This window comes from Pleurodeles waltl, chromosome 7 (assembly GCF_031143425.1).
Source record: "Pleurodeles waltl isolate 20211129_DDA chromosome 7, aPleWal1.hap1.20221129, whole genome shotgun sequence".
Classification (NCBI taxonomy): Eukaryota; Metazoa; Chordata; class Amphibia; order Caudata; family Salamandridae; genus Pleurodeles; species Pleurodeles waltl.
The window spans coordinates 1,303,651,926-1,303,724,014 of NC_090446.1; the positions used below are offsets into that span (position 1 = coordinate 1,303,651,926).

Consider the following 72,089-nt stretch of genomic DNA (forward strand, 5'->3'; position numbering starts at 1 on the left):
ACATCTGGGGTCAGTGGAATGTTTATAGAGATAGCCCATGTGCTGCTCCCTTAACCACTTCGCTGCCAGGCTTTTTCCCCCTCCTGTGCCAAGCCTTTTTTTGGCTATTTAGTGTAGTCCATGCATAGGACTTCATAACTTTTTGTCCACATAAGCTACCCACGCCAAATTTGTGTCCTTTTTTTCCAACATCCTAGGGATTCTAGAGGTACCCAGAGTTTGTGGGTTCCCCTGGAGGAGACTAAGAAATTAGCCAAAATTTCATTTTTTTTAAAGAATGGGAAAAAGGGTTACAGAAGAAAGCTTGTGTTTTTTCCCCCCGAAAATGACATCAACAAATGGCTTGCAGTGCTAAAATCACCATCTTCCCAGCTTTCAGGAACAGGCAGACGAATCAGAAAACCAAATTTTTCACCAACACAGTTTTTACTGGGACATACCCCATTTCTACTATTTGTTGTGCTTTCAGCCTCCTTCCAGTTAGTGACAGAAATGGGTGTGAAACCAATGCTGGACCACAAATAGCTAAACATTTCTGAAAAGTAGACAAAATTCTGAATTCAGCAAGGGGTCATTTGTGTAGATCCTTCAATGTTTTCCTACAGAATGTAACAGCTAAAAATAAAAATAATATTGAAATTGAGGTAAAAAAAGAGCCATTTCTGTCCACGTTTTTGTCTATAACTTTTTACAGATATGGCAGATTTTTGAAAGCAATATACTGTTACGTCTGCAGGTCTCTTCTGGTTGGGGGATATATAGGGCTGATAGGTTCATTAAAAACCCTTGGTACCATGAGCCAATAAAGGAGCTGCACCTTGCAATAAGTTTTCATTGTATACCGGGTATCCAGCAATTCATTTGGTGAAATATAAAGAGTGAAAATAGGTATCAAAAAACCTTTGTATTTCCAAAATGGGCACAATATAAGGTGTTGAGAAGCAGTGGTTATTTGCACATCTCTAAATTCCGGGGTCCCCATACTAGCATGTGAACTACAGGGCATTTCTCAAATAGACTTGTTTTTTACACACTGTCTTAAATTTTGGAAGAAAAAAATGTCGAGAAAGACAAGGGGCAATAATACTTGTTCTTCTATTCTCTGTTCCCCCAAGTCTCCCAATAAAAATGGTACCTCACCTGTGTGGTAGGCCTAATGCCCACAACAGGAAACACAACATGGACACATCACATTTTTACATTGAAATCTGATGTGTTTTTTGGAAAGTGCCTAGCTGTGGATTTTGGCCTCTAGCTCAGCCGGCACCTAGGGAAACCTACCAAACCTGTGCATTTTTCAAAACTATACACCCAGGGAAATCCAGAATGGGGTGACTCGTGGGACTCTCACCAGGTTCCGTTACCCAGAATCCTTTGCAAACCTCAAAATTTGGCAAAAAAAAACACTTTTTCCTCACATTTCGGTGATAGAAAGTTCTGGAATCTGAGAGGAGTCACAAATTTCCTTCCACCCAGCTTTCCCCCAAGTCTCCTGATAAAAATGGTACCTCACTTGTATGGGTAGGCCTAGTGCTCGCGACAGGAAATGCCCCTAAACACAACATGGACACATCACATTTTTCCAAAGAAACCTGACCTGTTTTTTGCAAAGTACCTAACTGTGGATTTTGGCCTCTAGCTCAAAACCTAGCAAACCTGAACATTTCTGAAAACTAGACACCTAGGGGAACCCAGGATGGGGTAACTTGTGGCACTCTCACCAGGTTTTGTTACCCAGAATCTTTAGCAAACCTAAAATTTGGCAAACAAACACATTTTCCTCACATTGCGGTGCTGCAAAGTTCTGGAACCTGAGGGGAGCCACAAACTTCCTTCTACCAGCATTCCCCCACATCTCCTGATACCAATGGTACCTCACTCGTGTGGGTAGGCCTAGTGCCCGCGACAGGAAGTGCCCCAAAACACTAAGTGGACATATCAAATACAAAACTACCTGTTTTTGCGGAGGAGGGGGCACCTGCGTATTTGGTCCTGGGCTCAGCAGCCATCTAGGGAAACCTACCAAACCCGGACATTTCTGAAAACTAGACACCTGAGGGAGTCCAGGGAGGTGTGACTTGCGTATATCCTCAGTGTTTTCTTACCCAGAATCCTCAGCAAACCTCAAATTTAGCTAAACATCCAATTTTTCCCATATTTCTGTGTGGGATCACTGCACCAGCACAAATATCCTACCACCTAACGTTCCCCTCAGTTTCCCGATAAAAATGATACCTCATTTGTTAGGTGGGCCAAATGCCTGTGACTGGGAAGAGCCAAAAACATGTTGAAATTGAGGGGAAACCAAAGCGGGTCCAAAAGGGCAGTTTGGAAAAAAAAGTTTTTAGGCTGACAATTGGGGCAAAAATGTTATCAGTATAGATGCGACAATGCTGGGTGGGAGGAATTTTGCAGGTTCCGGAAGGTTCCATCACAAAAATGTGGGAAAAATTTGTGATTTCAAGCAAAGTTAGAGGTTTGCAGGGCATTGTGGGTAAGAAAATGGTGCGGGTGCATGTGAAGGACACCACCCTGGACTCACCCAGATGTTTAGTTTTCAGATGTGTCTAGGTCTGGTAGATTTTTCTACCTGGCAGCGTTCCAAAGTCCAAAAAGTGCAGCCCTCACCATCTCAAGTGGGACAATTTTGAGAGTAAGACAAGCTGTCATGGCCCAAATGTAAAACCAAAACCCAAAATAATCAAATGTCCTCTTGCTTGTCGTTGGGATAAGATCTTTTAGTGTGCGGGGAGAGCTGAAAGACTGTTACCCCCTTCAGTTGGGGTGGGGACATAACCATGCCCATACTGGTTGGTAGCCACCACCCACTATTTTTTTTTAAATTCCCTGGCATCTAGTAGGCTTTCTGCCCCCCCCCTCCCCACCCAGGAGTAGATCAGGAGTAACTGCCCCATCTGCCCACTATTGGGCAGAACACCTTTGTCCCCATTTATTTGGGGTGGGGGTATGGCCACATCCCACCCTCATTTTTTTTTTTTAATCTTCCCTGGTGTGTGGGGGGCTCTCTGCCCCCTTGGGGGCAGATGGGCCTTACAAAAATAGGCTGATCTGCCCCCAAGCAGGGCAGAAACGGCCAACAGTAATCTGCCCCTATGGGAGCGACTCTTGCCTAAGGGGTCGCTCCCCTTGTGTGAAATTGGTGCAAAATAAATGCCTGTGTCTAGTGGTTTCTGCCCCCCTTGGGGGCAGACTGGTCATAACAAACATAGGCTGATTTGCCCCCAAGGTGGGCAGAAATGGCCTAAAACTAAATTGTCCCCCGGGGAGGGCCCCTTGCCTAACGGGTCGCTCCCCATCTGTAAAAAAATAAAAATCCCTGGTGCCTAGAGGTTTTTGTCCCCCTTTGGGGCGGATCGGCCTAATTAAAATAGGCCAATCTGCCCTTGGGGCAGAAATGGCCTGAAATAAATTTGCCCCCCAGGGGTGCAACCCTTGCCAATGGGGTCGCTCCCCTTGCTTGAAATTGTCATGAAAAAAAATCCCTGGTGTCTAGGGGTTTCTGCCCCAGATTGGCCTTATAAAAATAGGCAGAGTTGCCCCCACGAGGGGCAGAAGGGGCCTTAAAAACAATTGGCCCCCAGGGAAGCGACCCTTGCCAAAGGGGTCGCTCCCCTTCATTGTTTACATGTAAACACACAAAATCCATGGTGTTTAGTGGGCATTTCTGCAGAAATGCTCAGAAAGACATGAAAGGAAAGGCCTTTTCTTTCCTTTCATGTCTCTCTGCCATCCCCCACCCCCTGATCAGAAGAGAAATGCAAGCATTTCTCTTCCAATCGCACTGGAGCTGAGCTTCCTGAATGAATGGGGCAGCCTCTGATGAGGTCCGCGCACAATGGTGCACTGACGTCATCAGACGTCAATGGGGAAGGGGGGGTTCCGGGGGTGGAAGGGGAAGTGAATCCCCTTCCATACCTGCCCTTAGGCCTTCGGGGGAGCGCTAGCACTTCACCCAAGGGCCGGTACAGGATGTAATGGTTACGTTTGTGGCACCTGAGCGCTGCGCCACGGGACGTAACCGTTACGTCCTTGGCAAGGAAGGGGTTAACACTGGTTTTGGACTTTGACACCCAACATAACTTTGAAACCTAAACATGCTGACGAAATGGAGAGTTGCCGCCTTGATCGATGCTTATGCCCCAGGAATATACGGATGTACCTATTCACTACTAGGGTTATGGTTGTGGAAATTGTACGTTTCATTATGATATCTATGTACCAAATAAAAAGATGTAATAAAAAAACATTCTTGAACTGAATGCACTGGTATAATATTGCATTGTAAACAACATGATTCGAATTTAACATAAAAATGTGAAAAAATACCATGGGCAATTCTCCTAAGAGATCCTATTTGAGGTGTCACTACAGCCGTCTTCAGCTGCCTGTCACAGAAAGTATTGTGTACAGCAGTTCATAGGGTGGGCTTTCATGATTGGATTGAACTCCTGTCACTCAGTAAACTCCTCTTTCATGGTCAACCTTATTCCTCATTCTTGTGTTTGCTCTCCCAGGCTCCCTTATCCCCTACGCCCCACCACAGAATTTCTTATTTACGCTAGATTTGTGTGGCTAGGTTTTATCCTTCCACCACTTAGGTCATGGAAATATAATATTTATTTTTGCGTTTACTTCAGATTTAGCACTCAGTGGGAGTACATGCTCTGCTCCTTGCTCTCTACTCAGAGCAAGCTCACAATCTTTCTCTTGGTCCCCAACCTCTTCCTGTTTCTGGTCTCCAACTGTGGCTCAGTTGGGCGTTCTCAGTTACATTCTATCCCCCTACTTTCTCTCTCCTCCCCTTACTGCTGACTTTCCCAATACTGGCACCTGGCGCTGGCAAAATATTATTTTATAGAGAATGTTGTTGGCTTTACTCTTCAAGGTTACCATCACAACATATGAGGGCCATCTTTAAAGTTTAGGAAATCATCTTTTCAATGCTTCCAAGATAGCCGCCATTTTGCATGACACATTGCGGCACCCATGTTGACAGTATAGTAACATTTTTAGCTACCATGCTGCATCACAACCTAGTGGGATAGCTCTGAGCTACATTCCAATCCATAGTTTTTCACCCCCAGTACTAGAGTAATTACCAGTGGCTGAGATTAATTCAAGCATTCCATTCATCACTTTTTTGTGTACTTTAGAGTCACCCTAAGTGGGACGGGTATGCCCCGATGTGGGTCCCGAGCTCAATGTATCTCTGGAACTAAGCTATATTTGGCTGATGAGTCCTACGTAGGGCAATACTAGTCCAGGGTTGCTTGTGTTACAGTTCAGGGAGGCCCTTGCCTGTTCCCATTGTAGCGGGGTCAAGGATGATTTGCCAATGGCTCGGTCCAAATTGAGGAGGTCTTGAGTGCTAAATAAAGATGGACTGGTATGCAGTCCTAAGTTACTACCAGTAGCTGAGATTAAGTCAAGCATTACATCATCACTTGTATACTTAAGAAGTGTGTGAGCCAGCAGGACAACTCAGGCGGTTAGGGCTGGTGAAGGGACAAGCATCTCAGGAGTAGTCCATCATGAATCACAGCAAAGTCAACCATATTAAAATGGTGGTTCATCCCAAATTCTTATATCTATTCAATAATATTTCGGTCTTTCTTGGATAGCCTTTTAATAAAAATAAAAAAAACAATTACAGTCATCACTCACTAGACGTGGTTGGCTGGAGGGACAGCTTCCGGTGAGTTGATGCATGTTAAAATACCCCTAAAAGAACGATGGGCTTGCTGTCCCAAACCTGGAGATATTTTATTTTGCTGCAGAGATGAATTTCGCAACACAATGGTACCATTCACATTAACTCCTACTTTCTATACATATTTTCAGATAACTGCACCTGTTCATGTACTTCAGGTTAAAACACAGATTGCAGGCTAGTTACCCCTATTTTCTCTGCTGAACCACCCTAACCAACACCTATCACAGCAGTAATTTGTCTGCCTTGGGCAAGCAGATGGTTTTCCAGGGTATATACACCTGTCATATCCACTCAACCAGTTGTCACCCATCTGGCTCCTTCCAAGAGAGAACTGGATATGACAATAAGGGGGAATTTTGGAAATATTGCTATAGGCTAATGGCATCAGTCACATTGAACCACAAACCCAAACATTTAATATTTAGGATTGGCCTTATACAGGACTTACCACATCATTTCAGTCTAATACCTACAATACAATTAATTTTTCCCTTAATGCTTATGAATCATTTCAGTCTAATACCTACAATACAATTAATTTTCTCTTAATGCTTATGAATGTATACAAATGTTAAATGTGGACTGTAGTTGGCAAGTCTGTTTACTTGCTTTAAGTTTATACTTGTTTTACTAAAAATTAGACATGGTGGTCAGATGTCAAAGTCTGAGGGGCTTCTGCAGTGCAGTATGACTGATAATGGATAAATGCTTTCCAAGAGCCTTGGAGGGGTTGCTTGGAAGGAGAGCTGATGTTGTAGCTTCTTTAAATGTTTGATAGCCATCTCTTCAGCAGTCTCATCCTCTGTGACACTGACAGGTCGCATCAGGTGGCATCATGACTAAGGAGACCTGCAGGTTAGGCACTTCAACCTTTTGAAATTCAGCCGGTTATCTTTACACTTTAGGTCTGAATGCAATGTGTTTAATGTATGTACACACGTTGTACACAAGGCATCCTACACCCTTGAACGGTGCTGTAAAGTCATCGAGGATACTACTCCGTCCAGAGGTGTTAACACTGAGTAAACTGGATGTGACTGAGTGTTAGACATGGCATCCTTGGGGTGGTCCTACCCCAGAGTTTGTGCCTTTTACCTCCAGTTTTGTTGTTGTATCTTTTTGTTGGCCGTAGGACTCTGAGCACTTTACCACAACTAATCTGTGCTAAAGTGCATGTGCTAATCCCCTAAAACATGGCAACACTGGTGTATCCACAATTGGCATATTTATTTACCTGCAAGTCCATTGTAGAGTGGCATACCCTATAGCCATTGGAAATGCTCATATATACTTTTAAGTGGTAATTTCCGATATGAAAGGAGTGGCATTGTCATGTTTGGTATGATTGGAATGGTAGTGAGAAATCTTCCTTTAAGGTGAAGTTGGATTTAATATTGCTATTTTAGACATGACACTTTTAGAAAGTGAGCATTTATCTGCAATTATTGCTCTCTGTGCCTTGCAGCCTGTCTCCAATCCAGGTCTGGTCTGTGATGGTTGACAACTCCCCTTGTGCATTCCACCCAGACAGCCATAAACACAGGACACTCGGCTGCATCTGCATACTGATTGATCTTCCTGGGCAGGAAGGGATCTCACACTTCAAAAGCTAGTGGCCTGACCCCTACACAAAAGGACTGATAACCCCCACAGAGCTCCTGGCATAGGGGACTGGGTTGAAGTGGAACGGGTGCACTTCAAAACCACTCTTTGAAGTCTCCTCCACTTCAAAGGCACATTTGGATACATATACTGGGTCTGGGACCACCTAAAATCAGACATTTCTGAACCTTCAAATGGACTCTGTCAGAGGAACTGCCATGGTCCCTAAAGACTCATGTGGGCTGCTTTTTTAGAAGTACTGCTCTCCTGCTTGTTGCCCTTGTGCCTGCTGCTCGCTGATACTGCTGGAAGGACTCTGCCTTCCCTACAAGTGATCTCCAAGGGCTTGGACTGAGCTTCCTCCCTGCTAAGAAGACTCAGGGCCATTAAAGACTTCACCACACGGTGCATACCTGTGCCAACTCGAGACCCATTTTCTAACACTGAGCTACTCAGCAGAATATACAATTGATCAATTTGCAAGATTCAGACTTTTTGACAAATACTTTGGTAAGAACAATGTGGTCTTTGTGAGTAACGAAATCTACAGAGTGGTAAGGGTTAAATTCCTGTATGTGAAGATGCAAACATTGATTAGACTAGGGGATGATGGTGATTTAAGTAAAATATATTGAGAATTTGACTTTACGTTCTTTTAAAATCTGTTTTCTTATTTTCAAATAAAAAATGGTGCAGTTCTGAGTTCGTGAAATGTGATATATAATCATCAGGATATCAACTGAATTAGTTAATATACAATGTTAATTCACATGTTAGAGAGACTTACATTACTGCAGTGCTCCCCAAACCTTTTAGAACCACTAACCAATTTTCAGAACAACAAACTTTTGCAACCCACTACCTTTAATTGACATGAGGCGGGCAATTTTTTTTTACTTTAACTAAAGCATCGAACAGTAGCGCACTGTCATTTACTGACAATAAATTTCTCCTTGAAATGGCCACTAAATTTACAGACATACAGTTTTACGAATACAACTATATAGTACACAAATGATAATGTGTGGAATTTGAGCTTCTGTCAACATTTATCATTTGTGCGTCCCCAAGCAAAGTGTTTTGATCTTATTAAAATCTATTTCCCACACACTTCCGAATTTCATTAAAAAAACTGTTTTGGTTTGCTTTCCTAGCTACTGAATGCATACAGTTCTTTTATATATATATTTACATTTTGTGTGTTGAAAAAAAACTCAACATCCTACAGTCTTTCCTTTCACACTCGCTGTACTCCAGCTAGACTGTCACATAATACACTTTAAAAACTCCTCTTGTGTTTCAGTCAAAAAAAGTAAAGTTAACACCAATTCCCATGCTAAAAGAATAAGCAGCAATTTGTCAGAAGACATAGGGCCTCAATACGACTTTGGCGGTCTTTTGGGAAGACCGCAGCGGTGGCAGCTGCCAAAAGATGGCCATGTTGACGGTAATCCGACCGCCATATTAAGAGTCACACTGTGAAGTTCGCCCAAAAAACTGCCAAATTTCCAAAACTGCCAGGACAGCTGAGGACGGAAAAACAGCAGTTCCACCACCAGCCTGACAAAACTCCACCCACCAAATTATGATCCACAAATCACCACAGCAGTTCTTCCATGGCAGAATACCATTTGCGGTCTGAAACAAGGCTGTCACAACTCACTTCTGTCAGAACACAACACCACATTGGATAGTTTGAATATCCCACACCCTACACACATCCTCACACCAGACACACCTACTCACAGCACTATATTACACATCCCCTACGCAACCCACAATCTTTTGAATCCAGAACGCCATACACAAACACAGAGGAGCCAAACAAAAACAGAATTTGTACTTGTACACAATAGGCACACATACACATTTCACTCAGCACACACCCCACATCAGCACAACTATCACAATACACACAACACTAGCACAAACAATCCGCTATTACCGTCTCCAGCTCACATCACAGCACCCACACCTCACCAAGTACCTAACACTGCACCTTACACTGACAACACCCCCCACACACGTCTACACAACCACTATCATGTCCCCACAAAAACACCCACGTTTCACTGATGACGAGTAGAGGCTCATGGTGGATGAAATTGTAAGGGTAGAGCCACACCCGTTCGAAGCACAGGTCCAACAAACGTCTATTGTCAGGAAAATGGAGTTGTGGCAAAGGATAGTCGACAGGGTCAATTCTGTAGGCAGTCATCCACGCACAAGGGAGGACGTCAGGAAGAAGTGGAATGACCTATGGGGGAAGGCGCGTTCCATGGCACCCAGGCACCAGCTAGCCGTACAGAAGACTGGCAATGGGCCTCCACCTCCTCCCCTTACCTTTACATCATGGGAGGAGAAGGTCTTGGACATACTGCATCCTGAGGGCCTCACAGGCTTTCCTGGGGGACTGGAGTCTGGTAAGTACCCAGAATGTTAATGTCACACAATTGTGTTTACCTGCATGCTTCCTCACTACCCAAACCCTCCCTAATGAACTATTTTAGCCACTACACCTCTCACCAAATCGCATAATGCCCCTCTCTGGCATGCCACCTCGCCACTGAGCCCAACTGCCCTCACACCCCTTGGAAATGGCATGTTAACTACAGGATAATCATATCACTACGGCTCCCAGAATGCACTAACCCATCATTGTGAAAACCTGGAATGTGCACAACACATCACATTTAATGCATGTACAATTAAATTACTAGCTACACCATCTACATTGTTCTAGTGAGGACCAGTACATGGCAATGACAGCATTGCAATTGCACACTCACAATAGCAACCAAACCAAAACACAGCTGAGTGATCATTGCTAATGGCCACAGATCAAATATATCAAGCAAGAAATAGACTGACGTGGTTTGGAAAGTAATATGGCTGAGTCGATGCGCACGCACAACATCTAGATACAGGACAATTTCCCTTGCTTACTCATATACTGTGTTTCCACCAGAACACCATTGTGCATTGTGCAGCTTTAATGTGTGACATCTAGCAAGCCTGACTACTCACTAGGTAACAGAGGTGAACAGTCATGTCAACAATCAGACAATATTAGATCCCATCTGCAGTGTAATCTGTACCAACCTAGTATAGCAACTATACTATAGAGTATGGAAATAAAGTCACAGAGTTATATGTACAACAAAGGTATGCTGTGGAGCAGCTGTCAATGTCATTACAGGGAATCATGTTAAGCCACTGTCTGCCTATCGCACAAGTGTACCTAAAAATACATTTTATCCTGCACTCCGTGTCTCACTCCTTCCACAGGTAACCTTGCCATTGCCACCATGGAGATGATACCTGAGACTGTCACTCCCCCTCCGGATGAAGGCCCCAGTGAGGACAACACCTTTGGATGTCTAGACACTGATAAACAACCTGGCCCATCTGGGACAGCTGGTCAGTCAATGACTCTCACCCTCACCCTCACCCTGCTCACATCAACTCCTACCAACCCTTTTGCATTGACATCACAGGCAACCATTCACCCCCCAAACCTGTGTCTCAAGGACTTTATCATCTATTGTGTGCCCACAGTACAGGTACCTGAGTCTAACCTTGCCACCTCTGACAATGATGGACCTTCAACCAATGGGAGTGGGCATACTGTGCCAGGGGCACAGACAAGTGGGGATAGGGTGCTGTGGGCCAGAAGGCGGGCCCTTAGAGGGACACAACTGACCAGGAAACCATCTTCCAAGTTTTGGGAGCATACCAAAGGTCCCAAGACAGGATGGGCCAGATCATCACTACGTTGGTGGAAAATCAAAGGCTGCAGAGAGTCCACCACCAGGAAGTCATGCAGAAGTAGCAGGCACAAAATGCCCACATGGCTACCATTGCAGGGGTGCTGAGGGACATCAATACCATCCAGATTACTCTCTCTAAACATCTTGTCCCTTCCACTAGCAATCTAACATCTACCCCTTCAACATCTGCAGCTGCTAGTGGAATGGAGACCCTGCCAGGGGGAGGGCATGTCTCAGACACCCCTCCCTCTGTAGCTGAAGAAACCCACCTGCAAACATGGATGTCCACCCAGACATCCAGCAGCAGCAGATGCCAAGACCAAACCCACTGCCAGGAATTGAAGTTCTCTTGATTAGTCCCCCTTGTGTGCCACACACACGCCCATTTGACTGTTCTGAAACCTAACTCCATTTCCCCATGGTACAAGGACACTGGACTTGTGTTACCAACTGGTGTAGCAGCTACCCTGATGAAATCATCCACCATGACTTCACCCATTACTGTCATGTTCACTTATATGAGTATAATGGTTACAGTTTTCCTTTTGATGTGCACAATAAATTACACAAACACAGGAACAATGTATGTGCCCTTTATAATGCATGTATGCCAACTGTGGTGTAGTCATGCCCCCTTTATAGAACAGACAATGTGATGGACATTAAACGGAGACTCTATCAGCAGGAGACTCATTACAACATAAATGTTACAGGATATATGTCAAAGAGGTTGAAATCCAGGTCAACACAAATTTGTAGTCAGTATTGCAATCAGCACATAGAGCATGACTGAGAGTACCATCAAGATGTATGCAATGGTGTCATACAATGCAAATACAGAGGATACAGAAGTCAGGCTCATGGTAATCTACCTAGAGAGTTGGGGCACACTGATAAATCCTCTGTAGCACCTGGTATAGGCTTTTCATATACTCATACCATAGCTTCTAAATCACAAATCCCATGGAACATACAAGGATTGTAGCAAAGGTACCCAGTACTGAAACCAGACACTAACATTGGTCCCATACCGGTAGGATTGTCACTCACCTATGTAAGCAACAGTGACATGAACCTTGGACTGCAAAGTAAGAAGAAAAGGACAGCTAGGTAAAATGGCGTTCACAAAGTACTTCACCCATTGTGAAGCAAGAGGCTATGATCCAACCTTTACACATGTGCCAGACACTTCTCCAAACACATAATACACCCTTTGATATCCTCCTCTACCCCACAGGCGAAAGAAAAGGATAAACCATTTACCACCCCCGTTTTATGACAGTTAAACTATCAAGGTTACACCTCACTTAAACTAAACTTCTATTACCAGGTATCTGTCATGTACACCACTCATATCTGTCAGCAATTCCCATCTGCTTCTGACACAGTATTCCTCAAGCCAAGGATGCAGAGCCAAACAGGATCTAGGCAAATCTGTGAGTGAAAGGGAAAGAGGATAAGAGATTGCACAAAACATACCTCACATCTGACAAGTCATTACCAGACGTGTAAGTTAGCATCTGCTACAACAATACATGTGAATGCAGAACAATCTGTCATGTACACAATAAAAACCTTCAGTCTGCATTCACAATTTACTCATAGGCATTGGAGCACATTACAACCCCACAGATGGAGCAAGTAAGGAGGTGTCATGCCAGCCACCTACATCTGTTTGTACTCTTACATCAGAACAATAGGTCTACTTTATAACCTGTGTCAGTTGAAGTACTGATCGATGAGGTCTGCCCTAGATTCACCTGCTTCATCATCTTCTGGCTCTTCATCACTTAGCATCTCAGCATTTCTAGCCACAGGTTCAGCTGCCTCCCCTCATCTATCATCAGTGGTATCTGACGGCTCAGGGCTAGATTGTGGAGCATGCAGCAGGCAACTATTATCCGACATACCTTGTGAGGTGAGTAGAGGAGGGCTCCTCCAGATAAGTCCAGGCACCTAAATCGTGCCTTCAGGAGCCAAAAGCCTGCTAAACTACATGCCTTGTCTTCCCAAGGGCCTCATTAAAGCAGACTTCCCCACTGGTGTCAATAGCCGAGGATGGATCGGTGGGCCAGAGTCACCTGTGAACACATTCTGAAAACAATACAAACATATATGTGTGACATGCTATATTGTGATGGCAGGAGACATATGATCATGGATGCTTGGCTGCGAGTTGTGAGATGTACTGGTCCGCCAGACACACCACATGAACGTTGATTTAGTAGTAGTTTTCATGTTCTATTCACCTGTTCATTTGCACTGGGAGGTACCAAGGCTACATGCGTGGCCATCAATGGCTCCTACCACATGTGAAATGTGTCCCATCTCATAAACGTCTACCTTCACATAGGCCAAATCCACTCGGTGAGGAAACCTGATGTAGCTATCCAGGTGTTTCAACAAAGCACACAGAACATCCTTCAAAATCAGACTGAACATGGGCTGAGACATCTCTGCTGTTAGAGCCACTGTATTCTGAAAGGACTCTGTGGCCAGGAAGTGTAGCACTGACAAGACTTGAACGATGAAAGGTATGCTATAGGGATTGCGAATTGCAGGCATCAGATCTGGCTCCAACTGATAACAAAGATCCACAATGGTATGACGATCAAGACAATATGTCTGAATGAGTTGCCTTTCCTCCATGGTGTGCAGGTCTACCAGTAGACGGTACACTGGTGGTTGTCTTACTCTCCTCATGGCAGGATTACTTTGTGAAAAAAGTAAACATAGTATGAGAAATGCAGAATGCACACACCATGTACAGCTATTTACATTCCTCAAACTTAACGGCTCTAGAGGACGGTTACAACATCTAACATATACAGTACAGCACATAACTTTGTATCCGATTACACCCTCCTTGGTGCACATAGAACTAATGTAACTACTGTAACTTTCAATGTGTGTAGGACACGAGTTACACATAATTCTCACATATTTTTGGACTTAATCAAATGCTTCCGACAAATAGGAACTTCTGAGTAGCTCTAAATAGCTATCACCACGTCCTCACACAACACAGCTTTTACAAAACATATGCACAATATGTCACCCAAACATGAGGGCGGTACGTACAGATGTCCAGCACAATAGGGGGTTAAGTATATGACGCAGAATAGGAAACACTTCCAGACATGAAATGTGCTCAAAATGACAGGTGCCTGACCTACTGTACTGGACAGGTGGAAGTGACCTAAGTCCACCGGTGGAACTCGTCATGGCGATAGGCGGTCACAACCACGGTGTAACTTGCCATTGGTAGACATTGCTGCCTTTGGCAGTCTTGGGCCAATGCCGATGTCCGCCAGCAGTGACGGTCATGTACGTGGTGGCTGTGACCGACATCTTCTGCAGTATTGCTCACTTGACTCCTGACAGCTAGACCCCCACGATCTGAGCTGCTGTGTACTGTCTGGGAGCTATCATGCCACGTCTTGAAGGTGATAGGGCCCCTGCCTTCAGTCCTGAAGAGCTAGTGGAGGAGGCCCTACCTTTGTATGGACAGCTATATTGTGCACCAGAGGAGCAGGTGAGTCCAGTGTCATACCAAGGTGTGATAGGTGTTGTGTTTGATGGTGTACCGTTGATGTAAACTTGTGAAAGGTGTTGATGCATGCAGATGGTATATTGTGAAGGCGTGCGAGCAGAGAGGATGGGTATGTGTGCCAACTTGCTGTGAGTGATGTGTACTGTCCACTCCTATTGGTATGGTGCATGTAGGCATGACTTTCTCGTTTTTCTCTGTGTCATTCATGCATGTCCACGCCCATCAGAAGAAGGGGACTTGGCGTGCCATCGCCAAGCAAGTGCGGACACTGAGTATCTATAGCCAGCGGTGCACCCATTGTAGAAAGAGGTGGGAGGACCGGAGGTGCTGGGCCCGGAAGACCGCTGAGGCCCAGCTGGGGATGTCCTCCCAATGAAGGAGGGGTGCCCTTCGGACCCTGACTCCCCTAAAGGTCTGCATTTTGACAGTAGCCTACCCTGAGGTGGATTGGCATTTGAGTGCTGCACAGCAACCACAAGGGGGTAAGTACTAACTGAATCCATGCCCTTTCCTCTGATAGCTTGGTGTATACTGTCTCAGTATAGCAGCTGTGACAATGTTGTAGGTGCTACAGGTATGTGGACTACTGGGAATACATAGTACTCCAGTTCCCAATATGAAAATAGAGATCTGGACTTTGGGTTGTGCATGGAAACGTGTTGATCACCTGTGTCCAGCAATATGTACTACTGCATGTGGAGATGCACATGTGACAGAGCCCGTGTTACTCTTCCCAGTCATATATATGTCTGTAAGCTGCTGTATCATCCTTCCCATCTAGTGTTCCCAGGTCCAATCATCCAATTAGGTTTTAATGTAGCTCTAAGGTGTCAGATCACTCCCATTTAAATGGAACTGCTCTATGTGCAACATTGAGCCCGACATATTAGTTAAAGGGCTAGTTATCCTGTGTGCTGAAACAGTTGAAGACTTCATGTGAGGCTGGCATCCCATTCAGGAAATGTGTATGGCCAATATAGTACTGTCTCTATGAGGTTTGAAGAGGTGTCCCCATTATCAACTCTTAATCATAAAATGGGGTATGTGAAGTTTGTAACGGATGGGCATCCATCAGCGGGGGACTCATGTTGTGTATTAGCCCTTAACATTTCTTGGCATTACATTGACCTGTGGACAAATACCTTGTATCCCAATGCCTTTGTTTTAGAGGAGGTAACTGCCTAGGCTGTTTTACCCATAGACAATGTGCTTTGTCCATGCTAGATATGCCAGTGCCATACCTATAAGAGTGCTACATATGGTATTACCTGACTACATCAAGTCTCAATGGATACTTGATGGCAGGTCATGTATAGAAGCTATTCTTTGCTACCCTTAGCTTAGCTGATGTGGGCTGTTTAGACAGGATTTGGTCTTGGCTCACCTCATCTTAGCCAGATTTCACGGTTTAGCTGTACTTCCACTTCACATACTCCCTATGTTGCTGTGGGATATGTTGTCAGTAAAATAGAAGTCGTGTAGGTGCATGTGTAATTCATGTGTACAATGATTTTCAGTGGGGTAAATATTTTGTTGGGACTTAACTAGTGGGAATCACATCAGGACAGCTGTAAGTTATGTAAGTGTACTCATGTTGTCATGTCGTGGCTCTGAATCAGCATGTCAGGTGGAAAGTTATGAGCCCTCCTAGACAATTGTAGGCTGTTCGTACTATTGTTGTGACTATGCTCTCTGTGATTGTCGGTGGATATATCATGTGTGCTAGGTAGCCCACAGTTGCAGTACATGGAGTTATGGTGTATTTGGCAATGTCTGTGAATAGTCACTGCAGAAAATCCTGTAAGATTTAGTACATGTATTGACATAGCTGTTCTCCTGACATGGATCATCAAATTGCGATGGCCACTGTATAGGACTGCCACATGTTGTGTATTCATCACTGTGTCAGTAATGTACAGAAGGATCAGCCAGGCATGTGATTGGAAGGCGAGGTGCTGTGTCGTATGTGGTGAGAGATGACTTTCCTTGCATGGAACATGACTTTTGTTGATGGACTGGGCAGGTGTGAACTAGAAGTAGGCATGATATGCTGTTATCTGTCAACTGCATTTCCTTAGGCTGATAAGATGATGGACAGTGATGAGCTTTGTGGGGATGAAATATTTGCTTTAGCCAGGCCATGATGAGTATGCTGCCTTAGAGTTACAGGTGATTTGATGGGATGTTCAAGTAGTGCTCAAATACTTGGCTTATGATGTCGGTGAGACAGATGACAAATAGGGTAGTTGGAAGCATCATATTTTGATATGATGTAGGATCTGAGGCTTTTAAACTGGGACGACTTTCCTGGCAGGAGATATATCCTCACAGTGTGCATGTTATCATGTGTGTATGTGAAGAATGTGATGACCCTCTCTCGCTGTGTCTCAGCATCGGCAGGCAAAGAAGACGAGGCACAGGCGAGTGGGGATGCTGCCGGCCATGTGACCCAGAGTGCTGAGACCACCGACAGTGCGGGACCTAGTGGTCAAGAGGGAGAGGAGAGAGCCAAGGAGGAGACATGATGTACATCATCATCATCCTCTGAATCCTCCTCCAGTGGACACTATCTGGCAGTGGCGGACCCATCTGGGACCACCTCAGCACCATTATTGTCCACCACCCCCCTTCCTACCACCACCCTCCCTATAGCTCCCAACTGAGTTGGCTGTGCCCGCTTACCTAAGAAGGTGGGTGTCTCCTTTGCTGCAGGCTCCTCTGTCTCAGCCCCTGTTAGCCCTGCTGCCCTCAGTGAGGAGGCTATTGACCTCCTGAGGTCGATCTCTGAGTCAGTCAACCATTGTGAACGCAATCCAGGGACTTGCAACTCAAGTGCAACAGAGTAATGCACTCCTGGAGGGCATTCATGGTGCACTGGCTGCCCTACGGATATCCTTTCAGGCTTTGGACTCCACACTGATGGCAGCTAGTCACCCTTTGTCTTCCGCCCCCCCGCCACCTTCCTCTTCCCAAACCCCTCTTATCTGCCCCAGCCATAGCCTACAGACAAGCATGCATCCACCTGAACATCCAAGGGTAACTCAGACAAACACAAGCACACACTGGACACACCACTGGCATGCACATAAGCAACATACACCTGCAGACACATCAACAGTCACAACCTGCCCTGACACCCCCAGCATCAGACAACACCTGACACACGCAGACACCACACCAACATTCACAGATCCAGCTACTACACATATCTCACCCACAGAGATCACAACAGCAGACCCTCAGGCACCCACCCAGTCACCACATCCAGCGACACCACAAACACGCCTACATGCAGCGCATCCACCATACCTGCAGTTACCACCCCAACAGTTACCCACCCACCACAGCATCCCCCAGCACCTCCACCTCCCCTCCTCCTAAGACACATAAACCCCCACACTCACCCACCCAACAGACACCCACCACCCACAAGCAAACCTCGCACACACATGTACTCAGGACATCCACAACTACACCTCAGGCAACCACTCCCTCTCCCTCCACTTCAAAACCTTTTTGCCGTGACCGTCCCTATGTGTCAAAGAAAGCTTTCCTTTCAGAGTTTTCCCTTTTCCTTACTCGTCTCTCACCCTGTCATACCCGTAAACGTTCTGTGTCACTCCCCAAGTCCAACCCTTCCACCTCCAAGACCTCCCCAGCTAGTATCCATTCCATCCCCCGCCAAGAAATCAACCCCTCCAAGAGTACGCAACCATCCCCAAAACCTCAACCTTAGCCCCCTCTCCCAAACCAAAACCCAAAGAACCCCTACACTGCCCTCACAATCCCTGAGGTGCCTGCCTACACCCTTGATGCCCCTACTCGTGGGGGTAACATGGCAATCAAGAGTCAAGTTGGGGGCACACACGTGCTTTGTGTGCATGTTGCACGTTAAAATATTGGGCTGGTCTCTGGCCTTGGACATTGATATAATTTATTTACAGTTAATACATAATAGGACCAACTTGTTGTTGGTTTCAACACTATGGGCCTGATTACAACTTTGGAGGACGGTGTTAATCTGTCCCAAATGTGACGGATATACCACCTGCCGTATTACGTGTCCATTATATCCTATGGAACTCGTAATACGGTAGGTGGTATATCCGTCACATTTGGGACGGATTAACACCATCCTCCAAAGTTGTAATCAGGCCCTATATCTTTGTCCTGCATTTCTGACATTGTGTGTAAGCATTTGTGCGTCAGTGGTGGCTGTGCTACCTCTTTTGTCTGGGCAGCATGTGTTGTTGTGTGCATAGCATTTGTCTCCCAGTGATGGGTGTATTGTGTATGTTGTGGACATGTTGTTGTGTTGGTATTGTGTGGTGTTTGTGTTGACATGTGTTAGTTGCAGTGTTGTGTGCATTTGTGTGGTTGGACTGTGTGCATGAGTATGTGTGGAGAATGGTATGTTGTGATGTGTATTTGTGCGGTATGTCGCATGCTGCATTTTTTGGGTGTATGATTGTGTGTGTTAGTTTCTGGTGTTGGTACATTGTGTTGTATGTATGATTTGTCAAGGGGTAGTGTATATTGTGGGTGCTTGACAATGCTTTGATGTTGCAATTGTGGTGTAGTTGTGACGTTTGGTGTTGTGTGTGTGACTGCTGTGTATCTGGGGGTTGGTGTGTGTTTTAGATTTGTGTGATGGCTGTAGTGTGTACGTGGCTCTGTGAATGTGTATGTCAGAGTGGGTTTACGTGTGTGTGTGTCACTCTCACCACCCGTTCCCGATTGGTATTTGTGTGTACGTAGGTACTTCGACATTTTACAACAGTGACAGGTAAGTGTGTGTACTCACGGTTGCTGTCATTGTCACTGGTTCCGTAGTCGTTGGGCGAGCAGGAGCAGCAGAGAGATGTGTAGTTCAGGTTAAATGGCGGCTCCGGACTAGTATGTCTCCTTTTAAACAGTTGGTTTCCGCCTGAGTTTCCGCAGTGGTGCGACCGCGGCGGAAACCTTGGTGGTGTGGAGCCTCGTAATCTGTCAGACGGGAGCATGGTCTTCGTCGGCCTGCAGGAGGCTACCGTCGTCCATGGCAGCCTGACCACACTGGTGGTTCCAGTGGTGGTTTGGTTGTATTCTGTTGGAAATACCGCCATGGTCATAATTTGGCAGTCTTCTCCGCAAGCCTGTAGGGGGTACGACCGCCACTACTAACATGGCGGAACTGAGACTGACAAACTCATAACGATCCCCATAGTCTGACATTTGACCGGCCTTTGAAGCACCAGCAAAGCATAGAATTTAAAGGCATCATCTTTATTTATTGTTCAGCCTTTCCAAACACAACAAAAATTGGTTGCGGCTCACAGTTTGGGAAATGACTCATTACTACATATTAGAATATTAGAATGTTGGGTGCTCCATTGAAAACAGTGGAGTGCTCCAGGCTTCTAAAGGTCAGTAGAAGCCCAAAGCCACAACATTCTAATGCTTTTGTTTACAGCTGTTGCTGAGAACAAAGGCCTTGTGGAGCCCTAGGAGATTTCGATCTCGTCGGGCTCCATGAGGCCTTTGTTTTATTAAAACATTCTTTCCCCTAGTGGCAGAATGTTCTAATAGCCTTATAGCCCTCCGTAGCTGCGCTATACTGGCATTAAAGTTCCACTCCCTTGTTATAGGCCCTTGCCGTTTAATGGCCAGTATAGCCCGCTAAGGCGGGCTATAAAGCTATAACGGCATATATGCCATTGGTAATAAGGTACATATATAAACAAGAAACCTGAAACAAATTGGGGCTGTGACTTAATTGAAGACAGGTCAGACAGGATCATGTATAGATATTAAATATCAGAAAAAGAAAAACATTCTGGCTATGATCAGTCATCTGATTTCCGGTCAACCTGCAGTAAAATAGTGCCCCAATAAGTCATCTCCACTAGCTTTTTCAGATGGAAATGTAGGACAACAATCGTGGTATCCTCATCTTGTACCTACTTGTAGAGTTCTGACTTCCATTTATCAATTTCAGACACCTTGTTTATTTCAAGGTAATGGTTATTGCTCCTTTAGTGCTAAATCAAGAAATGTAAATGTCATTTTATTTTGTTTGGGTCGTGGCATAAGGACCAGGAGATAGATCTTAGGGCCTAACAACTGATGCTTACCAGTCCAGGTGTAGATCTGTGATTGTGTGACATTCTATGTAACCAAGCAGAGGATAAATATGTGCAATGGAGGTAAACAGTAAGAATTTCAAACCGGTGTACTTCAGGCTTTTTCCCACGGTATTTGATTGAGTTAGCCCATTCAACATGCTAAGTCCCGTTCTCAATCAGCCCTATGACCAGAAAGATTCCCTGTGTGTGTGGACAGGAGCGATTTATAGAGGTGGGAAACCATTTGAAGAACTCCAGTATAGGTTAAAAATATTAGTAATGTGCGATCCATTTTGCATTTCTTGTGGGTAGGAGTCCAAACGGATTTAGTAATAAGAATCAGAGTTGCATGGGGTATTGATGTTTCTTATTACAGTTCTCTGGATGGCATAAAGAGTCGAATTGCTAAAGTTGTTTGATCTGCGTAATGGAGGCATCGGCCCACATAGTGGTGTTAGCCTTTCTGTGAAGCTGGTGACAGACGTGCAAAGCCCACGTCGGAAGTCCAGGTGCATAAAGAAAACGTATTGTAGTCTTTTGAACATACCTTCACCAACAGTGCCTAGTTGGCACGAGCAGGCAAGACATAGGGGGTCATTCTGACCCCGGCGGTCTCAGACCGCCGGGGCCAGGGTCGGCGGGAGCACCGCCGACAGACCGGCGGTGCCCCGCAGGGCATTCTGACCGCGGCGCTTTGGCCGCGGTCAGTGCAGGAAAACCGGCGGTCTTCCGCCGGTTTTCCGCTGCCCGTCAGAATCCTCCAAGGCGGCGCAGCATGCTGCGCCGCCTTGGGGATTCTGACACCCCCTACCGCCATCCTGTTCCTGGCGGTTCGCCCGCCAGGAACAGGATGGCGGTAGGGGGTGTCGCGGGGCCCCTGGGGGCCCCTGCAGTGCCCATGCCCATGGCATGGGCACTGCAGGGGCCCCCGTAAGAGGGCCCCGCAAAGTATTTCAGTGTCTGCAAAGCAGACACTGAAATACGCGACGGGTGCAACTGCACCCGTCGCACCTTCCCACTACGCCGGCTCCATTCGGAGCCGGCGTCCTCGTGGGAAGGTCGATTTGCCCTGGGCCGCCGCCCGCCAATGTTAGAATCACCCCCATAGTGTTAGATACAGATAATCAGAGGCCACTGAATAGAAGTTCTGTGATTGAACTGTTAACTACAATGGGGGAAATATACTGCAATTCAGGAGCAGAGGCTCATGTCAGCTACGGTTTACCCATTCAAGTTGTACTGCTATGTAATACATCTTAAAGTTAAGAGCAATGAGATCCCCTTCTTCAATGAGTAGGTACAACTTGGACAAACAATTCTATGCCTACCAGTTGCCCAAATCGAAGAGTCCCCTATTATTGTCTCAAACTGAGCAATATTGCGATAGTAGTGAAATAAAATAATAAGGGTAAAAAAAAACATTTTTGGTACTGAAATTCTGCCTAAAGGGGAAAGGGGTAGATTTTTTCCTGGCACTTTTGCATTGGACTGGGCCCTATCCAGGTTAACCAATATTATATCCGGGTGTAATCTGTAAAAATCCACCCCCTTCCCAGGTATCTTATTGGCTGTAGGGACAGTTCAAGTCTCCCAGTATTCAGTCCCACGAGTTCATGGGCCCCAGACTCTGTTAAAAGGAAAATATATGATTTGGTCTTGTTTGAGACCAAGCCAGACACACTAGCAAAGACCACATGTGCATGCAAGACCACTTGGAGGCCTGTACGCACATCACAAATGTATAACAACACATTGTCAGCATATAGAGAAAGCAAAGCGGTCACTTTATGTTTAAACCAATCTGATCCCCCGCCCCACCCCCCCCTATTGTTAAAGAGAGCATCAATGGGGACAAGGGGCATCCTTGCCCGATCCCATGTTCTATCTGAATCTGGTGAAATATCAATTGACCTAGTTTAATGCAGACTGTAGGGTTCTTATCCAGAAGTTTAACTCATTAGATGAATCCGCTGCTGAATCCTCCAATTCTTAGTATATGAAAAAAGTAGATCCAGTCACCTGAATCAAATGCATTCTCCACGTCAATGCTCTTTACTGCTGCATAACTATCATTCACAGGTGTCTGATCTAAAACATGGAAGAGCCAATGGTGGTTGGCAACACTGTTATGCTTTGGGATAAAACTATTCTGGTCCATATGAACTAGCTAATGCAAGACTAACTGTGATCTATTACAAAGAACCTTAGCCACAATCCTATAGTCTGCGTTTACTATGAACAGAGGGCAGGTCTTTGTCCAGTTTTGGTAACATGATGATGGCTTCCGTTATGGTGGGTGGAGGCATATCTACGTCACATGCTGCCAAACATAATTAGACCAAAGAAGGTACCAGTGCTAACGTAAGGCTCTGTAAAATTCTAAAGGTGAGCAGCCACTGCCAGGTGTCTTACCTGTAGCCAGGTGACTTATTGCCACATTAATTTCAGGGAGTGAGAGTGGAGCCTCTAAAACGTGGAATCATCATAATTAAATTTAGGGACATCAGATAGCTGTATGTATTTTTCCAGGAGCTCTTGGACCAGTGCCGTTCGTAATAAAAGGTGCTCTCTGAATGAATAGCGGATTGAGAAGCTAAAATGTGGCCCTGGGGGTGTCTGAGTACTAATAGGTGTAGGGGAGACCGTAGACTGAGCTAGCAATCTATCAGTTTTATCTCCCCCAGAGTATACAACAGCTATATATTCCTTTGGTCATGTGAACTTAGTCTGGTTCGGGTCTCTGAGAAGGGGAGTCAGAAAAGGCATTTTCTAGTTGTCTCAACTTTGTTTACAAAGACTGCAATTCTACGAACCCCCGTAGACGCAGTCATGCAGGTGACCCCAATATAAACCCTGAATGTTTCCCATTTTATAATCGTGTCATTAGAGGAGCCTGTTTTCACAACAAAAATTATTGTGATAGCCTCAGCAATAGTGTCTTCGTCAAGTGTCACAAAGGGCCGAAGGCTGAAATCGCCAAGTGGGTATGCATGTTTGTTGTATACCCCACAGTAACATCAACAATTGTGGAGTGATTCTTGAAAGGTCCTCAGGGTTGGGGCCCAATGAGGATCCCTTCAAACCAGATTCACTACATGAGTCAAGAAAAAGGTAAAAAGACCTCCGTCAGAGAGTTGCTGCTATAGTGACATCTCTGGTCACCATTGCATTGCTGCTGTGTGGGAGCAGCTGCGTGATGCTGTAAGGCGGTCAAAGTCTGTCCTAACATCTTACGTCGCTGGTTCCTTTTCTTTTGCGGCCTCCATTTGTCACGCAAAGGGGGGTGCGCTGGCCGGTCGAATTGTTAGGTCCAATCCCAGGCTGCCTCGAGGGATGTGAAGAATCGTTATTTTTGATCTCCTGCTGTTTTAGGTTTAGCAAGGATTAGTAGTGTATACTTGATACCCATGTCTTTTAGGTTTCTCTTACCTCCAGTAAAAGAAGTGTTTTTTGTGCGAAAGTATAGTCACGAAATATGAGCAGCTTCTTATCTTCCACCATAAAAAGCATTGGAGGACGGTATCGTACAATGAAGTAGTTTAGCAACTACTGGCCTTGGAAGAACCACCACGTGAAGGGCACCCTCTCAATTGTGAAAATAGGGGATAGTCCCATAGCAGCGATCACCATAGAAATCCAGTTCTCAAAACAGATCACCATGTTTTGGTTTCATAGGTCTCAGGGAGCCCCATCACTCGCACATTGCTCCCAGACCCTTGAAGGCCAAGCAGCTGTCCAGCTCCAATGTGAATAGTCCTGCAGTGAGCTATAGGACACCGTAGAAAGTACAGCCTCATAAGTACATCCAGTAGGGTAGAACAGTCCCCCCAATAGTTCTAGTTCCAAGGCACCACCAGTGGGAAAGGTACAATTATCTATAGGATCAGAGGGCATTCCTGGGGCAGTGATCTGGTAGTTAGAGGTGGTGCCCCTTTCTCAATGCTGGGTGTCGATGTAAGGAACGGTGATACTCAGTCCAACAGCCCGCCTCTGTATTTCCTATGCCAGGGGGGAGTGCGATAACCATGATCCTGCCGGGGTGCGTGGGTTGGGGGAACACCCAAGAGATGCTGCACACAATCTGGGGGATGAGCAAGGCCAGAGTCCGTCTGGGGAGCATGTGTCAAGATCTTCAGATGCAAGTGAAAGCCAGTCATACATGGCAGATCGCTCACCATTCTTTGTCATGTAATTCTGGTGCCAATCTCAACCAATAAATAGGTAGCAGCCCCTACTGGGAAAAGCAGTGTGCTGCTCTCTCAAGTGGAAAGGGTCTAAAATCAAAAGGGGGAGCTTGTAGGTAGTCCACACAAGCCACTGGAGTGTTAGCTTCTCAGGACATGGGGCTCAACCTAACTGACCATAGGAGTGCTGTGGTGCTCTTTCCTGGCAATGGGGCACAGCCACTCCACTCACCACAGTTCGGTATCCCGCATGCTCTCAGATGCTCAAGCACTTCTGAAATTGGGGGAAAACTCAGATGAAAACCCTCGTGTGTGTGTGTGTGTGTGTGTGTGTGTCGGGAAGATGTCTCTCCCAATACCATCACCAGGATGTCTGAGGTTATTGGATTCTAGAAAAGTCCAGACCTGGCTGGTAAGCTAAACACCACATGTATTGTTTACCATGTCTCACCACATTTTTTCCTTCCAACTCTGGTAAAGAAGATAGGGGAGTGGCCTCTCGGACCTTCTCAATTAGTAGTTGATTGCAAGAAACCCCAAACAGGGGTGTCAAGCTTTGCATACTGATTTGTATTTCTGATTGCTAAGCACTTCTTTCCATATGTGGGACACCCTTTGGAACTAAGGGACGTAGGACCACAGTAGCTGAGATCAAACTCCTTGTTTGTGCTCTCAGAAATAACATCAGTATTTTCAATTGCTGCCAATGGATTAAAACATGTGAGACTACAGTGAACGTTTATGAAACTAACTGCACCATGCAATGTTTAGAACAGCTGGAAATCATGCGACAGGGCACAAGGAGAAAACATTACAATTGCAGCTTGAATTAACGAGACAGTATGCTCACATAACTCTGCCTAAGGGCAAATAGCTGAAATGTACTTTTTATGTCCTATAGTGGACAGCCTCTGAAGTACTCTTCCCGTAGGCAGCCATTGAATAGTGGAGGGCAGAAGGCCTTCATTCCTTTTCAGGAGGAACGATGCAAGGCTATGCGAGGATTTTTTTTTCAGGAAACTCATTAATCTGTTAATGTCCCAATAGCTCCAATGGTGCAAAAACTGTTGATGATGACTGCTGTTAACTCCACTAAGAAACTCCGGTGAGCTACCACTGTAATAAATGAGAACTTCGGTTAGTGCTTGCTCCGTTGCACTCCTATGCTAATATCTGCCTTAATTTGTAACAGGTTGACTTGATTATTCACATCTGAAACTGAACAGACCGTGCGGGTCTACGAAGTGGGGCTTTAATTTGTCAGCGACATGGGGCAAAGGACTACAATGTCAGCACTCAGACATCAAAGAAGAAATATTAAAATGCAGGCCTCGGAGTATATCATGTTATGAGCATTTGTGAGATGCGTATGTCAATCGGCAAGGTATCCTGGTGCCTAAAGAAGGGGAGGTCTGGCCCTGGCTTGTGCCTGATGGAAAAGCCAGGCTTTTATTTTCTTGTGAAATTCAAGGGCTTAACTAAACTGTTTCTCTGATGTGCAAGGGGAGGTTGTGCCAGGATTTCGGGGCCAGAGAATCAGAAAGCATGACAGCTGGCCCTAGCTCTTCAGATACGGGGGACATAGACAAGCAGGAGGCCAGCCGAGCAGAAGTTTCTGGTCAATGCATAGAATCTAATGCAGCTGTTTATGAAAGTGGGGCATAGTATGTGTAGGGCTTTGTACATGTGTGTGAGAAGCTTCAAGAGTGCACATTTGTAAACTGGGAGCCGGTAAAGGTCTTTGAAGCGTTTAGAAATGTGAGTGTGGGGTGGGAGTTCTAGCACAAGTCTGTCAGCAGTATTTTGGACGAGCTGGAATCTTTTGGTGAGGTGTGCAGGGATACCAACAGAGTATGTTCCCGTAGCCCAAGGCCTGTGTAACAGGTTTTTGAGTGGTAACCATCTAAAGATTTTCTGAGAAACCTGAGGGTGAGAAGCAGGATGCAAAGGTGTTGATCTGGCTGGTCACTGATGTAGGAAGGTGGCTCTCTATACCGTGCACTAAAAAGAAGTACACCGTGCAGAGAGTCCAGTGGATCCCCAGTTGGTTTGCAGAGATAGTTAGTATTAATGCTCTATTTTGTGGTAGTGTGGGCGAGGCAGTTAGTCAGAGGGTAGTGCTAAGCATGAATAGTACTCACATAAATGAGACACACACTCAAAGAATAAATCTGAGACCAATTTAGAAAAATAATACTTTTGTTTATATATACTTTAAACCTAAGAACTTTGTTACAAGGCAAGTAAGTTTAAAAGCATAAATACGTTTTAGTTTCAAACCTGTGGAGGAAAACAATGTTCAGCAAACACACGGTTAACAATGACTTGCAAGGCTAATCTCAGAGAGTTAAGTGCTGGGCACGGATCAGAACCAAACCAGAAGGTCACTCTGGGTAGCACTGGGGCAGCCAGCTGTAGGGGTGCAACAATGTGTCCAATGGTTTTCAATGGGAATAGGTCCTAGTGAAGACAAGCTGCAGCCTCTGGCTAGGAAGCCAGTCGGGGACAACAAACCGTTAGGTTGTAGACTTGGGGTGCTCTGGGACATAAATGCATCTTTGGTTCTTTTCTCCAGGGCCCCAGGGCTTCGGATGCAGGGGTGTCCTGGAACACTCGTGGTCAGGAGTCCTGTGTGCTGAGGATGCAAGTGCCATCATGGAGTCCAGCAGGAGTAAAACCAGGGTGTACTCGAGCTCAGGCACCAGTGACCCACTTTAAATTGGGTCGTGGGCGACAGCTGCAGTGGCTACTGGAGGTGCTGGGTTTTCTCTCACCACAGCTGCTACAGGCAACTTGGGGGAGTCCAACAGGGGTGAAACCTGAGTGGACTCAGACTCTGGACAGCTGGGGGTCCTTGCTGGCACTGGTGGTTGGCTTCACCTCGGGTCATGGACGTCTGGTGCAGAGGTCACCTCAGGTGACGGGTCTTTGCTGTTCCGGAGGCTGCAGAGTATTCATCATCCTTTATTTCGATTCATTGAATCATCAAAGGTAGGATTAGGAACAGGAATAAAAACCATCAGAAGTTAAGATATAATACCATGCATTCTCCCACTCCCAGGTGGGAATTAAAAACTTAGTAAAATATAAGCATACACACAATATGACTAAAATATGCAAAAGTAAATATTCAAAAATACATTTTGAGTCCTCTGGTTTTAAAAATCATTCCTTAATACTTAAGGATCTTGCTCTAATGTGGCACATCGCTACTAGAAACTTTGTCACAGCACAAACCACAGTGCCATGAGTGCTTGTTCTGCAGATCCTGAGGGCTGAATGACGATCCCTAATGCCCAGAGAGTTGTAGAGGGGTCTATCCAACAGGAACTCTGCTTGCTATACGCAGGACAACGGAATAGGACGGTTGCGGTTTTCTTTGGTCTTGCATCTCATAGGGCAAGAATCTGTTAGACAATCATTCTGCTACCATTTAGAAGCAAAATCACGCAGGGGTGAGGATCCGATTCTGAATCTAATATAAAGTGCACATGCTGAAGGCTGTAAAATAGTATCAAGATAATGCTAAAATTCATAATAGCACTTGACTGATAAACTGCCAGTCACACTGCCAGATGGAGCTGATGCTAGGTCTGCCATTTGTACACTAGCCCAATATGTGTCGTTTACGCTCTGTAGGGCATTTTTCTGAAGATGCAAGAGGTCCAACCAATAAGAGCCCAATCCTAATTTGAAAAAGCTATTTTTTTCCTTTTTGTTTTTACATAACTACACCACGCAAAGTTCTCGACTTGTGAGGTCCATAGAAGCTCTCTTAACCATACCCTACATGGATCTAACATTTCTGTAGACCAAATCCTGATCCAATACTGTAGCGGCCACAAGGCAGCGATATCTGCAATGGAATGCAGATACAAGTCCAAGCAGATTTGGAGCGTGGGTTAGCTCGATGGAATCTTTAACAGGGCCTTTATGAAATGGTTCTCTGCTCTTACCATATCATGCAATTTACCATGGCCCCATAGCACCATACAAGACTCCCCTTCTAGCTTGGCTTTTATATATTTCTATCACTGGCGTGATGGAAAAATTGAAAGATCTTCCAGCGAATCTTAAATACCCCTGCCTTTTGTCCCAGGGACATGGTACACCTCAACAACTGGCCTGTCCATTTATGGGAATTCTCTAGTCTCAATCCCAGGGAGTCGAAATCTGGTACTCGTTTGAGAGTCTCACCATCTAGCGATATTGTTTTCTTCACTTTGTGCTCTGTATCACAAAAAAAAACATATTTGGTTTTGGTACTATTTATTTGTAAGCCATGATCCTTAAAGAACCTCAAACATTTCTCCAGAAGCTTAGACAATCCATACGCTGAGATAGTAATAAGTTGGCATCAGCAGACATGGTGTCTTTGACCTGCCCGTTTTGGAGGCAACATTTTCACAGTCAAATAAATAGGGACACGGGCATTTATAAAAAGAAGAAAAAGTGTGGGGGCCAACATGCTGCCCTGCCTGACACCTTTCGGTATGGAAAAGTTCCCCATCCGGGTCTCTACCCCCCCTCTTATTGTGGCAGAACTCTCAGAATACAATTCCTTAATCAGTCTTAGCAAAGTCTCAAGAACTCCAATTTCGTCCAAGATCTCCCATAGTTTGTGTCAGGGGACTAAATCAAAGGCAGACTTAAGATCTACAAAGGCAACAGTCTCCCAAGCATCCAGCTCAAGCGATTTCCACTTTATTGTGAGGAACCGGAAAATCTGGTCCATGGTGCTCGCCTTCTGCCTAAAGCCCGCCTGTAAGTGACTTAGGACATCATTCTCCTCTATCCAATCCCTGAGCCTACCCACAACTTGGTAGGAGAATATTTTCTGGAAGTTGTCTAGCAGACTAATCGGTCTGTAATTGCCCGGGACCAACTTATCCCCTTTTTTGTAAATGGCTACAACTACTGCACCTTTCCAGGAACGGGAAACTGGCTACCTGCCAAGACAGCATTTGACACACAATTTATGTAGGGGCCCCAAAGCTTCAAATCAGATTTGAACAGGTCATACTGTATCACATCTCACACGGGCGCCTTCCCCGGTTTTTGAGCCATAATGGCTACCTCAGTTTCCCTTATGGTATACAGGGTGATCCATCTTGCCCATGCGTTGCCCCACTCAGTTGAACTCACTGGACCAATTAGGTCTCCTGTCTATAAAGTACGGTGAAGTGAGGACTCCAGTTTTCAGAAGAAACGTGGCAATCTTTGTATGAAGCTCTCATTTCGCCCATTGTGAGAAACCAAGGACCAGAACCGCTTGGCATAGTTTTCCTTAGCTACTACTAGTAATTCCTGCCATGTGGCCTCCTCCCACTGTGCCTTGCTAGTCTTTACAGAAGCAGCAGCATATTCACGCCTTACCAAAATTATCATTGATCTATCCTTTTGTCTTATTGCTTCTAGGAGTCTACACTTGCCGTTTTTTTACATTTATTATCAAACCATCTGTTGGGTTTGCCCAAGTTCAGCTGCCAGCTTCCTTTGGCATCCCTAGTAAATAAAACCTTCAGGGAAGCAAACAACTCATCGTGTTTCGCCATGATCTGATTTGGGGTGTAGGTGTTGGATATAAGGGCTGGCAACTGGCTGGAAACTAAGTTGTGCTTTCTAGCTACTAGAGCACCTGAGTTCCTGAAAGTATCCCATTTTAAAGTATGTTGGTTACTTGCCACTACTAAAGGAGGCGTAACCTCTTTCTCTTGTGGGTTGTCGTCCTTGCCAGAAAACCACCTCTACCACTCTATCATTATTTGGGAATGGTCACTGTTTCATTGCTCTCCCACCCTAAGATCCTTAATCTCCTGCCAAATCCTTACATCTATAAGCATATCAGTGATGAGGCTGCTATAGCTCCCTCTAAAGAAAGTAGGATTAGCTGGTCTATCTGAGGGGTAAGTGCCCGTTTCCTGGCCGTAGGCCATGTGTCAGCATTAGGTCCATGACCTGCAATGCCCTAGGACTGGTCTTGGGCTGCTTTCTCGGCATCCGTCGAGGTCAGCAGGCAGACCGGTGGGGCTAGCACCAAGTCAGCTGCTTCCTCTTCTGCAGCTGCAACTCCTCTGTGTCCTTTTCTTCTTAGGTCGTCAGGATCTGAAGCTTATGGCTCAGGGGTGCCACCTAAGTACTCAATTTAAGGGTGTTACAAGGAGTGCCAGGTGGTTGCCAATGGGCTGTTCACCTTTAGGGTGACTACACCCTTCTTATGACCACTTCCGCTGCATAACCCTATTGGCCTAATTCCTTTGAAACAAGATGGAGGAATTTAAAAAGTAGTGTCCACTTCAACTCATCCACCTTAGGGGTGGGACTGGCATGAAGTGGGCACACCTCCTAATATGACTAATTTTCCCACCTGTTCTGCTGCCAAAAGAGGGGTCAGGACTGGGGAGGTGGGGTGGGGCTCGGTCTTTTCAGCTCCCCACCCTGGAATATTCATCTTGCCTGGGTGAGGTGCTCACACCCCTGACCAGTGCAGGCTTTTGTTTCTGGCCCTCGAGAGTGCTGGCTCTCACCTTGGGGGCCAGAAACATGACTAAGGTGGCTGAACTGGTCAGGACCAATCAGTCAACACACTAGTAGCTGGTAGGTGTTCAGGGGGCCCCTCTAAGGTGCCCGCCGGGTGCAGTTACTAATAAATCCCTCACTGGCATCAGTGAGGGTTTATTAATCTGAGGTGTTTGACATCAAACATCCCTATATTCAGAGAAGCCATCATGTAGATGGGAAACTCGTAGTGACCAGTGTCCAGCACATGCATTTAAAATGGCTTCCCTGGTCACTATGTCTGAGAATTGACAGACATAGCAGGGACATACCTGCTCGTGCAGATATGCCTTCACATGTAATATAATGCACCCTGCCTTAGGGCTGTAAGGTCTGCTAGAGGGGTGACTTACATATATTGCATGCAGTGTTTGGGGGCAAGGCACATAGGCTGTGTGGCATGTCATGTTTTCACTTCTGCACTAGGACACAAAGCCTGCAATGATAGCCTGTCCGGTGCTTGTTGAGGGGTCCCTTAGGGTGGCACAATTCGTGCTGCAGCCCTTAGGGACCCCTTCTTAGTACCCCAGACCCAGGGGTACCATTTACTGGGGACTTACAGTGGGTACTAAATGCTTTGCCAATTGTATGGTTTTGAAGGAAAGAGATCTGGCACTGGGGTCCTGGTTAGCAGAAACCTAGTGCACTTTCAGTCTAAATTACACCATAAACCAGGCACAAAGTGTGTGTGTGGGGAGGGGGGGGGGTTAACCATGTCAAAAGAGGCACTTTCCAACAATTGAGATATACAAATTAAAATTGCATGATCCAATAATTGCTTTCAATTTTGCTGACTGATTTAACTTATACCCTGAACTAACTGTTAATAAAACCCTTTTTTGGACACCATGCACTTCGTCTTTATGCAGCCAAATTGGTTTCACTATACGTGAAATGTATTGCCAGTTAGTCCCTTCTTACATTTCAAGTCGACAATCAAAGGCCCTTATGACCAGAGAATAAAATTCAAGCAACCCTGTTCTATCAAATCCAAGGGGTCTCCTCAATGATGGAGCGCATGGTGGTGGCCTCCGTCAAAGTGATGGTGGACCAGCAGGTCATCATGATTTATGGGGTTTTCTTCTTGTCTGGTTGGAGAGTAGGGCGGGTGGATTGGTCAGGAGTATTTCTACTATTTAGCGCAGCAATGCCAGGAATTGCTCTGATGTGCTAAAATTCAAAGTTAGATGAAAATTTACTATATTGAGAGTGGTGAGGATGTGAAGGTTTTTTCCAAATTATTCCAAGACTAGCATTAGAATGGATTAATTTTCATAACTATTTATTTTATAAATGCTCCAAAATTTGCAGTCGTCAGTGTTGACCAGTTTCATCTACAGCGGATGATACTTTCTGAACGGCCGATGATACTTTTTGTGCACACAGGAGAGCCATAGCCTGGCAGATAAACCTACAAAAAACAATTTTAAATAAGTGATGTGGTATTAAAATTGTGGCAAATTCCAATAAAAAAGCACACTAACCATTATAAAATTTTGCAACCCATGCCCACAGTTAAGCATGCACTGACAAACAAACATCTAGGCACACTTCGCTAGGCAAAAAAATGTGCATACATCCGAGGGTTCTACATCTATTAATAAATTAAAGTACACCAAATGATAAAATCAAGGTATGTAACAGCACACAAATTAGAATGACAGACCAGCACAATGTGCATGGCAACTAAACATGGACAAATGGACATTTCACTTTCTGATGAAAAACGTAGTTACTTTACACCAATCACCAGAATAATAATGTATGTATGTTATTTTCCACACCGGCGTAGACAAAAAACAGCTTTATGTTAGACATTACAGATGGGAAAAGTACTATCTTTATCTGTTAATTTACCTAAAAAGATGAACCTCAAGCAAATCTGATTGATTAACTATTTAGGTTACTCAGAAATTAGTGGATATGCAACCTGAAGAATGGAAAAAGTGTTGACAATGTAGGAAGGCAGTGAATTCAGCACCTGGTAAGAGAAAATAAAAATGAAAAATTGTCACAGTAGCAGGTAGCAGTCTATATGAAATAGCAGCTACTAAAAATAGGAAGGGAAACCCCCCCAAATGTGTTGACCGTTGACAAAGAATGAAACAAAAAAAATAAGAGTACCACCATACAAAACCCTTCTGCTGTGTTCCATACCGTACCTCCATCAGTATCACCAAAGAAACTTGAAAAATCCTTTCTTCACTGTGACCCCCAGCTGTGAATAATACACGATATGAGAAACCAGCCTTAAAATGGTTGCTTGATGCCAAAAAGCACACGATAAACCGCATACGTAGAAATAAACTATGCCTATATAACAAAATGTTGAGTTCACACCAGATACAGGTGTGTAGATGAAGCAAGGCACTAAATTAGCGCCAGATGATTGTTGTGTCGAGTAAATGGTGACACAGGATTACAAATAAAAAAAAGCAACCCAGACAATAAGAACAGCAGCCAAATTGCATGAATAAAAGTAATTCTCACGCATGTGTACGAACAACACATCAGAATGATAGACAGATTGAGTAGGGCGACCCTGAATGTGTCTAAAAATGATCCACTCCCCCCGCATTTCTCACAAGCACGTAGTTTAGGGGATAAAACAGAGCCTTATTTAAACAGCAACCATGCACTCCCTAACCTGCGATGCAAGTATGTGGTTCTGTATTCACTGGCTGCGTCAGGACCTGCATGCTGTTCCTCCATTAGAGCACCCAGGCTAGAGTCACAGGAAGTTGGGCGTCTGTTAAAGGACGCGAGGGATTGAAAAAAGCGAGAGAGGAGTGAGAAAGAGGAGCAACACAGCTGGGTAAGACAAAAGGTACGTAAACTGATTCCTGAGACCCCAGAAGAAGCTGTCAATACCAGTAAGATATTTACTGACATCACCCAAAAAAGCTTACAATATTGTTTAGTCTTTCATCTGACGCCTATAGAGAGAAGGCCAGAATTTTTTTTCAAAAGGTTATATATGCTTTGGGCAGCTGAGGGATAGGGCACTAGCCCTTAATAATCATACAATTTTACTACAATCAGCTCTTTTCTTTTGAAGCGCTGGGGACTGAAGCATTCCATTGTTTAGGGTACTGAGGTCACCTCATCCCTTTCCACAGTTGTCTTTCTAGGCACAACCAAAAAAGTATTAACTCATCCTCAACTTATTGAAAATGCTGCAGTCAGACTAATTGATCAATGGAAACAAAAAAAATGAAAATGTATTTCCCCAACTTTCAAATTCACTGGATCCCTGAATTGTCTTTAAATGTCTTACAATCTTTAAGGCAATCTACGTTTCTGCCCCTACGTTTTTAGCTGCAAAATTCAAGTGCTGTTCCCCTGTACGACACTTAATCACCCGATCGATTTTTGCTTCATATTGCTTACATGTCGAAACTAAGGTCAGGAGACTGTGTTTTTTCGGTAGGAGCAACCAGTCGCTGGAATTCCCTTTCTGCTCAAATAAGCTCCTAGCCAATGCTGCTCTCTTTCTGGAAACTACAAAAATCCCGGTGCTTCACAATTTGTTGTAGTTGTATGGTCAAAGTGTTGTGTGATTGTTTCTTTAAAGACAAGAAATTTAGGCAGCAAAGTGTGCTACAAATAACCAGCAACAATATCGCCCTTGGCACCATACTTCAGCAGCACATTTGTTTCATTGTTGGAAGGCAATAGTGTGAGACTTGATCTGACACTTTGGAACACATAGTACAAAGTAGTGGGTGTCCCTTCGTGGATGTCACAGGAAGGGATGTGTACTACGAGTGCCAGTTGTCAGACAACTAGTAACAAAAACACGCACATTTAGTTGGTTTCCTTATAGTGCCCATTACTGCAGTTCTTTGACTACGATAACTTACAGGGTCTTCATCTGCTGAATAGGGCATGTGCCATGATGACTGATATGTCATTACTGCCTGGATGTACAATCACCTCACTCATCACAAGATGTCGCACCTTTATGGAAAAACAGGTCTCCAACATATTCAAGCTTTTTTGTGGATCTCCCCGGATTTAGTTTTTAACTTGCAGCACAATTTGAGTGACTCATATAAATGGCCCAATAGGAAAACATCCAAAAAAGAGTGGAGTACCGACAACGGGCATATACAGACATTACAGAGATGTGAGAACACAGACAAACCATGAGGAAAGCAAAAACAACAAGTGATGGACGGAATGCTGAACATTGTCAAACATTTACCCCCAGTACAGTGATCTGGGCCTAAATCCATCATTTTTTTGCTGCCCATGCCATTCCAGTTTGGACCCAGCCATATGCAAATCCGTCTTGACCCTGTTCCCCAAGGGAACAGTCCAGCCCAGGTCTTCCATGGACTGGAAACAAGCATCCTGGGACCGGTTTCGGGGTTTCACCCCTCATCAGCCAGGCTAGCTTGAATCCAGTGGCATGGGAAGCACGGGACCCATGTCTGGGCATACCCTTCCCACTTAGGGCGACAAAGCAAAAACAACAAGTGATGGACGGAATGCTGAACATTGTCAAACATTCACCCCCAGTACAGTGATCTGGGCCTAAATCTATCGTTTTTTTTGCTGCCCATGCCATTCCAGTTTCACCCCTCATCAGTCAAGACTGATTTGCATATGGCTGGGTCCAAAATGGGGTGGCATGGTGAGCAAAAGAACGATGGATTAAACCCAGATCTGTGACTGGGGGTGAGTGTTTGCATTGTCAGCACTCCGTCCATCATCCTTTTGTGTTGCTAAAGTTGCTCTAAGTGGGAAGGGTATGCCAAGACGTGGGTCCCTTGCTCACTGTGCCACTGGAATCAAGCTAGCCTGGCTGAAGAAGGGTGATATCCTGAAACCGGTCCCAGGATGCTTGTTTCCGGTCCAGGGAGGACCTGGCCTGGCAGTTCGGGCTGGACTGTTCCCATGAGAAACAGGGTCAAGACTGATTTGCATATGGCTGGGTCCAAACTGGGGTGGCATGGTGAGCAAAACAACGATGGATTAAACCCAGATCTGTGACTGGGGGTGAGTGTTTGCATTGTCAGCACTCCGCCCATCATCCTTTTGTGTTGCTAAACCATGAGGAAAGCCATGTTTCAATGGAAATGAGAAGAGAAAACGTCACTCCCGAAAGTCTGCTCTACGGTTAAAAGACCCACCAGTGTCCCTGGCAGAAAGCACACCGATGGCAAGTAGAGCAGGATGTGATTATCGATTGGTTAAACAATTAACCATCGCTTTGTGTGATGATCCTGTGGTTCATGTAGATCACTGGAGAAACCTATACCTTTTTGGGAAAATGATCTACACAATAAAAACAGTGTCTTCCGAGCACTTTCTTCCCCTGCTGGACAGTAGAAGACATTTGCAGTCTGAAATCACCAACACTAGGTAAGTTATTTACAAACCAGACCAGTTATAACAGTGGTGAAAAAAATATTAACTGCATCACATACATTCTATTAAAGATAGACTTGCCATATACTACATGCAATTACAGAGGACTTACATGATAGGTCTAGACTACTTTGGAGAGGAGGCATGGGTCCAGTTGCGAAATCCATCTTATTGGAGAGGTACTATTCTTGGGTTTTCCTGAAGCCTGGAATTCAGTGTTTTGCACTGTTTTAACAAATTGTTCCCATTAATGTAACCATTGTATTGCTCTTTTCTCTTCTCCATTGATCTTTTTCTAACATCCTCAGCCTCTAAACACATCTGTCATTCATATGCTCTGTATAGAATTCCTCAGTTTACTTTACGATGTGCACTTATCACAAGATTCTTTTTTAAACTCATGTTTCCAAATCAGTCGAAATTAAAAGACTTAAAACATTTTTTTAATTGCCAAAATGTCATTTGCCGCCAAAACGTGGACCCTTCCCACCCACCCACCTGTGCCAGACCAAAGACCTCCTTACCTTAAGGAAACTTCTCAAGACCTGGCTGTTCGAGCAGTAGCTGCGCCTCCTCCCCTCCCCAGCGCCTTGAGACCCTCACGGGTGCTTTACAAATCCCTGATTGATTGATTCCAGTAGATCATTACTTAATTTTAGGTTTCCAAATTAAATACACCGGCAAGGAAAGCAATAGTGTAGGCCAGGACTCTATGATTACAGTCTTAATTGCAAGTTAAAATGCCTTTAATTACAGAAATTGCAAAGACAAAAGGGTTGCATAATTTGCACCTTTTACAGTGCAGACCTACTGCTGAACTCCAGCAACACTGAAGTTCCTCTGGAGTATACATTCACAGTACATATATGGATGCCATAAAGAATGTCACATGCATAGGGGCAAGTAGTAAGAACCCACTTACTTACAGATAATCTCCTTACTACAAGTTAAAGTCTTCCAGTGCTGGGCTATCTTTCCCAGTGTTGAGGGGGCATCCAGAAAAGATTTGTTAATTTTATATAAATTCCATAGTTTAGAAGGCTTGCTATTTACAGGAAGTGGTGCATGGACACTTATGGTCCATGGTATACAAACAGGAAGGGGAAGGAAGTCATATTTGCAGTTCATTTATACTTGGTTCAGATACATAAAGTATCCACACCATTTTTTTTATTTCAAATCAAGTTAAATCATCTTTATTCGGCTAATATAATAGCCATAAAGCACACAAAAACACACATAATAAATAATCGATAAAATAGATTAAAAGGATAAACTACAAATCATGTGATAAAATGCACAATTAGTTATGTACTAAAATATCCAGACTTTACACAAATGTCAGCTATAACCCATACAGTTATGTAACTAATCTGAGCTCATAGATCTCCTCGAACAGGTTGCAGTCCAAAGAAATAGTGACATTTGTCTACAAATTTCATGATCATGGCAGGTACAAATATTCCTATGCTTCAAAAGGGGCTTAAGATATATTTTAGTATACGTTAACTAGTAATCACAGAAGAATAGAAAGCGGGTTGTGGTTTGCTTTTGTAAATTACGAACAGGACATAACTTAAAACTAAGATTTGGTTGGTAACCGATAGGGAAGCAAAGTGAGTACTTGATGCCAGCCCGAAACCTAAATAATAAAGATCTTTGCCAGTTTATGTTAATGTTTCACAAATAACTAGGAACTTGGCACCCCCAAAGCGTTTTGGCTTCTGCCCTTACCCTTACTTCTTTAGCCTTATCCAACATCAACTCTTTAACGTGACTTCTGCTAATAGGCGCATCCTGATTCACATAAGGAAAGCACTTAGCTAGACCAACTGAGGCTAAGCCATTCTTAACATAGGATAACCATGGGATTGAAAGGCCCCTGTCACAATCCAAGCAATCTGCTATTATTTCTTTAGTTAATACTGTATCATCAGAGCTCCACAAAGCCAGCCATAATAACACAGGCCTACTTTGAAAAGTATCAGTCTTGTAGCCTACACCAAGTTCACTGTGGCATATAAAGCTGGCCGTAGAAGGGGGTATTAAAAGTAATCTGAGAAGAAAGCGATCTTCCTCCCCATGAAAATTTGTCAAATCACCCAAGCTTCATTCCTGCCCCATAGGACACTACTAGAGTACACTGGGTAGAATATATTTTCAAAAGAGAATTTAATGGTCTTTCGCCTTTGGATGACGGGAGAGACAACAAAGAACCCACAGCACTCGAAAATGTAGTCCTACTACATGCCATGTGCTGGGCCCAGGAGCCAGAGTAACTAAAAGTTATTCCCAAATAGGAAAAAGTGCTTGTGCTAGTACATCGTTCCCTATGTGAAAAGACAAGTGTTTCTCAAACTTACGCCCACGTCATTAAAAATGATTTAGCAAATTTAGTATGTAAATCTAAATTCCCCATAAAATCCACAAATTTGTGTACCAAACTGCAGAAGGCGTTGGGAGTGCACTCGATTAAAACCATGTCATCAGCATAAAGTAACACAGGGTGGGGGGTACCCTTCACCCTACAGGCTTCGAAAAATCATAAAAATTTTACTAGGCCTGCAGATCGAGCAGCTTGAATAGTCTACTCGACCTAACTGTAATGTACTTGACCCAGAAACGGGTCTCAAATTGTGTGATCCTAGGCAAATATTGTATTTTAAAGTCGCCTTTTACTTCATTCTCACATATGAGTGCACCTTCAAATATGTGAGTTCAGCATTTCTGCTGGAAAAACTCCTCTTGTTTGATTAAATACACTAAACCTTTGCTCCATGTATAATAAAATTAGCACACATATAGGGTACACATGATCCCTGCATGACTTGCCTCTTGGTTTACTAATAGCTTTGCCATCAGGGCAGGAGTGTTTCTCAGTTTATGTTTAAACACTCACTTGTAAGGAATATATTACTAAAGCATGATGTTGTAGCACACTCATTTAGAGACAGTACATTTGTAAGAAATGTCTAAAAACCTTACCACTAACTTGCAGCTTTACTGATAAAACTATAAAATGTATTAACAATAATCTGTGAAAAATGGGTTTCAGAAAACATTTATCATTTGTACATCACCAAGTAAAGTGTTCTGACATTTTTTTTTCATCCTATTAAATTTGTTTTCATCACACAGAAGTACAAAAAATGGTCTTTCACAGCTACTGTAATATATTTTGAAATGTTTGTAAAGTTGACTTAAATGTTATATGTTAGGAAAAAGCTGATACCAAAAGCCTTTCAGTTCACATAGGTCAGGCAGTTCACCTTACAAAATCCTGGAACTCTGCAGTCACAAGGAAAAGTATTTCCATTGCAAGAAGAAAAACTGACATTTGACCTCTGTCTCTGAACACAGAGCTAATGTGACTAGAATAAGATTTAAAGGCATCTTAATTGCTAATTCAGTTTCTAACTGAACAGAACACACTGTTCTTTGTCCACTGTCCAAAAGGGTTGAGTGGAATCTAAAAATAGCTCGACCTCATAAAATAAAACTGGCCACTGTGAGTGGTCAAGTAGATTTTCTGAGCCCTGCCTAGGCACGCACTGACTAAGCTCCGTACTTAATTCATATACATATAAAATAAAAAGGAGTGGGGGCAAGGAAGCACACCTGCCGTACCCCCGGCTTATACTAAATTTGTTTGTAAGTTCACCGTTCCTCCTAAACCTCACTTTTGCCATGGTATCTGTATGAAGGATGAACATATGCACAAGGGTAAGATCCATATCTAAATCTGTTAAATATTTGCCACAGCTTCCCTTGATTCACAGAGTCAAATGCCATTGACAAATCCATGAATGCTAGGTAAAGTTCGTATTTTTGGCCACTATGGACTTGCCAATGATTAGGTTCAGATTAAGACATTGGTCAATTGTGCCAAGCTCACTTCTAAACCCAAACTGGCACTTAGTTAACACTTTGTTATCAGAGGCCCATTCTATTATCCTTTTGTTTAGCAATCTACCCACAATTTTTACTGAAATGTCAATCAAAGAGATAGGTCTGTAGCATTTGGGATCCCCCCTGTTGCTCTTTTTAAAAACTGGAACAATCTGTTGAGGTTAGCTAAGAACAGCGAACCATTGCCTGACCAAGACTATTGTAAACATTTGTCAACAACGGGGCCCAGAGATCTATATTGCACTTAAATATATCTATTGTTACACCGTCTGAGCCTGGAGCTTTTCCACCCTGGCTCTCCTGGATAGCCACAGCCACTTCTTGCAATGAGAATAATAATGTCATAGTGACAATGGGGGGGGGGCAGGGGGGGGCAGGGATCTTTCCCCACCCCAAGTCAAGGGGGAGCTACATTATCACAGCATGATATATCTTCGTAAAATGTTCCTAACAAACTTCCCTCCATATATGGCAATCAACTGAAGATGCCTTATGATCCAAAGATCTAAGGTGGGAAACTGCGATCCAGAATGACTTACTATACTTTATACAAGCGGCATAAGATAGTTGGTCCTACTGTTTACCAATCACTTCACTCCTTCGTTTGCCTGTGGCAATTTTGTATGCTTTGTGCAGTTCTGCCACTAAAACACGATCACATGACCTGGCGATTAAAGCCCTACGCAAGGCTCGACCAGCCTGCAAACAATCTTGGTTAAACCACCAAGAACCCCCTGCCGCAGCTTTAACACGTTTTAAGAGAGAGGATCTAATCCCCTCACATAAATCAGAAAAAGCACCAACAATTGCAGTAAGATCATCTGTATAGGGCTGACGACATTCTAGAACTTTCTGCAAGTTATCAGCAACTAGTCTATTGAGAGAATGAATCGGATCTTCTAACTTCCAGCACAACCTGAGGTTGTCATTGATGGTTGTAAATCCATCATCACCAGTTTTTTGCAACCTGCTGAGTCCCCCCAACAGACACATCTCAGTGATTTAATTTGCATTGTGATCTCCAAATTCAGTTTCAACAATTTCCCTGTGTAATAACAAACCCCTCAAATTATGTGAAATAAAAATGTAATCAATTATTGAAGAGCTGCAACCACCTCTATAAGTTGGCAATGCCTGCTTAGAAACCCCCGCCTCCTCCATAAAATTATACAAATCTGCTGAAGCGACCAAAGCTGCCAGTTCATACCCACGTTCAACTGCCGATTGGCTAATATCCCGACACCCGCTCTGACTAGTTATGGGAGTTGAGCATTAAAATCCTCCCCCCTGCCAAGGCAGAGATAGAGTTGCTGTCCTTGCTGAGTCCTCATCTACTAGGGTGGCAATACATCAAAAAAGGGCAGCAGATAGGAATTGAAAGTGTTTGCCAAATTGCTATATAAATCCTCCTCGAGGACATTGGCCGCCCAAATAGTTGATGTGCAAGGCTCTTTCTTGGTACCTTTCAAGGACCCTTTACCTTTGCCTTCACCTGTGTTACTTGCTGAGCAGGGGCCGAAACTATCGTTTGCATTGGTCTCCTCACTGGGTCAGTCAGTAAATAAGAAGGTGATTTAGCCTGTAACTGGCTTCCTTGTAACAAGTCTAACTCATTATCGGCAGGCTTTTCGATTTCTTGGGCCGAGGGTACCAATGAGGGCAACAAGGACTCACTGACACTTGCGCAAATTTCCACCATGCAAATGTTAGGCAAATTTAGTGCAACATTATTTATTCAGTTGGGATATTACCAACCCCCACATAGCCCAGCGACTACCGTTGCTTAGTGAGAGCAATTTCAGTGCTCACTACTGCCACTGCACGCTCCAGCATTAGATCGACAGATGTTGGTTTGCAAGGGGTCTTCTAAGAGGGGCCAGAGCCTGAATACACCACTTGTTGCGTTTTCCCATGGTTGCACTTGATGCTTTAAAAGACTCCAAAGCACTTCACCTTGGCTCTCACAGGGCCCTAATGCTAGCTGCCAACCTCTGGCGATGATTTTTTTTTTGGGGGGGGGGACACAGCCACGACAGGAGGCCCAGATAATGTAAATACAGCGCCTCCAGGCGCGTTGCCGTCGTTGGAGGTACCCCTGCCACAGGCTATCATGGGAGGTGTAATTCCCCGCCAGAAACTCCTCAGTAAATTACCCACGCTGCGGAGAACCAGACGCCATAAATACTGCACCTTCAGGCGTGCTTGCTTCATTGGCGGCCTCCTTGTCGCAAGTTGTTGCGAGATATATAGTTCCCGGACACAATCTCCTCAATACATTACAAATGTATTCAGGCTGTTGCCTTAAAAAAAAAAAAACTCCAGTGGTACAAGCTGTTTCTGCTAGAGTATTTTCCAAGCTGTCCAGCCACCAGACAAGGTCCTGTGAGGCCTCTAATCCCACTGGGAAAAGCTCTGACAGGAAAAACTTCTGTTTACATGGCAGGCAATGCTCTCGCAGCCAGACAACTCGACGCTGCCTCACAGCAAGACTCTTCACCTCGGGGCAGGGGGAGTCACGCAGGGCTCAAGCTGTGACCCAGGTAGTGAAGCTGCCCACATTCGGCAATGCTGTTTCTGCTGGAAGCAGCAATGTCCTCTTCCAGCTTCCCAGAGATAGACAATAATGTTAGCATTCTAGTTCAATCCCAGAATTCTGAAGGAGGAAGTGTGTGGGATGCCAGACAAGACGCAGCCCGGGGCAATTACAGCCCGAACGGTCTCACAGAACCTACAAAAATGCATGTTATAAAGCTTTTTTAAGACTGTTATAATATGGAGATTTCCTCACCGTACCGACTTAGTCCATACGGTTAGTAACTGTTACCGAGTTTTTTTCAATTCCCCGTTTACACCGGGATAGGGCAATGGGCCAGACGATTAAATATCGAAAGGGAAACTCGAAACACAGGCACGTTTCAGGCTCTGGGCAGCACTGCCACAGAGGAAGTACCGCCGTGCTCCTAAACAAGGTGGCTTCACTCGCTCGAGCTGAGTCGAGCCAGCTATATGATTGGGGTGGCAGTGTGGGCGAAGCCGGTGCACCAGCGAGCACACGCTTGGTCCTGAACCAACGACTTCAAGGTGACGTATCGCTGTAGAAGAGCAGCAGCCAGTAGGAGGCGAGTGCAACCCCTGTTTCATTTAGTAAGGAAAGGGATGAGGAAGACAAATGAAGAGATACTGTGACAAAAGTTGGACATGCTGTAAGACATAACAGGGAACAGGCAGCAGCACAGTGCAAATCCAACCAGTGTCACATAATAAACAGAATATCCAGTTTCAACAAATGATAGAAATGTCACATTTTCCATGGGGAACCTCTACCCTTTACATTTCCTGGCCGCGCCACATAGGGCAGTCGTGGTTGACCTCAGTCCCTGAAGTGTAGGCAGTAATTAAATAGGTCTGACTAGTTAGATGAGGACTAGCTGTCAATTGTGAACAAGCAAGCTATCCCAGGTGTGCCATTGCTGTCTTCAGAGGCGGGCGGGCAGCTGGGGCCCAGTGCACGAGTTCTATTTGGCCAACCCCTCTCGTGTCCCACCACCACTGCTGCTGAATGTACCAGGTGGCAACACAGAAAAAAAAAAACACTGCATCTTATCCACGTATGAATTTGTCCAACTTCAGGTGCCTCTTTACCCCCACAAGTTTACCTGAGGCTAAACGTGTGCTCTCCAATAAAATGTACTTCTAGATACTGCAATTACCAGGGCTGTAAGTGGGCTGGGTCCCTTAAGGTCTCACACCTGGTAGTAAAGAAAAACAGACACTGAGACATGACTGAGCATATTCATCCCTTTAACATTAATGGTAAAACCACTGCTCGATTTCGGAACAATAAACGTAAAAAACGTTAAATTAATCCATGTCAGCAATTCATATCATATGTATTACATGTTTTACCTAATCTCACCTTCCCTACCAGTGTTAGCTATCTTTGGGATGTTGCGAGTCTGTATTTTTTTCCGTATACCATATTATTGTTGTATGGTGTATACTGTCGTGTTAGTTGTTAGTCATATGGCATTTCAGCAGAAAGAATGCATCATCACTCTAGAAGTGATGATGCATTGGAATGCTGTGAGCTCAGTGTGTGGAATGTGAAGGGACAGCTGGGAAGACGGTTACGGGGAGGACTTACACTATTCTTCTGGTGCCAGGGGTTTGACTTAGAAGAAATAAATCTTCAAAATAGAACAACCTCTTTGCGTGTTCATTTGCAATTAACATACTTTAAAATGAGTCAGATCCCAGTGTTTATATAGGACTACGACTGAGAGTTATGGAGGACATACTGAAGGCAGTTCAAGTTTTTAAACCTCTCAAAAACGTGTACAGAATACATGGTCATCCAATACTGGCCTCTCTGTAGGGGGCAGTGAGGAATGATCAGTATTCCAGTTGCAGTTATGTGAAGGTGCGCGTTGTCAAAATATTGACACGGTGAACGCAAAAGCAGTACTTACAGGTATGTGGGAATCAAAGATGCAATTTACATGGTTAAGGCGCTATTATAGGTCATACCCTTTTTAGAGACCTCAAAGTTTTTTTAATCCCACTTCAAGCTCTGGCATTGGCAATGGCGCACTCTAAGCGTCCATATTCAGCCCTGCTGCTAACCCATCTCCCAACCAGAACCTAGTTTGTCAACAGCCTGGACTAATTTGCTAGGACCAAGCAGATACACTATGGCATTACGGCAGGGGCGGCTGATTTTAAAACTTTAGAATCGGGCTCGAGTCTGGGCGTCGGCTCAACATCCTCCGATTCTAGCCAAGTCACTTACTCCCGTCATGCTTTAAAATAAAAGCGACCTGGTGTAATGTTACTGGCACTCGCGTAGACCGCTCCAATACCTTCGGTTCCATTTCGCGTAATCTAAAACTGCTAATAATAAAAGGCACCGTCTTTACCTAAAACATGACTAAACTCACCACCGCAGTACCCATACCAAACCGAACTGCCACTGTCGGGGGCGGGGACGGTTCATGCAAAGACACGTGCGTACAACGCAACCAATTAGCACTTTGTAACTATTATACGGCGCACTAGGATTGGGTTGATGTCCCTCAAATGATCCAATAGCAGGTAGTTTTAGACATTAGCAGTACCGCCCACTCACACAGTACTCTCTGAATATGTTCAGCTTTAGGATTGGTTGTTCTGCCACCGGAAGTGCTAAAATTATGGTCAAATGATATCCGTTGAAAGATCAGCAACGGACAACGGACATTAGGCTGAATTAACAGACCGTCCGTGTAAGTCGCGGATAGTGGTCACCTTCATCACAAAGAAGGCGCCGAACTCCCGCACGGCCAGCGGTGTTCTAGAAGATTCTGAGTCCCGGAGATGGTACGTTCTGGGAAATTGGGATGCGCTTTGCGAATGATGATCCTTCGTGGTTCTCAGTTGGGCGATGACCCTTAAAAAGTACTGTGTGGGGTTGTGCTTTAATTAATCGCATACCTATGTGTCCTAAATATTCTCAGCTACCCGAAAGGAAATGGGTTGAGACACTGGTATTGTAGTTACCCTTCGCAAGAGCACATAGTATGTTCGTTCTGTTATTTAAACGTCTATTTGAAGTAGGCTTCAAATGGACCGGCAAGACTTGCACAAGTATAATACGAGTTACCTCCTATGCTGTTTCAGTAGAAAGTCCGCTGTTTCTAAATATACCATAGAAGTACTATAACCGTGCCTAGCAAGCTACATACACTTTTGTGTAAGAGCGTTACGTCTTGTGTGTGTGCGCTTTGTAACGTTTATTTTGATCTACGGCAGAAATACGTTTCTTCGTCTGATTGGTAAATTGTCGGTCATCCATGGTTAGAGCAGTTTGATATTTCCGGAGTACTGGCTATGCAGCCATTTGTTACATGCTGTGATGCTTGTTAATGTTCACTAGAAAATCTTATTTGACTAAGAGAATAGTCTCGTCTATGTGACTAGGTTGCGTCAACTGTATGAAACGAGGAACAGTGAAGAATGATAACGTGGCTTATCTCTTGCGTCTCCTGGCCTCTGATGTTGTAAATGTAGTGCTAAAGGCAGGACGTTAACTAGGTCCTCATAGGAACAATTTTTTTCTGTAGCTGTGTATGGTACCCCAGAAATGGTCGTTTCTATGTGATTGATACAAATGACTTGAGCAGTGCACATTACTGTTAAAAAAAAAAAAAAAAACGCTGGCAGTGGTCCCATTTTTAGTCAGGTGACTGATCTTTGGTGCTGGAGAATATTAATTTCTTGAAACTATAACATTTGAAATCCATTTAGGAATTGTATTTACGTAAAACATATTTGGTTAAGGTATAAGTGTTAGAGAGTGGGAATAGTGTTGTGTAACTTCTAAAGAATGCTTGAGAATGCCTACAAACTCAAGTTTAGAACAAGGACACCCCATGTGCCCACGGGGACCAAGGCTACTACGAAAGCCAAACAGTTGTCTCTTGGGACTCGTATCAATACCTTGCTTATAGTTGAAAGGTAACTAAATAAATTGTCTGACTAGTCCGATCACGTCTCGATCTATTGCATGCCATAAATATATATTTTATAAATCCACTTTGGTATTTGTTTCTAATTAGTTATTTCACACATCAAATAACGGTACAGTATGTGCAGTGAAAATTAGAGCATATGATACAGTATTAAGAGACAATGAGTATACATACACAAATTACAAATGGACACTTCACAGAACGCTTAAAAAAAAATAATACATTCGTCTTCCGGGTAGGGTCTCGGTTCATATATATTTCCTCCATATGAAACAGTTAAAACTTTGCGTTCTGCGCAGTGTCTACTAATAGTTTCAGGGAGTAGGGAAAGAGGGGGAGTGAGATTTCCTCAAAACAATTGTTGCTGTACAATTGATTGTACAGCACATATAGTCAAACAGCTGGAAATGCTTATGCACAAGGATTCACAAAATATTACCTCGATTATGTCTGGAAACCTGTGAAAGGTGCGACTTTGAAGATGTATTTCTGAAGAGATTTGTGTGGATATACAAAGAAAATATGCATCATGTGCTACCAATTGCACCCTGCATGGTCAGTCGACTTAAAGCGTTGGTAACTGCACACTTGCGACATTGCCCTTTTTTTTAGCAGGCTGGTAATCCTATTGGCATGGTCACTGGAATTATGCAGCAATAATTTGAGGCATAATGCTGCACATTTTTCAATAGTATTCATAGTTTTGTAATTTTTACACATAGTACCACCGTCTGGACACACATTTCACCTAATTAGTACAAGTTTAACAATTATTTATATAAATAAGCACCTGAAAGTTAACCGTTGCGAAGGTTCTTTCACTGCGTGTGAAGACGTTGTCATGATTTTAGTAACTTGGTCTATTTGCACTAGAAACCATTAAAAAAAAAAAAAAAAACATTTGCAGATTATGCTGTAGGTGATGAATATTTGTTAAATGCTGCAAACCTAGAAATGTGCGGAAAACAAACCAGCAGCTGCGGAATCACGTAATTCCAATGGCCCTACCTTTAAGAGAGACGGACTACTAATGGCACTCAGCAGGTGGATTTAACCCCTACGCAGTCTCTTTACTTGGTATCTGTTACATTTGGCGGTGTGCGCTTACTAGGATTCATAAATGCCGTTTATGGGAATAAAGATGTCAGTTTAATGTTGAAAGCAGAATATAGGATACGAAAGGGAATACCCAAACGAGTAGTTTCCTCTCTGCTCATCCTAATTGCCAGCTGAGTCCCATCAGTGACCACAATATTGTACAGCCTCATTCGTGACTTAGTAGAGAAGGTATAACAAAGATAGCAGGTTATCACGCAACTTTCTGTTGGTAGGGCCCTTTAAACAGCAAACAGTATCGTGTTTTTGAATTGTTGCATGCACTTTAAAAGTTACTTTGACTTCCTAGAATTCAAACGTTGAGAACCTGCCTCCACATATAATCCGCCTGGTGTACAAGGAAGTCTCCACTTTAACATCGGACCCACCAGAGGGAATCAAACTTTTCCCAAATGAGGAGGATATCACAGATGTGCAAGTCACTATTGAAGGACCAGGTAAACAGTACAAATCTTTATTTTTTTCCCCATAGTTATTACACATGAACTGTACTTTGGAAACGTATTAGTGTTATTACTAGAAAGGGATTGTAGGGTAGTATGCATCACTCAGCTGTGATCTAACAAAGTTATACTTACTTTCGTGTGCATGCGTTGCTAATTGTCACTGTAATTGTGGTATACTGGTCCTCCTTATGCAAACAAATTATACACACCTGTACTGTATTGCCATTGCCCTGTGTAGTAGCTAACACAAAGTGCAGCAGTAATTAACTGTAGTCTGTAGCAACCTCCATTGCACTCGGGCCTTTTCTGTTACAACTTAAGGCTAATATAGGCGATGATAGCAGCATCTTTGGTTGCTCAGTTTCGAACTGTAACCATCGTTTGCCGTCAGAAGCTGCACATCCTGTTACTTTTTTTTTATTCATGTCCACGTGTAACATTCTATACATCATAGAGACATATCAATGTTTTACAGTAACTATACTTTGACTTTTGTTGGGAGGTATGCATCATAAATGGCTACAGCACGGAATGACATCTTCTCCTGCAGCTTTCCCTGTAGTTAACTCCAATATTGCGTTATCGACTTCCACAGTCGTAATGTCCTCTTGAAGAGCGGGAAAAAACATATATCTCCAGGAGGAGATCTCTCAACGTCCCTAAGATATTGCCTAAACACCAGCTCGTCAATAGTCCCACCAGGACCATAAAGATCCTGATAGAAAGTGGCAAAATGCCCCACTATCGCATCTGGGCTTGTATATTGTAGTCCATCCATGCCTTTTCACCGCTTGGATACGAAGTTCCGACTGCCTATCTGCAATTTGATGTGCCAGGATTCACCCTACTTGTTCATCATGCCCCTTTTGAAGCAGACAATGTCTAGTAAATCTGGCCGCACTCCTCTCCCTCAATTCCCTCCCTAACTTGGCTCGATTTCCAATTTATGCGAGATGCAGTTTCCTGAGATCGTTGTCCTCTGCATGCAATAACTCCAACTGCCCTACTACCTGGGACAGCAACCGCAGAGTCTGTGACTTGCTTCTATTCTGACAATAAATAAACTGCTGGGTGATCCCCTGCACAAATGCCTTCATCGCATCCCAGACTACAATTGGGGAGGCTGTACCAATACTGATTTGAAGATACTCCGTCGGCTGGTTCGTTACAGTCAATATATAGTCTGGATCCTTAAGCAAATGTCAAGGGAGAAGAAAACCTGTCTCTCAAGCAAGTTACAGCTTGCAGTTGGAGTGATAGCTAAACAGGATAATGGTCTGAGGTGACTCTAGGACAGCGATGGTCCATTACACAGTTAGTCACCCAGGCAACAAGCTCATCGGACCATTCTAAAAGCTCCAGTCAGCCAATCTATAATCTCAGGATAATCTGTTTTAGGGCCGTATATTGTGCAGAATACTTACTTGATACCACAGAGCTGTAGCTGCGCAATAGCCCATCTACCCCTAAAATTAACCAATGTTTTTAGTACCTCGCAATCCAGTTGCCTGTCAGCCAAAAAAGCTACCCCCCCCCCCCCGGATCGAGACAGTCTGTGAAGTGCACATAATTAAACTATACCCAAGTAGCTTAAATAGCGCTCGGTCCTTGTAGGCTAGATGAGTTTCAGTTAAAAGAAAAAGCAGTTGTACATCTGGATTTCTTCCCAAACTAGCTTACGTGTACACAACTCATTCAACCTGCAAACCTTCCAAAACATGAGCTTACAACCCCATAACTAACTTTCGTTTTTATACAGCTCACTGGCAGCTCCCAGATGGCCAAGCACATATCAGTAACATAAGTAATTCCTGATCCAGGCACAAACGCCATTGAGCACTCTGTTGTTTAACAGTTTTTCATCCCCATATAAACAAAGCCCACCCTGGCCACCCCCTCCTTCCCACATGCTAGTTAGAAGAATCACCGGCTACAGCGCTTGTGTAATAATTCTGCTAGGGTAGAAACCATCCAAAGTTTGGTCAGCAGAGTGAATGGTCATTGCATGTATGTTAATGTTATGATTGGATTGGAGTGGGGTTGTGGTTCACATATCCTCATCTGATGGATCGGACTCGGATGTTGAGGACGTTCCGCCGGTTCCTGAACGTTGAAGAATGGACAGCCTGCCTGTTGTGCATCCCCTGTATTTCCTCATCAAGATTCGGAAAGGTGCCCTCTTAAAAAAAAAAAAAATATATATATATATATATATATAAGGTGTGCTATGTAATAATGCTCTTACATTTTATTTTCATAAGCAGACCACGCTTTTGACCACCAAACAGGTAATGGAGGGCTTAGGCCTTGTTTCTAAAATTGTGCTAGCATTAAGCAGGCTGCCAGTTGCAAATGTTTTTTGAGTTTGCCTAAAGGGGTAGTAAATAGGTACAGAGTTTACACCTGGTAAAATCTGATACTAAGGATCATGGCTTATAGTAGGGATTTGCCAATCAAGGTGATTTCTAACTGTTTATAGACGTAATGTAGACAATCCCCATTTAAGAAACTGGATTACTATTTGGGTTGAGTGACGTGGCACCTCAAAGAATAATCGCAATCTTTATTAGGTTGAACCCTCAGAGTCAAATAATTAACCTGGGCTCGAATCACTGGTAGCTATGGCACAGAGCAAACTGATTTAACTTGTGGCACTGTGTAAAGTATGTATGCTCACAAAGACGGTAATAAAGTCAAAACATTTTTGGACCATTTGTTCTTTAAATGCAGGTAGAACAAATATTGATAGTTTAGAAGTCTTTAGCTCTGTGGTTAGTAACCCGGTTGGGTAGTCCCCTTCTGAAACATTGTATTTAAAATAGTCTTGTTCATGGAGTAGACATGAGGTTGGGGTCTGTGTGTTGTGTGTTTTTTTTTTTTTTTTTTTTTTTTAAACCTTCCTTTTGATCAATTGTGTTCTGTTTTATTTTCCTTTTACGTTTGTAATCCATATAAAGAAAAATCAATACATAGAAAATATTTTAGGCTATATGTAGGTTAAACTTTTCAGTTTTGTAAAATTGAATATTTCTAGAGATATGTACTTATTGTAAAATTCTGTATTTAATGTTGACTTCCCTGTATAACTTGTTTGAAAACTTTAAAAAGTAAGCAGTGGTTCACTATGCTGCACCCTCTTTTCCATTTGTGTATTGCAGCCTAGTAATGTTATCTCCTTTCATTGTAGAGGGCACACCTTATGCTGGCGGATTGTTCAGAATGAAACTCATCTTGGGGAAGGATTTTCCTGCTTCTCCACCAAAAGGCTATTTTCTCACAAAGATATTTCACCCCAATGTTGGATCTAATGGAGAAATCTGTGTCAATGTGTTAAAAAAAGACTGGAAAGCAGAACTGGGTATTAGGCATGTTTTGTTGGTGAGTAACTAGCCTCTGAGTTTCAGTGGCATTGGCTGAACTCCTAACGTTTAAGAGCATCGGGTGTTGCATTTGAGTGTGTATGTTTACATAATCTAGGATGGTATACGGAAATGCTCACTAGAGGTTAGGAGGTGAAGTTGTGAAAATAATCCAGAATTAAGTATTGAATTGTACATCACAGTTCTCCTTGCGTGCTACATCATATCGAGGTGAAGAGATGCTTAGGCTCAGACATGCTGAGAATATTTTACTGTACTTAGTGATTTTAGTGCACCACTCATTAAGCAGTTCAAGTACATAGCATGCACAATAAAGTCTGTCTACACCCGATTATAGTCATGAGTACCTGGTTTCTATAACTTGGTTTGACGCTAGCAAAGACATTTTAATTTTACTACAGTTTAAATGTAATTAGAGAGGCTTTCAGCTATCCCTCTGCACCAATTATTGTATGTTGTTCTCGTTTGCCTTCCATCCACTAATCCTACTGTATGAGGCAGTCGGTCAGCCCACTTTAGCGACTGGCTGTCTTTGCTGTAACTGACAGCATTCTGACCGTTCATAACAAGTTCATCTACTGTTTTTTTTTTTTTTTTTTTTTTTTTTTTTTTTTTTTTGGGAACCAAAATATAGGTTTTAAGTGGGACTGTAGAAACTTCAATCCTCTTTGTCAGAGCTTTGCACTCCTTATTACAACCGACACGGCACGGTGCTGGGAGTGACAGCAGTTTGAAGATCCTGATCACCTAGTGTGATTTGCATCTTATTCTCAGTATTTGAGGGATAGTGCTGTTTGTATCCATTCCTGAAAGATTTGGGATGCAAATTAGGAACTCGAGACTTGTTAATTGAGATTCATCTTGCATGATGAACGCTGTCCATGTTAGTAATAGAAAGTACTTGCCCTCCCAACTGGTTTCTTAGCTTTCTTTGCAATTTTATTAATAATTGTTCTTATTGAGTCATTCACTTAGGAGGGCAAATGTTTCTGGGCAGTGAGTTTGATGTTAACTACCAGCTATACCTGTTGAAAAAGCTATTATAGTCTGTATAATGAGGCTAGACACTGCAGACGCACCAGAGGAGTTGGCTTTCCAATCGGAAAGGAGGAAGAACTGCAGACAATTATATGCAAACAGTGGGATTGCTGTCGTGGTTGAAGAGCTGTTAGATGGGAAGTAAAGGGCAAGATGGTGTGTCCAGGCGAGGTTTCCCCCTGAAGCACGTAAGATGGGATAGAAGGGGGTAGTGTTGTTATGTAGGTGGCAATTTTTTTTTTTTTCCTTCTCTACCACCCCTCCCCCGCAACCCCACCCCCCCACCCAAAATCATTCCCAGTAGCATTGCCTTAGTTTTGTGATGAAATATGGCCCATTCTGAAAGTGAAGCTTGGACCAGAATTCTATGATTTTATATATTGATTTGCATTTAGCCGTCACCTAGTCTTAGTGGCCAAATTAATCTCACTTGCTTGGTTATTATATGTAGGAAAGAAAATCGGAAGCCATTTGTCAATGAAGTAATTTTTCTGCTTTCATATAAGTTATGAGGGTAACTAAAATCTGGTGCTGCTGAAGTCCATGTGATTCATTCTCAAATGGAGAAATTTGAAGATGATTTGCTAACCTACACAGGAGTGGGCGTCCCAGAAAATTCCCACACAATAAAGCCGTACTTTCCAACCGTTTTAGAATACCGTTTTTAGTAGGAGTGACTTTCGCAACCCAAGTAGTTTTAATGGGCATGAGACAGACACTTTTATTTAAATAATTCAATAGAGCATCGTCTGGTATTGCATTATTTGCAGATATCACGTTTTCCATTGAAATGATCACTAAATTGGCACAGACATACTTTTTTTTTTTATTATTTTTTTTTTATTACTTAAACTATATTCCAGACAAATGATGTGTGGAAATCTGGTTTCAGTGAATATTTGTGCATCACCAAGAGTTGTTTGATTTGTTTCTAAAATGCCCCAAACTTCAGAATTACAAACAAAATGTGCTTCACTTTGCTTCGCTAACTACTAAATGTGTTCACTTCATTTATAGGCATTTACATTTTGTTAGGAAAAAATGGCATCCACCAGCTTTTCTTTCTCACTTCATGTAACTCAGCAGGATTGTCATATAATTCTCCTTACTTTTCAGAGCACTCAGTGAATTGTCTGTGCTCTAGCCTTAACTTTTCTTTGTTGATTACAATAGTTTTTATTAGTCGTGCAAATAAACAAAAATACAATCACTTTTTTTTTTTTTTTTAACTGCAGTGACACATTTTTCTGTACAGCCGCTTGTAGTAATCCAGCATCCACTTCAACTCCCTCAGGTTTCATTCACAAGTTTCTAAAACTTCATATGAGGGAAGCTTGCATGTGGGCAGCAGGGTAGGGAATGTGGAAGAATAACACATTCAGAAAAGTGCCAGTCTGTCCTGTGGCCTGCCATCCCCGCAAAGAAGCGAATCCTCAAGTTCACTCGCCAGAAAGGACCAGTAGGTCCTAAAAATAGCTCAACCTGATAAAATCTCACTCGCCATAGCGCGTCAGTTGGATACTTACAGGTAAAGCCCTCTTGCAGCTTCAGTGTAGCCACAGAAGATATCCGGCAACTGAATCTTGGAGTCCACTTTTTCCTGGGTACATAATGGAGCCAGACCAGTTGTTTAGGGCTCTTTTCCAGTCGCAGGCGTCATGCTATCTTCAAGATGTCAAGGAAGTGTTCTGAAGTGTGTACCTGGAGGTGCCACACTTATTCCTAGCGCAAGCCAGTGGATGGGTTCACTCCCAACCTTTCACATGTGGTCCAGTTTGTGTTGCTGCAGACTGGCCCAAAGTGCAATGTCGGGGAATTTTCAAGATAGCGAAAGTCTTGGTCACACTAAACCAGGGCTGTGAGTGTGGAGTGTATTGTGGTACTCCTAATGGCCTCCCCATCGCGTAACACTTAAATCTAGTGTAAACAAGCATTTTCAATGCAACCGGTCTCGCATTTGTAAGAGGTATTAGCGTTGCAAAGCAAAAAAAAAAATGCAGATCGCGCTATGTAAAATGCAGCGTGATTGCGCTGCGTGGAAGATAAACAGATAAAGTAGTCCAGACTCCAGGCTGAAAACATTGAGCCGCATATGTTTTTGGTGCTTTGCCGGTGCTGTTTACGTTGGCTAAACACAGGAAAAGGCATGACGTATGCATGCCTTTCAAAAATAAAAGCAAGCAGATTTTAAAAGGCAAGCCCACGAACCAATGTAAGTGACTGATGTGGCATGGGCGTGGTTTCAAGCCTAAAGAGAGATTACACAATTGACGGAGCACTTTGTGCTCGCCCGTAAACAGGCACTGTACCCACAACAAACCCCTAAATAGGTGTCTGGTAGGACAAAAGCAAAGTCCTCAATCGACCAGATAGTACATTTACAAGAAATGTCTTGACCTACTTACTGTTCCTTCCTTTCAAGTTTGGCCCTTCCAAGGGTGCACCACGTGTTGCATGTGGCTCTGCAGCTCTGTTGAGCAGGATTTGACCCTGCCACATCTTTTCAATTCCCATTTGCGTCTAATCCCTCCCTAGGAGAGCCAATACAAATTAGCCTCCAGAATCTTCAGACAGCAGTAACTTTCTAAAAGTTACCTTTGCTTAATATTTATTGCAAATTTAACTTCACCATTGATCTAGATTTTTAATAACTATTTCCTAGTAGTTGAGAGCATTGTCTTTTTTTTTTTTTTTACTGGGTAGCAAAGTTGAAAAACAGTTCTAAATCCAGCAGAGTTAGAGTCCAGCAAAATGTCAAATGATCATGCAGAAAAGATGATTTTTGTACACCCACTATGACTATGCAGTTACTCAGAAGTGAAATGGGTCATTCCACTAATTTTGAGTGGGAATATTCTTCCATCCAGCCGCCCATTGTTCCATCAAGTTGTGGGTCGAAGTGAAATGTGAATGCGCTGCAATCTGTCACATTGATTCATATGGCCTAGTTGACAGGTGGCACTTCGGCCCACATCTACACTGGGGTTTATGCACTATTCTAAATGTTTGTAGCTGGTGGGCTCAATTATAGATATTGTGGAATGGGGATGTCAGTGGGGCAGACCCACGGGCAGTTCAAGTGGCTCCCCTGTGGCCCCCAACACTCGTTCTCCACCAGAATTTTCATGGTGGTGTCCCCACCATGAAAAGGCTGGCGGGGAACAAGGTTGTAATCAGCCAGGCGGCGCTGAGTTTACCGCCATCCTGGCTAGCTACAACCATGACTGGCAGTGGTGGTGGTGGTCTTTAGGCGGGTCCACCCACCTAATTTGCAATGTGCTGTTCTGGTGGCACAGTGAGGCTGGTGGCCTTGTGACTGCCAGCCTCTTAATGAGGCCCTTTGTGTATTGATTGGGGGGTGGGGGGGATGCCACCTAGAAAGGATCATATCTCATTTCTGCAAGTAGTGGAGGCACTCTTTATCAGAGCAGCAGTAAGGTTAATAAAAAGAACACAAACAACAAATGTACTGTTTCCTGCTACCAAAGACTTTGCTTCTTTTGTTATTATGAGAAATAAAGCTGAGACACTGGAGGGGGGGGGGGGAGGGGCAGGAACAGTACCACCATTTATTTTGGAAACAGTTGCCTAAGCATTACTACATAGACACTAAGTAACAACAAGAATCTGTAAGAGGTCACAGTATTGCAACATTTATTTGGTACGATTCTTCAACCCCCTCAACCATAGTGTGAAATTGCTTTATAATCACTGCAGAACACTTGGATCGGTTCACATTGAAAATGAAACCTTTCAACTGTAACAATAGTTTAGGTTGTTGAAACCACTTTACATTCACATGTGAACCACTCACCTCCCTGCAATGAAGGGTGGAATTAAAAATAAAATAACACGAAACAGCCTCTCCCTATCGGAGGAAATGATACTTTCAAAGATTCTCTTAACAGAGGCATTGTGAACCTACCCTTCATTTTCTAGTGAGCGCATTGCTCCACCTATGGTCGGTAAAACCAAAATTTATTAGAAAAGGAATTTCTGATCAAAACGCTGGGCTGAATAATTCAGAGCAATAGAGTATTCGTTCTTGTCAGGGTATCTGTTAATGAGTATGTTTGTATCATTGCAGACCTGGCAAATAATTAATGTATATATATTTTTTTTCTTTCAAGACAATAAAGTGTTTGTTGATTCACCCAAACCCGGAGTCTGCGTTGAACGAGGAGGCTGGACGTCTCCTACTTGAGAACTATGAAGAATATGCCAGTCGTGCCCGTCTCCTTACGGAAATCCATGCGCAGGTAACCAGCCTACGCTGCAAGGACCCAACTGACCCATGCTCTTCTTCTGGAGCCATCAATGGGGACGGGCCTATGGCCAAGAAGCATGCTGGTGACAGGGACAAGAAGCTAGCGGCCAAAAAGAAGACTGACAAAAAGAGGGCTCTGAGGAGGCTTTAGGTGCAGTAGGTTTGATCACACGTATTGGTTTCCAGATCATGGAGTGAACTCAGTGTGTCAACTTTGGGTTCAAGGCGGGATGGGAGGAAGGACTTGAGGCAACACAATAAAACTTATCTTTTACATTTTCCTCACGTTTTTAAAAAATTTTGTCATAGTTCTTTTTGCAATATTAAGTTATTTAAATTATAAAATCTATTAAAGTCCTTTTTTTTCTAAAGAGTCTGGTCTTGTGGTTATTTTATATATAATAGCAAATCACTAGTTTTGCAGCGTGAATCTCTTTCTGGATTCACATGCCTGTGCATTATTCTGCCATGTAGTGGTTGGGTCCGGATTATCTACTATTCATCTATTTAAAAAAAAAAAAAAAAGTTTGTCTATCTACTTTTTTCTTTTGGACATCAACGAAAGTACCATTTGGTGTTTTGTTGTGATGTAGTCGCACTTCTTCTGGATGTCTCCGCGGAGTTCACCATCTTCAGATTCTGTTTTTTTCTGCCGTTGGGTCAGGATGTTTTTCATGGAGATGTCTCCAGCTTAATGAGGAACTTCAAAGAATTATGAGAAAATCGGGAAGCGAGCCGACAGAGTGAGATATTTAAAGAAGAAGCATCGCAGAACACATGAAGTTGGCTTTCCCACTGACGGACCACTGAGAATGCCAGGAAAAAAGGGGGTGGGGGTGGGAAGGTTGATGGAAAAGACTGTTTCAATTTTGTAAAAGTTATCAACAAAAGTATGCCCAGAAAGGCACACATTCGGTGTGCAGTCTTTGCCTTTTAGTCGACCACTGGAGTGAGGACTGTCTCTCCTGCCTAGTATTTGTGCCGAAACGGTGTGGGTGATATATAAACAAAGTGTCAAATCTGTTTTCTGGTCATGGGGTGCACAGAAAAAAAACGTAATATTAAATGTTGCAATGCAGTGGGTATTACAATTACACTTTAATCCAGAATTTAAACTGGAAAGAAATTCAGTGACCTTTCTCCACCATGTAATGCTTTGTAGAGTTCCATGCTGGCATCTCTGTCCAGTTTGGGGGGGGGGGGGGAATGCAAAGTGAAAATTATATATTAGCAGTGTCAGAGTTCATTTATTTATTACATGGTTTAAAAAAATGCTATCCACATTGTGCAAACTATCCAGCAGCCAATGAGATGGGGAGACTTTGATCTCTTATCCCCGTGTGAAGTAAATTACTCCAGTTTACTGCTGCACAGCCTCTGAGCTCTAATATTCAATTCAGAAATGCCTTGACGCAAAGGCTCATAATGGAGCTGTAGCATGTACTGTCTGCTAATAAATGGGGGGAGGGCAGGGAGGGGAAGGAGGGGAAGATAAACACCAGTACTACATACCAGCACTATACGGCCACACTGAGCAGGAGGTATAATCATTGGACATCATAGTTTTCAAACCGTTTCCAAATTCCCCCATTCTCCACCGCCCTCTTACTCCAGTTTCTCCTATTGTCCAGACCTCTGAAATATTTGACTGAATGCCACCAATCCTGCCAAGTTGGGAGCACAGATTGACACTACACTTTACAAATCTCCTTGCCAAGAGTACCCAATAGAAAATGAGCAGTCTTTATAGTACCCAGAGGGCTCCCACTTAGGACCCTACATACTCCATCCCAAACATAATCAAAGTGGGTCTTATCTTCACCTCTTGACCAAAGAGAGGCCTGAGATCGCTTCCCCACCTCCAACCAAAACCTTTCCAGAGTAGGACAGCTGGCACACATATGAACATTGTCTGCCTCTCCATCACAGCAAACCTTACATTTAGATTCCCCGATGTCTCTTCTCTAGATTATGTAAGGTTTAAATAAATAATCATCCTCAAGGTAGCAGATTTAACCACACAATAGAGTTCTCATACATACTTGCCATAACTCCTCCAGCTCCGTACTTTGCAAGTACCCATCCCAAACCAGGTAGGGGGCCTGATATTTTCATTTGCAGCTGCCAGAAGATACCCATACCAGAATGATACCACCTTTGTTCTGGGATCATGAAGATCCTTTCCCATGGAGCTTGGCTCAGCAGCGATCCACCTCTGGATCTTGAGCCAGGCATGTATCTGCAGACCCTTAAATCTAGAAAGTGCCCCACTGGTCAGTGTGCTCCAGTCCTCCCAAGAAAGGCACCTCTCCCACCTTCTCCCCCAGTACAGAATTCCAGACTTCCTCAATGGTTTTGCCAAACTGTCCTGCAAACACTCCTGTGTCACTGGGGACTTCCCCCACTGGTGACAGCTTACTATGTAGTATGGAATCCCCAAAAGAGACCTGATCCCTTACCATCTTTTAGCTGTAGTCTTCAAACACTTCAATCAAACTTTAAGGCTAACTAATGATCCATCCGGATGAAAGAGAAACGTCCTATTGTTTTTCAGTTGGCACGCCGAACAGTACAATTGAAAATCAGGAAGGCCCATCCCCCCCTCTTCTCTACCTTTCTTCTTAGCTTCTTGCAGGAAAGCCTGGCCCAAATGAAGGATGTAACTCTCCCTTGTCTGTCCAGTAGTGGCTTCTCGAAACTCAGAGGGATGTTATCAAACAAATGTCAGTTTGGGTAGCACTGACATTTTAACCAAGTTTATTTGCCCTTGGAGGGTTAAGGGCAGATTCTGCCATCTAATCCACCTCTTTGTATGCACTTTATATATGTAAACCGCTAAGTCATGCAGTATTTGGATCCCCCAAGTAACTTAATTTCTCTGTGGTTTGGGCCTTGCCATAGTCCTGATTCCATACCATTATTTAAGTCTTGGTCTTATTGATCTCCTAAGCAGACAACTTACCAAAAACCTTCACCTCTGACATCGGGCACGGGATGGCTGATCAGGCATTTAATGTAAATAGAAATAGTCCACATATAAAGCTATCTTTGTAGCAAAGGGGCAAACCACAAATGGCTTTATATCTTTATTTAACCTCAGACTCTGAGCTAAAGGTTCAATATACAGATCAAAGAGAATGGGAGACAAAGGACAACCCTGTCTAGTTCCCCCTACCAATTCTAACTGGCAAGGTGATACCACCATTAACTAACACCTGGGCACATGGTGTGCTGTAAATCTTTTTTTTTTTTTAGTACTTTCTGGAATAGCTCTCTTATTCCAAAAGTATTCAGCACCCCACTTAAATATTTCCTATCACCCCGGTCAAAAACTTTGGCCGCCTTAAGAGTTACAGCCGACGGGGAATTCCTAAAAGTGCTGGAAAAATGTGGCGGCAACAGTATCTTAAATAAGGCCACTCCTGCCCATACAATTTGTTGAGTACAATGGTGGTGCTCAAACACTAAAGAACGTACCTGTTGCCAAAGTATGTATACTGGGATAGAAATAGTCCTATACCAGTTAATAAGAAATCAAAAGAAGAACAATTTGTGGAGCACACATGTATAAATATTCCTAGCTGTCAAACATACTGGATTCAATAATCTATACACAGTAGTGACAACATCTGAAGCTACAGTACACACAAGTGCATGCAGAAAGCACAAATCGAACAATTGTCAACTGGAATGTGGCAAATATATATAAATCTATTTAATAAACATAATGGTATCCATTCCAAAATATAATTCATAACTGTAGTTCAGCTTATATTGAAATATATTGGTATACAATCCAGCCAAATTCGAAAAATAAGTTGAGATAGGTGCATCTGTAAACAATCTTGCATGTATTCACAGGATTCAGCCGGCACGTGTTTCATCCTGTTTATAGGACTTTTTCAAGGCTCCTTGTACATAATGAGATCCATAGTAATCCAAAGAATCCCTTATGACTACTTATCTTCATGGTGCTTCAATATTCGTGTATTATGCAATAGATTACATATGTCCCAAAAAACCCAAATGGTGATCCGAAGTCTGGGGCAGCACGTAGTCTCCCTTGCAGCAGGGTGCTGATCTGAGGCTACCTGTGGGCACATGGCCCTTTCTACCTGCCAACATACCACCCCCCACCCCCCAAATGAGCAGCAGCAGAGATTTAGTGGTAAAGCCAAGCAATGCTCTTTCACCACAAACCTTTGCCAGACTTCGGATCACCGTGGCAGGAGTTGGAAACCGGAACCAGTAGATATATTCATTGAATTGTCTTGAGGACCATTTTGGTTTTTTTGGGACATGTGAAATCTATTCCATTATATGCGAATATTGACGCACTATGAGGATAAGTAGACATAAGGGATTCTTTTGATTACTATGGATCTCATTATATACAAGGAGCCTTGAAAAAGTCTTATAACAGGGTGAAACATGTTGGCTGAATCCTGTGAATCCTTGTGAGATTGTTTACAGATACACCTATGTCGACTTATTTTTCGAATTTGGCTGGATTGTATACCAATATATTTCAATATAAGCTGAACTACAGTGGTTATGAATTATATTTTGTAATGGATACAATTATGTGTATTGAATAGATTTATATGTATTTGCCACATTCCAGTTGACAATTTGCTTTCTGAATGCACTTTTTGTGTGTACTGTAATTTCAGATATTGTCACCAGTGTGTATAGATTATTGAATCCAGCTAGGAATTTTTATACATGTGTGCTCCACAAATTGTTCTTTTGATTTCGAATTCCTAAAAGTGGTGAGGTCAATTGAGGCTATCAGAAGGTGCATCAGCTCCCTCACTTGCTTCCCAGGTAGAAAGCCCTTCTGGTCTTCACTATCGCACCCGCAACCTTAAATAAGCGTGTTGCCAATATATTCGTGAACATTTTTGTAATCTCAATCCAATAGTGTGGTCAGCTGATATAACTGACACGTTTTTACCTGGTTTTAAAATCCTTGAGATTACTGCCTTGTTCCAAGAACCTGGAATGGGTGAGTCTCTTTTAATATGCCGGCGAAACAACTCCATCTAAACTGGTATTATTATTTCAGGAAACAATATAAAATTAGTTTAGAATCCCATCTGGGCCTCTTTTGAGCTTCTTGATAGCTGTCAGAAACTCATTAACAGTTATGTCTTTATTTTAAATATTATTTCTGCTCCTGAGTGAGTTTGGGGAGTTGTTTGTCTCGCAGCCGATTATTTAGCCCGTCTTTCCCCAAAGTCTCAGAATAAAGATCCTGAAAGATTTTATGAAAGCCCTGTGCTATCCCCTTGGCATCCTCTACCACCAAGCCCTTTTCCTTGCTCCTAATCTTCCTTATATAATTCGGAGATCCATCCATCTTGGCCTTCCACGTCAACAAATTTCCACATTTCTCACCCTGCTCGTATTCCCTAAGTTTACTAGCCTCCCACTGTTGAAGTACTTTCTCCTCCAACTTCAACCTAAACTTCAATTGGACATTTTCCAGCTTTTTCCACATCAACAACCGTTACCTTCGACTTCATGCAGTGCTTTGGTACTTGAACCTCTGAGATCAAATACAAGCTTTTTTTCTTTCTTTCCAATTCCAGAGTATGTACTGACAGTGTTGAGTGTCCCACATGATCATGGTTAAGGTACCATGCAGTGCTTTGGTACTGAACCCTGATCATTTTGGACACTCAACACTGTCATTAGAAACTCCGGAACATTAAAATAAGGCTTATATTTGATCTCAGATGTTGATGTTCTGTAGTTAGTGTAAATGTAAGCCCTTGTAATAAGATTGGTGACTTCTATTTCCAAATATCTTTAAAAAACGAGGTGTCATTAGATTGAACAGGAGTGGTATTGGATAAATTGTAAAGGGGATAAAAGGTAAAATCCCCAGAATCAAACAGGGCTCCTCTTTGGTATTTATACATTTTGAAAGACACAATCTCCACTGTGGTTCCTCGTTATTTCATGTCTGGAAAAAGGGAATTGAAAAATAAGGAAGAAGTTTTTGAAATATAGCCTCACTATTGCAGTTCATTGATTAACCCTCCTGCGCCTCATATAACACTTGTGGTCCAAGAGACCGCTGCACTCATTTAAGAACATGATGATGGCTCCAGGAGTACATTGCCTTTACTGTCCTAGAAGGGCATCCATCTTCTCCAGATAGCTGTACTTCAGAACAGAAGGGAGTGGTTTTCTGTATACGTCCACAGCTCCTAAATGGCCTTGCCCACAACTTGCAAGACCAGTCAAAACCCATTGACCCTGAAGATATGGGGTGAGGACTTTACAGTTCACCAAGAAAAAAGTGTGGTTTGATAGTTTTTAATCCACTTAAAGAAGACTAATGATACTGCTACCGCCTTCGATGTGGGGCTTTCCAGCCACCGTCCTTCAGCTGCCCATAAAGATATTTGATGAAATATCACTTAACTGTAGCTCGTAGAGAGAACAGATGCCTACTCTTTGACTTTAGAGAAAAGTTGAGATCAATCAAAGCAACTTCCATCTTGAATGTTTATGGCAGGGAGGTCTTCAGAAGAATGGCCCGGACTCCATAAAGGCAGATGTGGAAAAGAAATATAAAGCTCTTTACATCTCACTAAATAGTTTACTCAACCAAATGAGGCCACAATCATTTGGCAGCAGTCCATCGCTGACAGGAGCCCACGCCTCTTGCTACATAAGATAAGACTGCTGAAATGCATACAGAATTTTAGAAAGCGGGTCCCTTAAAGTACCATAGGCTTGTAAAACTATTGCACTATATGTAATATCCTTTATGGTGGAAAACAGATACAAGGGATAATCACTGTTTAGCTGTCACAGAGGTGAAGTATTTGCTCACTATAAATCAGTTCAGACTGAACACGGAATCTTTCCCTGGGTTTTCATGTTGTTAAACAGAAAATCTTACTGCACAGCCTAAAACAAAATAGCACGAGAAATCCTCTACAAGATATATCCCTCCTAATGGACAAGAACCAGCATATTTTAATTCCTTCTTTTGGATCCTCCCACCTCACCATTAAGTCACCTTGGAGGACAAGCAATGTTTATCCTTTTGTGAGTGAGTCTGTTCCTGACTGACAGACCCTCGCAGCAGAGGTTTTACATTATTTGACCAAATTAGATGGTGATGAAATACTGTCCTTGTTATTTGACTGTCTGCAATTAATTCAGTCTTGGGTCCTACATTTTCTAAAATGTTACTAAAAAGCCAAGTATATTTAAAAAAAAACCACACAAACTGGAAGATAACTTAATCAACTGCCCTAATACATTTTAGTCTAATGGGGGGGGGGGGGGGGGAGAGAGATATAAACGCACCCACTAGGAGGTGAAAAAGGCATTGTAGAAAAAGGAGTATGTAGTCTTAAGAGTAACTGAATATATGTGTGATAGCTTCTTAATTGTTGCACAGACTAGAATATTTTTTCCTTCTTGGACTTGTTTGGTCAATCGCTGACCACTTTCCACTTTTCTTCTTCAAAATCGTAGGTTTGCCTGACTGATTAGTACATTGCAAATTTGCATTTCACTAATGTAGTGCATGATCTCCCACGTTTAAAAATGCCGAAGGTTTCCTAATATCCTTACAAAGCTCAAATGTATAAATACCATCTTCCAGAATTCAGAAACGCAATACCACAAGGTATGCAAAAGAGAAATGGTCACCTTGTTAGGGACACAATGTTAGTTTCTGACCTCTAACTTCTGAGCTCAAAGGCTAATAAACAAGGATTAGTAAGAAGATAGGACCAATCTGAATCTGTTGGAGCAAGACCTAAAATCATTGGACGAGCCTTGTGAACTTTAGAGCTAAATTGAATTATTTTCAACATGAGAAAATTAAAAGCAGAAATGATCATACCTTTGAAAAGAAGTGTGGATGTTTTTACAGTGTGTGAGTTTGTACCATTGTGTGATGCAAATTATTTGGAAATAATTGACCATGTAGTCTCAGCTCCCAGAGTTGGACAAATCCGATGTTAGTAAAGGTGAACAAAGAATGAACAAACACCCTATCAGCATACATTTCATTTTATATCTGCCTCTGTTCACCAAGGGGTTCCAGTAGTGTGAGGGGGTATACGACAAAGATGATTCTGGGAATGATTGAAAGTAACCTGTCAATCTCCCAACTTTCCTTCGTTCTTGAAGGAATGAATAGAAAATTGGAGTGAAATGCCAGATTTCCATGAAATAACATGATACTGAGAAGAGAGAACCAGCTTTGTTCGTTTCTCTTGGCAAACCACAGAGAAAGTGATGGAGAGATTGGGTTGGGAATGCGAAGTCTCCTTGCTTAGATTCCAACACCAATAAATTCCAGAATATCTTTATTTTATTTATCTCCTACTCACCATATGAACTTACAGAAGACTAAATATTGCAATGTTTCTTCCAATAAGGAAAGCAATAAAAAAAAATGCCATTTCCTTGATAGTTAAATCTCAGTGCAAGATAACCTGTTAAACCCTATAGGACACAATGATTTTCGCGGGGACAATGAATTATGGCTGGATGGTAAAATAGCACTTCCCTACTTTGATTTTGTCAGACCATGTTTGGGGCTGCGGCGGGTGGGGCAGAGGTGGAGACTACTAGGCCTCAGCTGTGCGGGCTTGGGTCATTTGCCTTGCTGCAGTTTATGGCTCTGCAAAAGTGGACTAAATACAATCCCTCAGCATTTGACTTTCAGTAGTAGCCATAGTGAACAGTCCCTGGCTTCTTATGGAAGTAGCATGGCTTTGTCGTGCTTCTGGGAGAACACTGGAAAAACTGCTAGCGATCTGGAGGAGGGCTGCAGCAGGGGTGGTTGTCTGGCATCCTTGCAGTCAAGCGAACATCTCTAGCTGTTGCTTCAAAGTGTATTAAGAGAGAGGTGTATTCAGTTGTCGCTGGCACAAGAGCAACAGCAGAGGAATCCACATTGGGTTATGTCCTTGGCCGTAGTGGCAAAATTCGCCTCTGGTCCAGTTTTTGATGGTGCCAGCATGGTCTGCCTTGGGCACAGTTTTCCAGCATAATGCTTTGGTGTGGCAATAATCTGCCTCAGGCACAGTTCTTTTTCCACAGTGGTGCCCACTGCTGTCTATAATTCCCATCCAGAACTTTAGAGCAGAAAGAATGCACCTCAGGACATGCATATCGGATTCCACGTGCTCTTTTGGCTGACCCACACACCACTGTGGTCAAGCTGCTTCTGGCAATCCTTGGACATCCTTACCTCCTGAAGGCAGGCTGGATTCCTAGATGCTTCGGGTCAGACGGACAGCTTTTTTATGGCAAGACAAGACTTCAGGTGACCTCTCACTTGTGGGATGCTGCCATGTTGGGCCAACACTAGCTTTGGCTTCACATTGGTCCTGTGAGTACTCTGTAATTCACTTTCTCCCTTGGTCAAAGAGAACTTGAAACTGAAATAAGTGGATGTATGGTTCTTTCAGGTTTCCTTTTTAGGCTGCTTTCCAGACACAGCCTTCGTGTAGAGTGATTCTTCTCAAAGAAGGGTTGTTTTCAGCCTCTAGCACCCACAGCAGAGGCACAAAGGTGTGAGCTTTCTTCACCTAGCTTTCAACAGCCATGCTTAACAGTGCCTTTAGTCTACCCCTGCCATAGATTAAATGGCAGTGCTATAGACCGATTAATTAGCTGCTACTCACAGCAAAAGGCATAATTGAGTTTCTAAAAGAGGCTTTTCTTCTATGTTCTCAAGTTAATGTCTAGTTTGCCTCCATGAATGTCAGCAATACACTTCCAGTGTCTGGGAATACAACTTCACCTTCATCCTGTCCACAGACGCGTCTAAAATGAAACACATAGGGCTCTATTACTCTGGTTGACTTATTCACACAATGTATATACACTACAGGCCTGATAGAAGTACAAGATACAATTGAGATGTTAGCACTAGGATCTGGGTTACTTCATAGAATTGAAACTTTACACAAGGGGGGCCAGTTGGTGTTCATTCCACCGACAGGTAAAGCACCATTACTGTGGATTCTGAAAACATGGAACATTGCTTCCACTGCTTTAGATGCTAAAGCCATGACAGTGTCAGTAAAATGAGTACACACCTGATCTGCTCCTCCATGTCAAAGGACTGGTCCAGGGCCACACTCATGTCCGGGAACAGGCTTAGACCTCTGTGAATATTTAGGTTAGTGTGAGGCCGGGCTCAAATAAGAAACCAGGACACTACATAATCTTTCAAACGAACGTTATTTTTTTTTATTTTTTTTATTACGTTATGTTTTTGGATGAATAACGAATGACAAACAACCCAGCATTGAGGGTGACAGTTATTATAAGAGTGGTACTATCAGGCCATCAGAAGGGACCAGAGCATTTAGTGTAATCCCAGTACTCACGCGGGGGGTGTGGCGTTTGCTGACCCAGTCTAGTGTGATTTCCCATTTTGCTAACAATAAGACAATAGCCGTCAACCTATGGACCCTGTAAGAGATGTCCTTGACACAGCCAAGCAGGGCCAGGAGTGGGTCTGGATCTAGTGCGGACCTTATCATTAAGAAGAGCTGGGATAAAACATTGCGTCAGAAGCACCCTATATGACAATATGTCAGATATGCAAAGACTGCATCATTGGCATGGCGCTTAGGGCATGTAGAAGGACTTGATGGGTCGAACCATGCCAGTACACGTGGTATGGTGTATGATTTACAGGAGTATTTATAATGTATATGTTTGTGCCTGTGGTTCGCAGATATGAGCCAAGTTTGGCTGCAGCAGTAGTGGCAAATTGCATCAGTCAGGGGGCATCCTAGTTCCTGTTCCCAGGTCTCTTGGAGTTTGCCATCTCTTGGGGGGCCAGTGGGCAGTGCTGGCACTGTAGAATTTGGAGACCAAGTTGGTGCCTTCGCTGTTCGTTATCATTAATGTCACTGGGGTGAAATCTGGTTCCAATGGGTAGGAGGGGATCTGAGCCCACAGCGTGCTGTGTATGTGCCTAAGGGCAAAGAGGTCCATTAGGATAGCATTTGTAAATCTAGCATCACCAGCATGTGAGAGGGTGTGTCCATCGGGGGAACAAGTCTCTGAATGTGCAGGACCAGCTTCTTGTGTGTAATTGGAAGCCATTGGTTATCTGCCAAAGGCAGAGCAGGGGAATAGAAGAGCCCCCACACCCAGTTGGTGGTTAAGAAGGTTTGAATATTGGTATGATCCTTCAGGGCATGTAGCGGTAGTGCATCTGCCTGATCACTCTCTGGCTTAGCATAGGTGAGGCACATGTCTGGGTGGTACTAGTTTTGTGCATACTGACATTTTATGGCCAGGTAATTTAGATGAAGTTCAGGACACCAAATCCGCCACACTCGTAAGTGAGTATTAGGGTAAACCACTCAATCTGGGGTTTGCGCCCTGCCCAGATGAGCTGCAGTTGAGGCTCGGAAGGGTGGCAAAGAATACGTTTGTGAGTGGGATGGGAATATTAAGGAAGAGATACAGGAATCGGGGAAGCACCACCATCTTGATGATGGCTATGCGGCCATCCATAGAAAGAGGGAGATAGATCCACTGTTCAATTTGGTAAGCCAGACTATCGATGACAGGGAGATAGTTTAAGTGTAGTACTTGTTCTTTCTCACAGTGTAGTATAATACTCGAATATCAGATGAGTTGTCATACCATTTCTGGGGGTACTCGCAAGTGACGGGGGAAGTTGCATCTGTAAGCTGGAACAGTTCAGTTTTGCTCCAGTTGATCATAAAGATCCTCTAGATTAGATAACTTCCCAAATGAACGGGGGGAGATTATCTATGGGGTGGACGGCAAATAGCAGGATGTTGTCTGCATATGAGGACAGCAGCAGAGGGCCTGGTTTGAAGTGTATGCCCCGCCTCGTTTCAGTTGTATGCCCTAATGGAGATGCTTCTCCAGTAGTTGTCGGACCAAGGAGTCCATGGCACCAATGTAAAGTAGCCGGGGCAGCCGGGTCTGGTCCCATGTGAAATGAGGTGAAGGACTATTGGCCTAGATGCAGGCCACAGGCTGGGCATATAACAGCATTATCAGAGTGAGGAACCCCTGCAGAAGTCCCAGCTTGGATAGGGTGGCGCGCAGGAAGGGCCACTCCAGGGTGTCAAATGCCTTCTCTGCACCCAACAGGGCCCCCAATTCAGCACTGAGAACACAGTCCTTAATTTAGTGAGGTACAGCGATGTGGAACAAAGCCTGACTGCACGGAAGATATCGTGTTCCAGGAACAGCCAGTTAGCCCAGACTTTGACAAGCAATTTGTTGTCAAAATTTAATAATGACAATGGGTGGTAGGAGGCGCAGTATCACTGATGTTTGTTGGGCTACAGAACAAGGATAATTAGCGCCTCTTAACGTCTGCGTAAGATCACCTGAGTAAAGCGACTTGGCATTCATCAGCAACAAATGTGGTGCAAGGAGGTAACTGTATAATTCAAGGCAAGGGGCCTTGGACCCGTCCAGCGAGTCCATCATCTGTACTATCTCGTTGCTGATGAACTGTCTTTGTGCTTCTATGATCCATACCATCGCATTTTCTGAGAGGTAGTCCGCCAGTGTGGTGTAATCCCGGGATGTGCTGGAAGAGTACAGATTTCTATAGTAATTAAGGAGTTCCATCAGAATACCACTGTTCTTTGTCACCCGCATCCCATCTGGGGCAAGTAGCTCAGGTATGTAATCATCTGCCCCTGGGCCATCACAGAATCTGTATTAGCATGCGGCCCGGGTGCTCTCCCTCCCCATAGTGTCTGGCCATGATGTGTTTCCCCAGATAGGAGACCTCGTGTTCATCTAGTTCTTGTAATTCTTCAAGCAGTGCAGCTCAGTGGGGGAGCTGGGGGCCATAGCATTTATGAGTCAGTATGGTCTATTTTCCACATGGAGTTCTCACAATACCCTTTTGGTGGAGGCAGCGCAACCTGGTTGGCTGTGGCAGGCAGACCCTACCACTTCCGTCAGGGGTGAGTAATTACTCTCACTGTATAAACTGTGCTCACCCTTGGCACTGAGCAGTCTGGCTTATAACAGAGGCAATGAATAAAGTATCAGCACAGCACTCTCACACAATAAATACACTGAGCGTCACAAGAGACACTTGTGTTAGGTAAACACAGTTTGTACTCAACACGCACATTAATTAACAAAACATGAAAATCATAAACTTCTGGGCATAAATCACACTTGGTAATATTACTAGCAGTACTAAGCCCAACCACTCTAAAGTGACCTTAGTAGCATGCACTTTTGGGAGACATCTGATGTTACCCCTTCCCAGCACCCTTATGCGCTGTGATACGTTCTCAGAACTAGGCCCGCCCTGGCAATTAATATAATGCAATACCACACAGTTATAGGATGCACCCCAGATCACAACGATATCAGGAATATGTACACACTCATATTGATAACACTTTTTGCAGCAGCGTGGGCCAAAACTTCACAGGTAGAACCAATGTCAAACGTAGTATCCAGTTGGCAACAAATCAATGTGTAAAGCAACACCGCAGTTCGATGTATTCACTAGCAGGTGGTCTGCATGCAAGCACTCCCACACATTCACTCAGCACTGCTACGACTATCAGGCAGGTCCGTATAGAAAACACACCCACCCACCACGGGTGCAATTGATATCCTGAAGGTCAATTGGTAGCACAAAGAAGACCCCATGGCCCAAACCCCCCTCCACTCTGTCTCACCCAGACTACTCCACACCCACAGATTAGAAAGAGGCCCTCCCCCGAAGATTAGGTGGCCCTCGGCCCGAGTCACCCTTAGTTGAGGCCCCCGGGAAAACAGTGGGCGGGGGGGTAGGTAGAAAGGTAGAAGAACTGAGTAGGAGGCAGTTGACAAACAAAAAGTGTGTTGGCCACTATTCAGGAAGTTCACCCACAGGATGGAGGAGAGAAGCAGCTGAGGACAATAGATTGTTCAGTTAAAGAACTCCGTATCGTGCCTTCCGGCACCAGCCCAATTCTGTGAAGCACTGGGTCTCTTGACCTGCTTCCGATAGCTCTCTGAAGCGTTCCTCCAGCCCAGTCAGTTACTCTCATCACCCCGGCCTGGTCCGGGCAATACTACCCGGCACATGCTGTTGTCAGGGGCCAGGTGAGGACAGGGCAGGTAGTTCACCATACAGAGAGCCCAAAAGGAACAATCAATGAAAAGGGGAATGCAGCAGGGGAGCCTCTCAAAAGGTAGAGGTGCCCCGTGAGGTACACGTCGAACACAATTGCACCCCGGCAATCCAGTTACAACGCCTGGTGCAGGATGATCTGAGTCATACCAGACAATACTGGTTGCAACATACATTTCCAATCACTTACGATGAAGAGTTACTAATTCCGTGCCTCCCGAGAAATGAGGCACAATGCCTGGTGCACGTTGGTACAGGTCGCACCAAACAGTCCAGGTCACTTGCAATGAAGAGTTACCTATCCTGTGCCTCCTGAGAAATGATGCACAACGCCGGGAGCACATTGATACGAGCCACACCTGACAGTTCCGATCACACACAATCGAAGACACGCAAGTACAGT

General features: G+C 43.7%; 1 protein-coding gene across 1 annotated transcript; it reads left to right on the top strand.

The window, feature by feature from the left end:
- Positions 1-45,973: 45,973 nt before the first annotated feature.
- On the top strand, positions 45,974-57,914 carry UBE2S (ubiquitin conjugating enzyme E2 S). The gene is made up of 4 exons (XM_069200617.1): positions 45,974-46,145; positions 48,702-48,849; positions 52,046-52,236; positions 57,407-57,914. The coding sequence occupies exons 1-4, from the start codon at positions 46,143-46,145 to the stop codon at positions 57,692-57,694; spliced, it is 630 nt and encodes a 209-aa protein (XP_069056718.1). The 5' UTR covers positions 45,974-46,142; the 3' UTR covers positions 57,695-57,914.
- The last annotated feature ends 14,175 nt before the right edge of the window (positions 57,915-72,089 follow it).

Coding starts and splice junctions, on each gene's coding strand:
- UBE2S (XM_069200617.1), top strand. Junction 48,850..52,045: donor AGTCACTATTGAAGGACCAG/GTAAACAGTACA, acceptor CTTTCATTGTAG/AGGGCACACCTTATGCTGGC. Junction 52,237..57,406: donor GTATTAGGCATGTTTTGTTG/GTGAGTAACTAG, acceptor TTTTCTTTCAAG/ACAATAAAGTGTTTGTTGAT.